At 37.7% G+C, this 72,089-nt stretch overlaps 1 protein-coding gene and 1 non-coding gene across 3 annotated transcripts; one reads left to right on the top strand and one right to left on the bottom strand.

Moving 5' to 3' along the window:
* Positions 1-8,889: 8,889 nt before the first annotated feature.
* LOC136225169 (small nucleolar RNA R71) lies at positions 8,890-8,996 on the bottom strand. The gene has a single exon (XR_010686900.1). It is a non-coding gene; the product is annotated as a small nucleolar RNA R71 (small nucleolar RNA).
* A 19,872-nt stretch (positions 8,997-28,868) lies between these two features.
* Positions 28,869-37,790, top strand: LOC136224675 (3beta-hydroxysteroid-dehydrogenase/decarboxylase). Of its 2 annotated transcripts, none has more exons than XM_066013085.1 (12): positions 28,869-29,356; positions 31,108-31,191; positions 31,288-31,421; positions 31,522-31,692; positions 31,971-32,087; positions 32,179-32,258; positions 32,671-32,866; positions 33,289-33,406; positions 33,807-33,981; positions 35,628-35,784; positions 37,095-37,161; positions 37,246-37,790. In XM_066013085.1, exons 1-12 carry the CDS (start codon positions 29,101-29,103, stop codon positions 37,422-37,424), a joined length of 1,734 nt encoding a protein of 577 aa, XP_065869157.1. In that variant the 5' UTR covers positions 28,869-29,100; the 3' UTR covers positions 37,425-37,790. The 2 variants fall into 2 exon arrangements, with proteins under 2 accessions (XP_065869157.1, XP_065869156.1); XM_066013084.1 differs by having other exon boundaries at positions 28,875-29,356; positions 31,102-31,191.
* Positions 37,791-72,089: the final 34,299 nt, after the last annotated feature.

The following is a 72,089-nucleotide window of genomic DNA, read 5'->3' as shown; positions in this document are numbered from 1 at the left end:
AAGCTGGCAATGAAAGATTGCATTTCATTTGACTGAAATAGAGAAGAAAAGAATGGTTAAGGCAATTGGAATTAGGATTAATGACTAGCATAGAAAAAGTTTATTGAATAATAGTTCTAATTGTACCAAATTTTTTAATTAATTAATAATAAAAATAAGAGACGATTGTATACGTAACATATATAATCCTGTGTGAGCCGTCCCTTCCTTATGAAGGTTTTTAGGGTTTATTATTTTTTATGTATCTCTGATCTGTTGCTGTGACTACTCCGATCACCATGGACTATCAACTATAGAATCCCCACATCATCGACGACAAGATTTGAAGATCAGCTAATGATTGAGGGACAGGATAACAGTACGGGTTTTATTGAGGAGTCTGATCCAAAAAATGGAACACTGGCATTCCTTAATGGAGGGGTCTGCGTAGATATATGAAGATTCTGAGTTGGAACTGTCGGGGACTGGGAAGTGCCAGGGCAGTTCCGGTTTTCTGTGAGCTGGTTCGAGTTCACAGACCTGACGTCATTTTTTTGTTTGAAACGCTTGTGTGCAAGTCCAGGATTGATTTTTTGAAGAATAAAATAAAATTTGAATGTTGCTACAATGTGGATAGTGTTGGTCGAAGTGGAGGGATTTGTGTGTTCTGGAAAGATTCTAGCTGCTGTTCGCTACTGTCTTTTTCGAATCATCATATTGATATGGAAGTTGTGGATCCATCGAATGGGAATTGGAGGGTTACTGGTTTCTATGGTTGTCCGGAACGGAACAGAAGGAGAGAATCTTGGGAGCTGTTGCGGTCTTTAGCCTCTCAATCCCAATTACCTTGGGCTATTCTTGGGGATTTTAATGATTTACTGGCGCCGGAAGATAAGCAGGGGTTACATGACCATCCTGAGTGGTGTTACAGGGGCTTTAGAGAGACAATTAGGGAATGTGGCTTGATTGCTCTTCCCCTTATGGGTTATCAGTTCACATGGATTCGTCATAGAGGAAAGCCAAATGAAGTTCAGGAGAAACTTGACAGATTTTTCGTTAACCTGTCATGGCAAGAAAAATTTCCAAATGGATCCTCTTTAAACACAACAGCCCCGTTATCTGACCATAATCCTATTGTCCTTCAAACTGAGCTTCTACAGGGGTTTCGACCGAGTCGTCGTTTCATGTTTGAGAACAAATGGCTCCGTGAGAATGATTTGGATCCTACTGTCAAAGCGGGTTGGGAAGAAATGAGACATGTAGGGATCCTTGATAGACTATCAAATGTGGCAGGCCATCTTGATCATTGGGGTCGTGCGCTATTACGAACGGAACAATCTGATACTCGCGCTGGTTTGGCTTGGATGGAGCAGCTCCATGAATCCTCTACGGAGCAGGCCGTGAGGGATTATGAAGTGGCTAGACAACAGGTGATTGACAGTCTTTTAAAAGTGGAGGATCATTGGAGGCAGCGGGCGAAGGTGGAATGGTTGTCTGACGGTGATTCTAATACTAAGCTTTTCCACGCTGTCGCCAATGGTAGAAAGAAGAGAAATAAAATCAACAGACTGCAAAATGGGAGCGGAAACTGCACATCTGACCCTGACGAACTTTTTCAGATTGCGCAGGACTATTTCTCTAACCTGTTCGACGGTGGATCGGGGGATTTTGCTCCTGTCACTGACCTGATTACAACCAAAGTATCTAGGGAGGATAATGAACAACTGCTAAGGGATTTCACGATCGAGGAATTCAAATCTGCCCTGTTTGAGATGCACCCTGACAAAGCCCCTGGGCCTGACGGGTTTAATCCGGGTTTCTTTCAGAGATTTTGGACACTACTTGGAGCTGATATCTTTCAGGCAAGTTGCAGCTGGCTTCATTCTGGTATGTTTCCTCCCGGTTTAAATGATACTATTATTACGTTGATCCCAAAATGTGAACAGCCTTGCTCTATGAAGGACCTTCGGCCTATTGCCCTGTGTAATGTAATCTATAAAATAATCTCAAAAGTGCTTGCTAATCGCCTCAAGAGGATTCTTCCTAGGCTTATCTCTGAAAACCAATCTGCTTTTATCAAAGGAAGATCAATTCATGATAATATTCTTATTGCTTTTGAGGTTATTCATAGTATGAAAAGGAACATGCATAGGAAAAATGGCGATGTTGCCCTTAAGATTGATATTAGTAAGGCCTATGATAGAGTGAATTGGGATTACCTTGCTGCCATGCTCCGTAAATTGGGTTTTGACCCTGGGTGGATTAAATACATCATGCTTTGTGTCAGTACAGTGAAATACTCAGTAAAAGTTAATGATAGATTGGTGGGCCATATTTCTCCGAAACGGGGGCTTAGACAGGGGGACCCTTTATCTCCATATCTCTTTCTAGTGTGTGTGGAAGGTTTATCAGCTCTGATTTCACACTCGGAGAGGTCTGGAAAATTGCATGGGGTTCGTGTGTGTAGAAGGGCCCCCCAATCTCTCACTTATTATTTGCTGATGATGCATTCATGTTCTTTCAGGAAAATCTCGAGGAAAGTAGGGAGATGAAGAGTATCTTATCCGTGTATGAAGTCGCTTCGGGCCAGGCTGTCAATTTTGCTAAATCCGGCATTATGTGCAGTAGTAATGTGGATCCTCTTCTCACTGAGGGAGTCTCCAGCATTCTGGGTGTTAGTCAACCCCTTGATACTGGTCGTTACCTGGGCTTACCATCTTTGGTTGGAAAGAAAAAGAGGGCCATATTTGCTCAGCTGAAGGACAGACTGTGGAAAAAGATACAGAGCTGGTCAAATAAGCCTCTATCTAAGGCAGGTCGAGCAACATTGATACGTGCTGTGGGACAGGCTATACCCATTTATTATATGAGTGTCTTTTTGCTTCCTATCTCCACGGCTGAGGAGCTCCAACGGATGTTAAACTCCTTCTGGTGGGGAAACAAGAAGGATGGATCTCGTGGAATTAACTGGATGGTTTGGGATAAGCTGTGCACTACAAAGGATGAGGGAGGGTTGGGATTCAGGGATTTCACTGCTTTTAATTTAGCTTTATTGGGAAAACAAGGGTGGCGACTTCAGTCATCTCCAGATTCTCTTGTCAGTCAAGTTTTCAAAGCCAAATATTACCCAAATGGGGAGTTTATCGAAGCCCGGTTAGGACATTGTCCTAGCTTCATTTGGAGGAGTATCTGGAGCTCTCAATTATTGCTTAATAAAGGAAGTAGATGGAAGATAGGAAATGGCCAATCGATCAATGTGTGGAATGATAAGTGGTTGAGAAATGATTACAGCCAGAAGATCACCTCCCCTAGGGTGGATGGTCTGGAAGATTTAAGGGTTAGTGACTTATTCATTCCGAATTCACATGACTGGGATGTCGAGTTGCTTGAGGAACTCTTTACTGAGTCAGACATTGCGGATATCTATCGTACTGCTGTCAGAGTGGAGGGGCGTCAGGATGAATTAATTTGGGGTGGCTCAAAGTCTGGTCTCTATACAGTTAAAAGTGCCTATCACACCGCAATGAGAGAGGATGAGGTTGCTCAGGGTTTTCAAATCGAAGGGGATTGGCGTCTGATATGGTCTACTGCTGTACCGTATAAGGTGCGCTACTTTTGTTGGAAGCTGGTTCGGGATTGTATTCCAACTAGGGTCAAATTAAAGAGACGAGGGATTGACATACCTGACGAGTGTGTGATGTGTGGCCTGGACATTGAAGACGCTTGGCACCTTTTCTGGTTGTGCCCAAAAGCACAGCTGATATGGCGGGAGGCGGGTCTTCATGGAAATCTGGAACTGAAAGCTACTGATGCTGCAAATTTTGCATCCTATTTTTTTGATTTCTGTAGGTCAAATAATCCTTGGAATGTGCAGCTCTTTATGGTCCTGCTTTGGTGCTGTTGGCACGCGAGAAATGATAAATTTTGGAAGCAGACCACCAGTCCGCCAGCGATTGTGGTTGACGGAGGCCGAAGAACTCTGCTGGATTGGCAGGCCGCACAGAGGCGACGGAATCTCTCAAGTGTCGAGTTGTGTTCGGCCCTGTGTGTGAATAAATGGCACCGTCCGCCCCCTCATTCCCTCTCTTGCTGCACTGATTACAGTACTTTCACTATCCTTGGAAAATCTGGTAATAGCGCGGTGTTACGAAGACCCGATGGTTCTTTTGTGGCTGCTCGAACTGGGACTTCGGACGGCTTGATGGACTCCCGCGAAGGTGAAGCATGGGCTATCCTCCAAGCGATGAAGTGGATCTGTGGTAGAGGAGAAAGTGCAGTAATCTTTGAAACTGACTCACAGGTTGTTGTTCATGCCATCAATTCAAACCTTCCTGATGTATCCGAATTCGGGGATCTTATTGGTCAGATCCGGCTCTTATTATCAACTCACAACGGCTTCTCTATCCGTTTTATCCGAAGGCTAGCAAATGGTTTAGCTCATGTCTTGGCAAGAGCGGCCGCCCAACATGTTAGCCTTTTTATTATGATGTTGTTCCGAGTTTTGTTTCGCTTTTTGCTCTGATTTTCTGTAATGACTCTCATCATTAATGATTTTCTCTTTCAAAAAAAAAAAAAAAAATTCTTGAATTTATTTAAAGTGATCTATTAACTTTCTGAATTTATTTAAAATGATATATTACCTAGGTGCTGTTTGATAAAACTGAAAATTAAGTGCTGAAAAAATAAGTACTGAATTTTAAGTGATGAACATTATAAGTGCTGAAAATATTGAATGATTTAATTTTAAAAAAAAGTATGAGTTGATAATGTTTAACTTAAAATGATAAGTTAAATATTTTAACTTATCAAAATAAGTGGTTTTTAACTTAATTAACTAATTTAAGTGGTGGAAAAACAACCGTTATCAAACGCACTTAAATTAAATAAGTGCTTAACATTTTAATTTAAGCAATTAAGTGCTTTATCAAACAAGGCCTAGTCTCATAAATTTATTTAAAATGACGTATTGACTCTTTAAATTTAAAATGATATGCGATATAACTTGCTTATATATTTTCTTACATAAATATCTATAGCGTTAATTATATTACATTAAACATTATGAGATGACTAATAAAATCTCCATGAAGTTCAGGGGATCACCTAATTTTTTAGGGACAAGTTTAGGTGAATTTTATTATTTTTAGAAAATAAAAAGTATTGCAATTACATCACAACTTAGTTCTTATTTTATTAGGAAGGAGTGTATCATCAGCAAACAGATAAATCATTTGTTTTAAGAAACGAAATCAGATAACTAACAAAAGAACAAATAAAAAGTTGGGAGGCAAGTGAACTGTATTATGAAAATTTACCTAACTGATATTGTTTTTTTTATGGGAATTTAGGTGATGGGTTGGTTGGTTGACCAGAAACTTTTTTTATTTTTTTATTTTTATTTTGTAAAAAAAAATTTAACCAGGAGAGTATCCAATCGAAAGAGTGTCAAACGAATCTCGAACTGAGCAATAGAAGAAATTGTAAAAAAAAAATTAACTGATTTGTTAATTCTTATTATATGGTACAATTTTTGTTACGCGATATATATACCTAACAAATTTTTTAATTTTTTTTCCATATTGACTTAATACGTGGATAAATAAGAAAAAGATCAATTACTTGCTACATATACATGTCACGTGTTAAAAGTTGTGTCATGTGGCAATATTAACAAATTATTTAATTTTTTCATCCAAAATGAATTAAATATCACCTATACGAATACTTCAGAGGCAAATATTACCAAATGATACCACAGTAGCTTAATAGGAATTTAATGCTTTTTAAAAACAAAGCGATAATGGCTAAATTTAACTCTAACATTTTAAAAGAAATGCAAATTAACTTTATCGTACGCAATGGAACAAATTTAATCTCAATGTTTCCAAGCACGATCAATTTTAGTCATACATCACCAAAAATTTGAAAAGACTTGTTTGACTTTTATTTAATTGTTACATTGGACATTCTAAACAAGTTTGTTGATAAATTGAAGCATGTTTATACTTTTTGGTTGGTTATTTGTAACTATATTAGTAGCACGGTAAATATTTTAGACATCTTGAGAATTTGTGATTACTTATATGTAGTAGACTTAGTTGTTAGGATTTTAACACATTTTTTTGTTATTGTATTAGTAACATACTAAATATCTTAGACATAATAGATGTTTGGAATGTTTGAAGTGATAGTTAAATAACAGTCAAACCATCTTTTTCAATTTTCAATAACATAGAGCTAAAATTGATCTTCTTTAAAAATGTTGGGACGAAATTTACATCGCTTTATATGTTAGAGTTAAATCTGCGATTCTTTTCAAAAGCTAATATAAATTTGTTATTTATCCTTAAAAAACAAAAAAAGCAAACTAGTTTTTGTAAGTAACATGTTACATATATTTTATTTTCCACTTTATCTTGCATCATTGTCCAAATGAAGCAATAGCTTAAAAAGCAGTGATAAGTCTTCAAAGTCATGAGATAACCTTATCTCATCCTTACCCCCATCCAACTTTGTTATTCTTTCATCCTTATTTAGGTCGACCACCATGTTTTTTTTTTTTTTTTTTTTTGAAAAGACCACCATGTTTTTCATTTCTTATAAATTATAATACTTACATGATAATAGCTAAAATAAAAAAATACAACTTAGATAATTTAAGGGTGTTGTTAAACATAGCCTCAATTTCCCGCGTCTTCACATAGATAAAGGCGTGAAGTGTTAAGCCCAAAATATACCTAAAATATCATCGATAATTACATCAATATTGCTACAAATTTATGCTATTTATACCTATTTAGAATACTTTTACTCTCGAATATGTTTTTTTCGTGCAAGGTACATAAATATTTGGTAAAATCCAAATAGGAGTAAAAAGAGCTCAAAAATAGAAGAAAAGCCCTACAAAAGGAATCGAAGACAACAGAAATTAATAACGCTAAAATCGAGGACACGAACGAAAGTTGAAAAACCGAAAAAGCTCCGTGCCGCGACCGCGGCCCCCGCTATTCACGGTCGCGACACGCGTCTTTCAGCCATTTTTCCCTTCGTCCGAAGTACAATTGATGCTCCCCCATTCTCGGTAGAGAATTTAATAATTCTCGGTACGAGCATGAGATTTTAGAAGTCTAGTTACACACTTTCGTTTTCGACGAAACGCGATCGTTCGGGTGGATAAAGACGTCCTTTCGCAGCGGACACGATCCTTCACAACGGACACGACACTTCAATCAAGACTCTTCAACATCTATAAATAAAGAGTTGATGGAGAGTTGAAATAATGAATAATGATATGTGTAGAAGAAAGAGATTAGTGTAGAATTTATGCAGAAATTCCGAATCAAGTGATTCAGAAGTTAGATTTCGATTCTGTTCAAAAGCAATATGATGTACACACATTGTTTACAAAATAATAACAAATTCAGTAGCGTTTAGACATTGTTCCAGTTTAGTTTACATTTTGGTAGTGGACCGACCCAGTCTCTATTACGAAGATTCAGCGAGAAGATTGAGTAGAGGATTCGCCCCTGAGCCTGACAAACTCTAACGAAACCCAAGGAAAGGATTGACAACTCGTTCACTTGCACGCCGTCGAAGAATTCAATGCTCCATGTTCTCTGTAAACTTGTATCAATTTATATTTCATCTAATAAAGTCCGTTCTATTCGATAGATTTTTATGCAGCACTTATGGTAACCAATCCACTAAAGTGACTGCTGGTGTTTTCATTAAAACGTAGTTTAATTCAAAATCTTTACAAGGAAACTTTGTTGAACACTTAAGTAAATTATTATCTCGGTAGAGTTTTAATTTGGTTAAGGGCAATTATCCCGGATAAGGGTTTTGTCGCGTTCAAAGCCAATTAATTAGAGGTTCCGTCATTTATTTCATCTTTATAATTCGTACAAAGTTTAAAGTTGTTTTCTTTGCTTAATGCAAACGAATATACTTGTTTACTTTTCTAAAGTACTAAAACGTTCCTGTTTTGCAAATTCATTTTTAATCAGATACTTTCTAACATCTTCACATTCTAATCTAATTCTCATTCTAGCAATTTCAAAACCAAAACCGATTAAACGATTTTCCATATTATAAACCTTAAAAGTAAATTTAACCGATTGTAAATAAGTTTTGTTAAAAAACGTTTCCTGTGGGATCGATATCTTTTATTACTACAAGCGTATACCGTATACTTGCGGAAATCGCTCAACAAGTTTTTGGCGCCGTTGCCGGGGAACGCCAAAATTTTTGCCAAAATTTTAAATTTTTCGTGTTTTATTACGAATCTAGGTTTATTCATACTTATTCAAACTTTTATATTTTATTCATTTTCAATTACTAACATATTTATTTTTCAAATTCTGTTTTATAGGTAGTTTCAGTTCGTGCGAAATTTCAAGTTCATGCGCAGTTCTCGAAGTTCGGGCACGTCACCAGATCCTATTGACCCAGAAATTGAAAGAACTCTTAAAAAGAACAAGAAAGAAAAGAAAAAGAAAAACGAAACCCCAATAAAAACTAAAATTACCGAGCCAGAAGTTATGGCCACACTTATGGATTACGCTAGGCCAGGAGTGGCCGGTGTAACAAACAGTATAGTTAGACCCCAAATTAATGCACATCATTTTGAAATTAAGCCTGCGTTGCTTAATATGTTGCAAAATAATGTAACGTTTTACGGGTTACCTAACGAAAATCCTAATACCCATTTGACAAATTTCTTAGAAATTTGTGACACTTTTAAAATTACTGATGTAACTGCAGAAGCAATCAAACTTCGCATTTTTCCTTTTACTTTGAAGGATCGAGCTAAAGAGTGGTTAACTTCTATGCCAGCCGCATCAATTGAGACTTGGGAGCAATTAGCCCAAGCATTTTTATCAAAAAAATTTCCCTTTAGCAAAAACCGCAAGAGTCATTAAAGAGTTAATGTCTTTTTCTCAAAATGATAGTGAAACTCTTTATGAGGCTTGGGAACGTTTTAAAGAACTTCAACGTTTATGCCCACACCACTAATTGCCCGCTGAACTTTTAATGCAAACATTTTGTAATGGACTAAATCCTACAACTAGAGGTTCATTGGACGCTATGTCTGGAGGGTTATTCATGAAGAAAACATTTGCCCAAGCAAGAGAACTTTTAGAGGAAATGGCAATCAACAGCAGTATGTGGCCCGCGGAACGTGGACACATACCAGTAGCGAAACCATCATCCTCAACTACATCATCAGTTAAAGGTATAGTAAATCTTGATCCAGTAGCGATGTTGCAAGCCCAATTTTCTGCCTTGTCGCACAAAATTGATAGGTTTATGGCACCGTGTGATCCTAATGGTCAACCAATCCAAACAGGTGTGGATTACGAAGGTATGAGTGAGATTGAACAGGTAAATTTTGTCCAAGGGCAAAACCAAACTAATAACCCTTATTCCAATACATATAATCCTGGATGGAGAAATCATCCTAACTTTAACTGGAGAGACAATAATAATGCTAATGCTAATCAAAATCGTACTAATAATTATCAAAATCAATCCAGAGATTCGATTAGCACTTTATCTTCTAAAATCGACAAATTCATTGATGCGATCAGCGGAAAAATAAGTAATCACGATGATGGTTTTAAACGGGTCGAGAATAAATTCGATCAGCTTATTAAAAACCAATCATCTAGCATCCATAATTTGGAGATTCAAATTGGACAACTCGCTAAATCAATTCCATCCCGCAAAGAGGGAAGTCTTCCAAGCCATACGGAAGAAAATCCGAAAGAGCATGTTAAGGCTATCACTCTTCGTTCAGGGAAAAACTACTTAGGCCCGGAAATGCCCAAAAATTCGACCTTACCTGGAACTGATTTACCAAAGCCCAAAGAAGATACATTAAAACAAAAAGATGCACCAATTGACTCTAGTACAAAAACTTTTGTACCCAAACCACATTTTCCACACAAAGTCCGCAACAAGGACTATGACAAGCAACTTTTAATATTTTTAGACAAACTTAAAAATTTGCATATTAATTTGACGTTTATGGATGCAATTATGCAAATTCCCAATTATGGTAAATTCCTCAAAGATTTAATTTTAAAGAAAATCACTTGGGAAGGAATTTCATCCATTTCACTAACTGAGGATTGCAGTTCGATTGTGTCAAGCAATTTGCCCACAAAACTCAAGGATCCCGGATGTTTTACCATTCCGTGTAAATTGGGAGATATAGAATTCCCAAGTTGTCTTTGTGATTTAGGAGCAAGCATTAACTTGATGCCATTATCTATTTTTAATAAGTTAGGCTTAGAAGAAGACATCAAACGTACCAATATGGTTTTACAATTAGCGGATCAAACCACTAAAAGACCATACGGTATAATTGAGAATGTTTTAGTTAAAGTTGACAAATTTATTTTTCCTACCGATTTCGTTATTTTAGATTTTGGTTATGATGTAAACTGTCCGCTAATCTTTGGTAGACCGTTCATGAACACGGGACGTGCTCTAGTTGATGTGTCGGAAGGGAAAGTAGTTTTAAGAATAGGCGATGATAAGATTGAGTTTGATGTGAATCAAGCGATGAAATATCCTATGGAGGATTTTTCAGTTTATGGAGATTCTTTTGATTCGTGCCTAGAAAACTTGGATAGTGAATGGGTTAGTCCAATCCATTGTGTACCTAAAAAGGGAGGCATAACAGTTGTAAGGAATGAAGAAGGTGAATTAATACCTACGCGAACCACCACTGGTTGGAAGGTTTGTATAGATTATAGAAATTTAAATAAAGCAACTAGGAAAGATCATTTTCCTCTTCCTTTCATTGATCAAATGATCGAAAGGATAGCTGGTCATGCTTTCTACTGTTTTCTTGATAGTTATTCTAGATTCTTTCAAATATACATTTACCCGGATGACCAAGATAAAACAACCTTCACATGTCCTTACGGAACATTTGCATATAGGAGAATGCCCTTTGGTCTATGTAACGCACCTGCAACATTTCAGCGTTGTATGACTGCGATTTTTAATGATTTCATTAAAGATATCATGGAAGTTTTTATGGACGATTTTTCAGTTTATGGAGATTCTTTTGATTCGTGCCTAGAAAACTTGGATAAAGTTTTGTCTAGGTGTGAAGAAACAAATTTGGTATTAAACTGGAAAAAATGTCATTTCATGGTTGACGAAGGAATTGTTTTAGGGCACAAAATATCTGAAAAATGAATAGAAGTAGATAGAGCAAAAACCTCAGTAATAGAGAAATTACCCCCTCCAACTTCTGTTAAAGGAGTAAGATCATTCTTAGGACATGCTGGTTTTTACAGAAGATTTATTAAAAAAATTTCTGTAATTTCCAAACCACTTACTAATTTACTCATGAAAGATTCAACCTTTGATTTTAATGAAGAATGCGTTAAAGCATTCGAAACATTGAAAACAGCTTTAGTCAGTGCACCTATTATTGCTAAACCCGATTGGGATCTACCATTTGAAATTATGTGTGATGCAAGTGACTTAGCTGTCGGATGTGTTTTAGGACAAAGAAAGGATAAGAAACTTCATGTCATTTATTATGCAAGTCACACACTGTCTCGTGCACAATTAAACTACACCACAACAGAAAAAGAAATGTTAGCCGTAGTTTTTGCATGTGACAAGTTTAGGTCATATTTATTAGGTTCAAAAGTTATTATTTATACTGATCATGCAGCATTAAGATATTTATTTGCTAAAAAGGATGCAAAACCATGTCTAATTAGATGGGTTTTATTGTTGCAAGAATTTGATATAGAAATTAAAGACAAAAAGGGAGTTGAAAATCTTATCGCCGATCATCTATCGAGACTTGAAGATGAAAACGGTCCTATAGGTGAAACTACCGGTATACGAGATGATTTCCCTGATGAACACCTCTATCAAATAAAAAGTGCCATGTCACCATGGTATGCAGATATTGCTAATTAGATTTCCAACAAAAGAAGAAATTTTTCTTCGATATTAAACAATATTTTTGGGAAGATCCCTTTTTGTTCAAGACTTGTGGTGACGGGATAATTAGGAGATGCGTTGGTGAAAATGAATACGAATCCATAATGTCAGAATGCCATTCTAGCTCTTATGGAGGACATAATGGAGTTAACAAGACAGCTGCTAGAATATTTGAAAGCGGTTTCTTTTGGCCTACGATGTTTAAGGACGTCTGTTCATTTATTACTCGTTGTGATAAGTGCCAGAGAATAGGAAATCTAGGAAGGAAAGATGAGATGCCCCTCACAACCATATTAGAAGTTGAAGTCTTCGATATGTGGGGAATAGATTTCATGGGACCTTTTCCCCCTTCCAATGGTAAAACTTACATATTAGTTGCCGTCGATTATGTTTCAAAGTGGGTTGAAGCAATTGCAACCCCGACGAACGATTCTAAAGTTGTTGTTAATTTTCTTGACGATATATTCTGTAGATTTGGTTGTCCAAGAGTTATCGTTAGTGATGGCGGTACTCATTTTATAAACAAGAGTTTTGAAACGCTTATGAAAAAATATGGAGTACGCCACCGCGTATCAACGCCTTACCATCCTCAGTCAAATGGTCAGGCAGAGATATCAAACAGAGAACTCAAATGGATTCTCGAGAAAACGGTTTCATCTTCTAGAAAAGATTGGTCTTCTAAACTCAATAATGCGCTATGGGCATACCGTACTGCATTTAAAACGCCAATAGGAATGACTCCGTACCGTTTAGTGTATGGTAAGGCATGTCATTTGCCAGTCGAATTAGAACATAAAGCCTATTGAGCTATTAGAGAACTAAACTTTGATTTACGACAAGCAGGTAAGAAACGTTTGCTCCATTTGAATGAGTTAGATGAGTTACATCATCTATCTTATGAAAATGCAAAGATTTATAAAGAAAAAGTGAAAAAATGGCATGATGCCAAAATTAAAGTCAAACACTTTAATGTTGGGGATAAAGTGCTGTTATTTAATTCACGACTTCGTTTATTTCCAGGAAAACTTAAGTCCAGATGGTTAGGACCATATTTAGTCGTCAAAACATTCGATTACGGTTCTTTAGAACTGGAAGGTCCTACCGGAGTTCGATTCAAAGTTAATGGTAATCGATGTAAAATCTATTACGAAAATATTTCCCAACTAGGAATTGAGTTCGTAACAAGATTATCTGATATATGAATTATTCAGTTTATTTTACACAGTTTATTTTATTTTATTGTTTTTATGATTTTGTTTATTTTATTCAAAGCCCAAAATATACCTAAAATATCATCGATAATTACATCAATATTGCTACAAATTTATGCTATTTATACCTATTTAGAATACTTTTACTCTCGAATATGTTTCTTTCGTGCAAGGTACATAAATATTTGGTAAAATCCAAATAGGAGTAAAAAGAGCTCAAAAATAGAAGAAAAGCCCTACAAAAGGAGTCGAAGACAACAGAAATTAATAACGCTAAAATCGAGGACACGAACGAAAGCTGAAAAACCAAAAAAGCTCCGTGCCGCGACCGCGGCCCCCGCTATTCACGGTCGCGACACGCGTCCTTCAGCCATTTTTCCCTTCGTCCGAAGTACAATTGATGCTCCCCCATTCTCGGTAGAGAATTTAATAATTCTCGGTACGAGTAGGAGATTTTAAAAGCCTAGTTACACACTTTCGTTTTCGACGAAACGCGATCGTTCGGGTGGATAGAGACGTCCTTTCGCAGCGGACACGATCCTTCACAACGGACACGACACTTCAATCAAGACTCTCCAACATCTATAAATAAAGAGTTGATGGAGAGTTGAAATAATGAATAATGATATGTGTAGAAGAAAGAGATTAGTGTAGAATTTATGCAGAAATTCCGAATCAAGTGATTCAGAAGTTAGATTTCGATTCTGTTCAAAAGCAATATGATGTACACACATTGTTTACAAAATAATAACAAATTCAGTAGCGTTTAGACATTGTTCTAGTTTAGTTTACATTTTGGTAGTGGACCGACCCAGTCTCTATTACGAAGATTCAGCGAGAAGATTGAGTAGAGGATTCGCCCCTGAGCCTGACAAACTCTAATGAAACCCAAGGAAAGGATTAACAACCCGTTCACTTGCACGCCGTCGAAGAATTCAATGCTCCATGTTCTCTGTAAACTTGTATCAATTTATATTTCATCTAATAAAGTCTGTTCTATTCGATAGATTTTTATGCAGCACTTATGGTAACCAATCCACTAAAGTGACTGCTGGTGTTTTCATTAAAACATAGTTTAATTTAAAATCTTTACAAGGAAACTTTGTTGAACAATTAAGCAAATTATTATCTCGGTAGAGTTTTAATTTGGTTAATGGCAATTATCCCGGATAAGGGTTTTGTCGCGTTCAAAGCCAATTAATTAGAGGTTCCGTCATTTATTTCATCTTTATAATTCGTACAAAGTTTAAAGTTGTTTTCTTTGCTTAATGCAAACGAATATACTTGTTTACTTTTCTAAAGTACTAAAACGTTCCTGTTTTGCAAATTCATTTTTAATCAGATACTTTCTAACATCTTCACATTCTAATCTAATTCTCATTCTAGCAATTTCAAAACCAAAACCGATTAAACGATTTTCCATATTATAAACCTTAAAAGTAAATTTAACCGATTGTAAATAAGTTTTGTTAAAAAACGTTCCCTGTGGGATCGATATCTTTTATTACACAAGCGTATACCGTGACTTGCGGAAATCGCTCAACATGAAGCCATCACGCCTCACCACAGGTGACAACGTATGAACATCACGTTGTCGATTGTGGTTTGTTTTGGCCCAACATTTTTCGTGATTCATACTTATTTTGCAAATCTTGTGCCAATTGTCAAAGAACTGGAAATTTAAGCCAGCGAAGTCAAATGCCACTTACGTCAATTTTAACTTGTGAAATCTTCGACGTATGGGGCATTGATTTTATGGGCCCATTTCCAAATTCTTTTGGCTATCTTTACATTTTATTGGCAGTTGATTATGTCTCGAAGTGGGTGGAAGCCATTGCCACCAAGACTGATGATGCTCAAACAGTTGTTAAGTTTTTGCAGGGAAACATATTTAGCAGGTTTGGCATGCCCAGGGTGTTAATCAGTGATAGAGGGACTCATTTCTGCAATCGGATAATGGTATCCCTACTTAAAAAGTATGGAGTCAATCATCGCATGTCCACAGCTTATCACCCACAGACCAACGGTCAGGCTGAAGTTTCGAACCGTGAAATTAAGTCCATCCTTAAGAAGACGATGAATTTCACGAGAAAAGATTGGAGCGTCAGACTCGAGGATGCCTTGTGGGCATACAAGACAGCATACAAAACCCCAATTGGGATGTCTCCCTACCGAATGGTTTACGGGAAACCATGTCATCTCCCTGTGGAATTGGAGCATAGGGCATTTTGGGCAGTAAAAAAATGCAATATGGCATATGATGAAGCAGGTGAAGAAAGGAAACTACAGCTACAGGAGTTGGAGGAGCTTAGAACCGAAGCCTATGAGAGTTCAAGAATCTATAAACAGAAGTCGAAAAACTACCACGACAGCCTACTCACACGAAAGCAGTTCCAAGTCGGGCAAAAAGTCCTTTTGTACCATTCTCGACTCAAGATTTTCGCGGGAAAATTACGCACTAAGTGGATTGGTCCTTTCGTGGTAAAACGTGTGTTCTTACATGGTGCAGTAGAAATTGAAAGCTTGAAAAATGATAAATGTTTCAAAGTAAATGGGCATCGCCTTAAGTCGTTCTACGAGGGATTCCAAGCCCAGGGGACTGAAGAAGTTTGCCTTGAATTGCCCAAAGACTGAATACTGAAGTTCAGTTACGTCTAGCTTCAGACATAAAATAGCAGCGCTACAGGGAGGCAGCCCTGAAGCTAGTCTTGCCCAAGACTAGTCACTCTTTTCATACATGTTTTTCTTACTGTTTTTATTTTTCAACTGATTTAACTAACTTCATCCCCCTCCTTGGATAATTTCTGGGTTTCATGTTGTTAATTGCAGGTACAGGTATTGGTTTTTATGGAGTTGGGCTAAGGAAGGAACAAGAGAATAGTGGGCCTAAGAAGGGTTAATTTTTTTAAGGGTAAAAGGTTTTTACCTTTACTTAACTCAACTTCAACCTACCCTCTTTAATTTCAAAACCCTTTTTCCCCCTAAAACCTCTCCCACTTCACTGAAACACCCAAACACTCAACCCTCTCGTCTTCCGCCCCAAACCCTTCCATGGACGGATATTTCAGTGACGTGCCCAGGCGGAGCCGCTACCATCAGTCTCCATCCCCTCCCCGCCAGTACCGCATAGACGCCGAATCTCCTTCACCGCCGGCGAACCTTCGCCGATACTCAAGGAAGGAGAAAGGTAAGGCCCCGATGGTAGCCCAACCTCCTACACCCAAGGAACCCTCCGACAACCAGTCACCGCCTCCAACAGGATCCGCGCCGCCTTCCCCATACCGATTCCACTCTCCTTCCGCCTCCGAGATAGCCGCAATGCTAGAGCGGACTCAAGAAGCCGTCTCCGACGATGAAACACCAACGGCGGACCACCAATCACAACCTCCTATAAGTTCACCGCCCTCTCAAACACCAGCGGCCCACCCATCACCGCCCCCTACTGGCTCAAGCTCACCCTCACCTACGGCGGAACCTCATTCACCACCCCCTGCATGACCGGCACTCTCACCTCAGGTATCTGACCATCGCCCTCCACCACTAAAATTCAGCGAAAGAGGAAACCCCCGCCGTCTAGGAAACCAGCTCCGACTCGGAAATCCCAGCGACTTGCTCCTCCTCCTCCTCCAAAGAGGACCATCTCCATTGAACTCTCCGAGTCGAGCTCTACCGACTCTATGGAAACCGACTCTAGCTCACACCATAACTCCTTCGAGCAGGCAGAATCGGAGGATTCAGACACTCACAGTGATCGACTCGAGCAGGCCGCAGCTCCCACTTGCTCCACCCGACCAAAGAAAACGACCAGGGCCCGCTTGGAGAAAGGACCACAACGATCCAAACCCGTCGTCATCGACACCGAGATGACTTTTGACTTGCCGGTGCATCAACAGAGGTACAATTCTTTGAAACTTAAGACTTTTGTTGCGGGTCGTTGTTTGCATGAGCCCACCTTAGTTGCTCTGAATATCCGGTCTGACATGCATGATTTGATGGATAACATTGGCTGGAAGCCATTTTTGCTGTTGAATTACCCCGTTTACAACTGTCTGATGCATGAGTTCTTTAGCACATTCACTGTGGATAAGAAGAAAATGAAAAAATCACAGGCCTCATGCATTCAATTTCAATTGTGTGATAAATTGCATAATCTGTCTATAGCTGAGTTTAATGTTGCTTTGGGCCTGTTTGATAAAGAATTTTGCTACACTGATGCATATTCCAACATGCTTTGTGATTATCCTGCTGAGTTTGATGTCGTGAGCGTCTACTCTGAGTTAACTGGTTTGGCTAACACTGTTTTTAGCCCCTTCAAGTCTAAAGCCAATTTAATTTTGAGTGAACCTTTACATTTCATGCATCGATTTTTGGCTATTAACTACTCAGCTAGGAATGAGGACCCAACCGTCGTGTCAAAACAGGAATTGTTTTTCCTTTGGTGTATGGTAACTGAAAGAAAAGTCAATTTAGGCTATTGGCTAGCCTTAAAATTTTCTGAAATGATGAAAAAGGTAGCTAAATTTCACTTAGGGCATGTCATCACTTGCTTAGCTGTTAACCTATGTGAACTTGATGTGGATGAGTCCCCTTTGCATGTTGCTTGTCGTATGCTACCTTTTGATTTACAATTGTTAAAAGCCATGAAGCTAATCCGGACCGAGGAAGGAGGTTCTGTTTCTTTTATCCCTGCAGGAGACTTACCCCCCCACGAAGGACAGATTCCCAGGAAATTTGCATCTTCAGCCGCACCTCCTCCAGAACAGGGATAGACTTCAGCTCCCAACCAGCAACCCGATGACCCAGCCGAGCAACTAGCCTCCTTGGCAGCCATTGTTGGCAATATGGCAGAGACCATTCAAAAAATTTACCAGAATCAGGCGGCCTACTTCAAGGAAGTTGGATTCACTCCTCCGCATCCCTTCGCTCCTTGATTCAGTTGTTACACTCCTCCACAGGGCAGTTATTCTTATACTTTCCCCTTTTCCATTTTCACTGCTGCCCTTAGTTCTTTACACTTTCGCTCTATACATCGAGACGATGCATGATAATAGTGGGGGAGGGACAATTGAGTCTTTCAGGAAGGGTTTGCTAACTGTTAGGATTTTGCTCTTTGTTTTGTCTCTTGCTGGGTCTTGTGAATCTTTTGTGCTCAACTTGTGCAGGTTTTTGTTTCTTAATTAAGTGTGAGGTGCCCACCAAATTTTGTTTATAATTTTGACTAAGTGTGAGGTGGGCACTCAAATGCATGCTCCCAAGCATCATTGTCGTCTTTAATCCACACTTGGAATTTTTGACAAATGAAGCTAGTCTAGTACTTAGGCCCGCTCGTTTTATGAAAAATTCACCACCTTTGATTCGAAAAGATCCGGGATGAGTAGATAACCCATCGTGCTTTGTTTAATTGTTTAATAGATTATGAAGTCTTTCAACCCGGACTTGAAAAACGTTTTGAAATCTGTACCACCATTTTTTTACCCCAATTTATGGAAAGTTTTTGAGCCAAATTGCAAGAACAAAAACATTACGCTTTGTTCTATCTTTCTGAGTGTTGTCCAATTCTAGTTTGGAATTCTAGAACTTGCCATGTTATGCATTTCGAGACCACATCGATGAATCCAAGTACTAACCATGATAAGGGCAGTAGGTTTTCTTATTTTCAGCCACCACAAATAAATTTCGAACCATTAGTCTTGCTCAAGACTAACAAAAATAACAGCACCATCCCTTAGTTAGCCACATTTGAGCCTTTTCCCATTCTTGACACACCTTTGTTTGAGTCCCTTGGCTAGGGACATGCTAACCATCAGAGTCTGTACATACTTTTCATTTGTTCCATTGTTTAGTTGTTGTTTCAAGCAATTTCCACATTCAAATTAGCCACGTTTATATGTGGTCGTGCTTCAAATGAGTCTTAACGGTTATTAGTTTGAAAAGTGGTAGCTTCCTTATTCTAGTTCGAAGTAGTATCTTCCAAAAAGAAAAAAAAAAGAAAAAAAGGAGGCACATAAAAAAAAGAGAAAAAGCCTCAAAGAAAAAAAAAGAGTAATAACTATGAGTTGTTTGTAAATAATTGTGTCTTCATGTTTTTAATTAGTTTATGTTTGTCTTAAACATTCGTTCCGAAATTTAAGAACTGTGAGTCGTTTGTAAATAATTGTGTTTTGATTTCCATTTTGGCCATTTTTAGAGTAAATCTAACATTTTGTTACTCTCGGTTTCCATTTCTTCCTCACTACCTATCCTTAACCCTAGCCAACGTTACACCCTGTTTTAAGTCCCTTTGATTTAGTATCTTGGGTTCATACTAAGTGGTGGAGATTTGATATATTGGCAAGCTTATGGTAATTCTATTCTAGGATTGTGATTTGAGCGATTCCCAAAAAATAAATCATCGCCCAAACACTTGAGCGACATGAGAGAAATCCGGCGAGGGTGGTACGTTTTTCAAACTGTTTTTCAATAAGGGTTGATTACTTTATTCCTTGTCATACATGAAGCAAGCATGCTTAGGATAACAAAAATCCCTTTCTACTTGATTTGATGGTTTGTGATCTTCATAACGCTGGAGGGGGGGGGGGGGGGTTGGAAAGATTAGTAAGTGCGTCTCATTTGAAAAGGGGAATATTGACTTACACATAGACATGCTTAGGGACAAGCATTTGGCAAGTGTGAGGTAATTTGATAAGTGTCCAAAATGGCAAGTTTATTATGTTCTTTTTGTGAATATTTCATCCTTACTTGTGTCATTTTGGGACCATTTTATTTGTTTTGTTGCATAAGTGCTTTCAGGGATCAAATTGGAGAAAAGAAGGCTTCGAAGGCTGTTTTGGACCTTTTTCACTCGAAGTTCAAACTTTGCGGACGCAACTGGTTTAGTCTTGCCCAAGACTAAGAGGGTCAACTTATTCAAACCGCCAAGTTAGCAGAATCAGAAACCAACTTATCTTTGCAGTTTCAACAGCATATTTTGAACGAAGGAAATCCCTGAAATCAAGGGAGGAGTCCAGAAGATTGGGATTTTTGGAGTTAACATTATAAAAGAAATCCACCATTGTTAGGGGGGATATTTTTGAATTTGACATTTTTACTTTCCTTGTTAGGGATTTTAGAAGTTTTTTAGCACAATTTCTCATTTCTCTTTACGTTCATCATTTTTACCTTTGTAAGCTATCATAGTCGATTCATGACTATGCGTAGCTAATTTCCTCATTCGATTAAGGGATTAATCAAAGGCTACCATTATTTCCAATTGTGAGATCGTTGTTCTTAAATTGAGTCATCTAATTTAGTTTGATCTGTTTACACTTTTATCAATCTATAAAATCAGACCTTCAATGGAAGTTTAGGCTGCAGTTCGGCCGGGCTTCACCCTTTTCATTCGTTGAAACAACGTTAGGTTATAGGATTCGTAATCATCTGAAATCCTAACTATAATCAAGCGTATGAATGTGTAATTTGGTTTGAATCGGAATCGCTAAGAATCCGGTTAACTTAGATTGGGTCCTTCTAACCCCTAATGCTTTCGACAGATTAAATTCTAAGCGCTAAGCTAGAATTGTCTGCCGAATAGGAGCTTATCTTTAGGCGCTCTAGGATTAGCTTTACAATTAAGGAAGGATTAGGTCGGGAATGAGTAAGGAACGACTATAACCAATCCAGATCATGATAATTAAGATAATTTCTCACTTTCAGTGATCAATAGGAAATAATGGACATGCCTGCATATATCCCTTGATCGGAGTTTTTCTCATATTGGTACAAGATTTAATTTTCCATTTAATTCTACAGAATTTCATTCCAAGATAACTCCCAAACCATCAATTCCCCCCCCCCCCCCAATTTACATTTACTAGATTTAGTCGTAATACGAAAAATAATCGGTATTAATCCTTAGGGTACGATCTTTTCTCACCACTTCTACAAATTAGTAGTTGGTTCGTAATAATAATTTATTTGTTGGATTCGACACCCATCAGTAATCCACTAGTTTAATGTATATTAGATAGGATGTTCATCCGTCGGATTAACGGGACCCGACATTAAAAAAATTGCTCTATCCAAATTCAGTCTAGCACATTGTGAAAAGTAGGCGCACGAGACTTAAAAATCAAATCTCAAACTCGATCCAGTTAAATTCACTTAATATATAATAAAAACTAAAAGTTATATTTAAAAATAAATATTTAATGTATAAAAAAATAAATCTAATCATTGATATTAATAAGATGGGTTAAGTCGGGCTAGACTTTCTTAGCTTTATCAATTTCAAATCCGACTTATAAATAGACGGGTTTTGGTAGGTTTGAATTGCACTCAATGTGATGTCAATTTTTTTTCAGGGTAATTTTAAATAAAATTTATGTAGTTTCATGTTTTTTCAGATCGGTATTTGTGATTTTTTTTTGTTATAAAACAAACCATGTGGTTGCATCGTTAGCCATTTTGGGTTGACTTTGTTAAATTTAACCGATAACGACCTCAAAATGAAAATTTTCAAGAATTAAAATTGTTTAGTACCATATTTATTATGAAACCACATTTTTATTTTTCAAAATCATCATTTTTTTAGTTTTATTTTTCTAAACATTAACTTTCTCTTTCCTAAAAAACACCTAAATGACATCAAATCTAAAAAAAATTAAAGAATTAAAGTTGTTTAAAGTATAATTTAATCCTTGAAATTTTTCACTTTGAGGTCGTTGTCGGCCAATTTTGACAAAGTCAATCCAAAATAGCTAACGATGTCAACCATAAAGTTTGTTTTGTAATAAAAAAACAGGTATCCATCTGCAAGCCTTGTCTATTGGATGTGGTCTGGACTATGTGGACCAACACATGAACAAATCTAATTGAACACGGCTTTTTACATGAACATCATATTTAATTATAAAATTATAATTAAATCGTATTACAAAACTTAATTCCTCATATATTGTGAGAAATGTTGATGTGAAAGTTACTTTTGATCAAAATTTTGACATGCTTTGTCCATTCAAAACTGATGAAATTACGAATGTTTTTTTACTATGTATCCTGGTAAAAGTTCAGGGCTTGATGGTTTCAGGCCTTACTTTTGTAAAAAAATATTTGGATATTGTTGGTAATAATGTCACAAATCTTCATTTGCCTTGGTTGAATTCTGGTACGTTGCTTGATGATATTAATGATACTATACACTAGTTCTAATACCCAAAAAATCTAAACCTGAAAAGGCTTTTGACCTCTGGCCATGCAACATAATATATAAAAATTGTATCCAAAATAATAGCGAACATGCTGAAATAGGTTTTACCTTCTATCATCTCATAAGCACATAATGCTTTTATTCTAGGGTGTTGATGGGCGTTCGTCTAGAAAGCTCTTAAACGACGAAATATATATTATGATGAGTGCGTTACGACTATGGATGTGATCTTCTTAAACGCTCTATCTCTACTAGATGCCGCTACTTAGGGGCAAGTGTACCCCATCGTACCAAGTAATAATCCGGTTAAGACCGGGTATCGAATCCACGGGATTTATTACTACAAGTATTAAGCGACTCGGTTTTATAAGTTATCTAAGCGGTGAATACTTTGAGTTGGTTCGGGGAACAACTACAAACTACTCCTAACTACGGGTGAGACAAATTTATATAGCAAAACTCTACGAAATGATATGGAAGGCGATAAGTTATAAATATGACAAACAATGACTCTCAATATATAAACGGTTAATGGTTTACTCTTGCAATGACGACTATGTGTAGTGTGACCGACCCGTGAAGTACTTAGACTACGTGATTCCTAGTCAAGGCGTGTCTAATGCTTGGGACCAGAAATTAGGGCCCGTAAGTTCCGTGGTTTGTCAATTCCTACGGTTTTCGGAGCGTCACTTTCGGTAAGGCAACACCTATATGAATCCCTAAAGATAGCCCGAATGGCATCGGAAATCGCGTTCTCCTACACAATAATCAATTACGAGTATCAAAACAAGTAGCAAACATCAACACATATATAGAAAAAGAGATTATGAATCATAAATTATAAATATGGAGAATGTAAATATGAAATACAACCAAGCCTAGTACATAGAAAGAGTACAAGCTAATTAGCAAGTGAAAAGGGAAGAATCCACCCTCGGAACTAGCTAACCGGACTCAAGGTCGTCTCTTAGGACTTGGAGGTGGAGCTTTCGAGCTTGGTGAACGGAGATGGAATGGAACTTCGACGGAATGCCGGAATCAACGAACAAGCTCTCAAGATGATAGAGTTTAGCTATATAAAGCCTAAAAACAAAATCTAAAACTATGAAGCAAGAATCAAAAGGTGTATCTAAGGTTTATAGAGATGTAAAGGGTTTTCCCAAATGAGTGCTAGTCACTCCTATTTATACACATCAAGCTAGGGATAAAATTGTAATTTCTTAAGATACAAGCATGGAGGAACATGATTTCCTGCAGATTTCCCATGATACGCCTCGCGTATGGTGGGGTACGCCCCGCGTATTTGCCCATTCCGTCAGAAATCTCCTGCATGTGGACCAAATCCAGATCTTGTTGTCTCAACCACGCCTCGTGTAGACTGGGATGCGCCTCGCGTGTTTGAGTTTCTGAGATTTTATTGCTTGAATTGGGTCTTTTACGCCACGCGTAGTTGAAACACGCCTCGCGTAAATAAGTCTCTGAGTCTTTTAGATCGAAGAACTTCCTTACACGCCCCGCGTAGGAGAGTTGACTCTGGGAGACCATGCAGTCTGACTTTCAGGATTAGGCTTATCATTTCTGACATATGTTCCACGCCTCGCGTGGTGGTTGATACGCCCCGCGTATTGGTGACTAGATCCCACGTGGTGCTTGTGGATTGAACAATTATTTCTGACCAAGTGTTCCACGCCCCGCGTGAAGGGTGATACGCCCCGCGTATGTCGGTGGATTTTCGCTCCTTGCTCGTTCCTGAAATACAATTCTCGAGAGCCGAGTTAGCTTGACGTTTTATTTTCTAAATTAATCAAAAATAAGAAAAATTAACCGAAAGTATGAAATTTATTTTTATTTCGTTATTTTATTCAATCACTCTATTTTTGCAATTAAACTTATTTATTTCATTTAAAATTAAACCGTAAATCACTCTAAAAGATAGGGACGAAACGCCCCTATCAGGTGTCTAATATTTGATAATGTTATGTTGGCCTTCGAGCTTAACCATTATTTGAAGCGAAAAACCTAGTGTAAAGTGACACAACTTCTTTAAAAATAGACATGTATAAAGGTTATGATAGAGTTAAATATATTTTCTCGATAAAATGATGGATAAATTGTGGTTTCTTAGAAATTGGATTGATCTTGTTATGCAGTGTGTTTGCAAGTTTAGATATTATATTGTGAAGATGGTTATGTTGTTGGTCCTATCCCCCCCTAAAGACGCATGCACTAAGGAGACCCTATCTCTCCTTATTTTTTCTTAATTTGTGATGGAGATTCATCAGTTTCACTTTCTAAGCTAGAATCTAGAGGTTTAGTTCATGGTTATAAGGTGGCCTCAAATGCACCATCTATTTCCCACATATTTTTATTTTTTTTTGCAGATGATAGCTATCTTTTCTTTAATGCTATAAGAAAAAGAAAGATAAATTATCAAGCAGTGTCTTCACAAGCATGAGTTACCTTCAGGCCAACAAATAAACTTTATTAAGTCCTTCATTGATTTCAGCTACAATGTTTCTTCTTATGTTAAAAAAGACTTAAGCTCCCTTTTTGGTGTTCCTAATAATGCAATCCTAGGCAAATACTTGGGTCTTCCATCTCTAGTTGGTAGGAAGAAAATGGAGATTTTTGTTGAAGATAAAGTCAAGGCCATACTATCTAATTAGATGTCTAAGTTTATTCCAGCGCTTATAAAATCAGTTATTCAGCTTATGCCACGAGTCTCTTTCTTATTCTGGAGTTGTTTTGTCAGAGATTGGGCGGTTGATAAACTCCTTTTGGTGGGTTCTGATAGCAGAGGAATCCAGTGGAAATCTTCAAATAAGCTCTATTTGGTCAGATCTTTAGGAGGTATAGGCTTCCAAAAGCTTCGTGACTTTAATCTTGCTCTTTTAGCCGAGCAAGATTGAAAGCTCTACACTCTTTGGTTGCCCATGTTTGCAAGGCCCGGTACTTCCCCAATTCGTGCTTTCTAGAAGCTCAACTGAAAATCAACCCAAGTTTTATATGGAGAAGCATAATGGTAGGACAAAAGGTTGTGAAAAGTGGAGCTAGACGCTTTATTGGTACATGTGATGATACAAAAGTGTTCCAAGAACCTTGGCTACCTGATGGAGTTAATCCTACCGATTAAAAGCCCTAGTCATATTGCTTTGGAGGAGTTAACTGTCTTTGAGCTAATAAGTTCAATTGGAACGCTTTGGGATGATGAGATCTTACTATTGATGTTTAATGAGCGAGACCGATGCCTTATTAAACAAATTCCAATTAGTACTCAACATATTACTAGTGGGTGGTACTGGTTCTGAGATTAGAGAGTTGATTTTCTATGTTCGTGTTGGATATTACAAGTGGGTCACCCTTGATGGGACTCGATCTAATCCAAATCTGGCCCATTTATTATATTATAAATAGGAAGAGATTGAATGAAAAGATACAACTTTTCATCATTTGCAAAAAATAAATACTATATTTCTCTCCTCTCCCTGAAAAACACAAAGAAACAAAGAAACATTAATCTCTTCCAGTCAACATACAAATTTCTTCTTCGTTATTACAAATCATAGTCTTTCTTGGGAATTCCTACAAAAGGTATTTATACCATGAAACTAATCTTCATAGTTGGTCAATTTAGTTTGATGCGATTATGTTGTTTGATTCATGTTTATGATATTGGACCTGATTAATTGTGTGTTAATCACTTAATAATCATCAAGTCCAAATGCCTATTCAAAGCTTCGAGATTTAGCAACTGCTGGTTTTTCAAATGCAACAACAACTATGTGGAATAATTTTTGGAATCTACATGTTCCACCAAAAGCAAACAACCTCATGCGGCGAGAACTTTCTCACTCTTTGCCTACTATTTCTTCTCTGATCCACCGCCATATTCATATTAATAGTGGTTGTCTTGTGTGTCTCGATCCTCAAGAAGACGTATTTCATGCTTTTGTTTCTTGTCATTTTTGCACGTAAGGTCTAAGTTTTCTCTGAAGTGGGAGAAATTAGCTCTACCTTCACCAACTTTATTGATGTTTGGAGCTCAATTTCTTCTTCTAAAAGTAGTGATGTGGTTTGCCAAGCTGCTATGATTTGTTTGAATATTAGGCAAAATTATAATAACATTATCTGAAATATAAGTCGCATCAACTAGCAGGAATTATCGGCAGTCAAACAACTGCTTTTATGTCTTATTGGAAGCAAGCTAGATCCAAATTGACACACCTTTTTACTTCCTTTGGTAATTATTCCCTTGTTTGGTCTCCACCTCCCCGTGATATGCTGAAATGCAATATGGATGCAATCCTTTTCCATCACTCTTCTACTGCTGGTTTTGCTTTTGTTGTGAGGGATTATCAGGGTCATTTGGTTGTTGCAAAATAAGGGCTTCTGCAGTGTCGTATGGATTCGTTTTTAGCAGAGTGTTTAAGGGTTAGGGAGGCCTTAAGTTGGATCAGAAACAACGACTATAATGATGTGATACTGGAATATGATTTTCAATTGTTTATCATAGCTTTCCATAATAGATAAGTTTCAAATTCCTTTATTAGTATGATTATTGTAGATTGTAAATTATTGGAGTTGATTTTGATTAACGATCAACGAATCAAGTAGCTCATACTAGGGCTGGGCGCGGATCCTGGAGATACTGGACCGGACCGAATATCCGAGGAAAAAACTCCGGAATTGGACCGGACCGTTGATTTTTTTTAGAGAACCGAACTGGATTGGACCGTTGACTTTTTGTCAAAGAACTGGACCGAACTGGACCGAAATTTATCCAGGACCGGACCGATAACCGGATTGAATTGGATTGGATTGGACTGAACTGAAATAACCGAAAGTTTAGCAATAATAAATTTATATTTCATACATTAACTTTATATAAAGAGAAATATTATATAATATATAGTTATATATTTTGTAAGGTTTGGTAAACTAATTACAATAATATAAATTTATAATTTATTAATAAGGTATAACATTATTATATAGTCATAAAAATTATCCCGATTAATTTCCGTTTATAAAATGAAATAAAAAATATTTACCTAAAAATGTAGACATGGAGAATCAAACACCTAACCAAATGGAACATTGTTAATTGCCTTAACCATCTAAACCAATTCTACTTCTTGTTAACCATTTAATTAAGTAACAAATATTAGAAGTTTTAAATATTAGAATTTGTAAACATTTTATAAAATAGAATCTCGTGCTTCTTTTACCTATTCTCTCTGCTTCGATTTTTTTCTAGGGTTCTATCTCCTCCACTGCACTCCATCGCCGCTACCACCTCGTACACCGCTGCTACCACCACCTCGCATGCCGTCATCTCCACCTTGCACACCGCCACCTCCACCTTTTACCGATCTAAACTCTGATAAGTTTTCTAAACTCTGAACTTTTATATTTCAATTTCTAAACTCTGTGTTGTGTACATGGTGTAGATTTGAAGTTTTATATGTTAGGGTATTAGAATGCTATATTATGAATACTAACTATATAAATGTTATTTAATTTGTAGAAATTAGTTCTGATCCTGAAATTGCATCATCTCTTTTTATCCATATTTCAATTGGATATCTAAGGTTTTTTTAACCGAATCAAATGCACTTTGATAAGCATATTTTTTTTCCTTTTACTTTTTGTTAGTGTGTTGATTAATTTTATTGAAGTGAAAGCTAATTAATTTAACATTTGTTGATTCACTAATATGGTAAATTTTATATGTTTAGGTTGATGTTTGGCTTTTACTGCCATTGCTTTGGAAAACAAGGAATTTATTGTGTTAAGAAGATTCAATTACAATTTGGGATGACGATTAGAGAGATTTTGCTAATGAAGTGTTGTCTTTTTTGAATTAAATGTTGTTTGTTTTTATGGATTTGTTATTTTGTAACTTTGATTTTGTGGGTTTTTTTTGCCTTGTTGTCTACCGTAACTTTTAATACTTTGATTTTGTGGGTTTTTTTTTAGCCTTGTTGTCTATTGTAACTTTTAATAAATGTTGTTTACTTCCTAAAAAAATATCATTTATTTCAAGTTATGTAAGATAATAAAATTTTGTAAATTAAATTTTTAATTCATTTTTTAGAACTTAAACTATTAGATATTTATCCGAATCACCGAAAAATTATATTGGATTGGACCGGAACCGAATCTCCGAATCCCCGAACTGGACTGGACCGAAATTTTGGGGCAATTCAATTCTGGAGATTTATTCTTTCAATCCAATCCTGGAGATTTCCTTTTATTAATCTCCGAATTTCAATCCAAAACTGGAGATTCATGAATCCCCGACTTGGACCGAACTGTGTCCAGCCCTAGCTCATACACTTACCGCAGAGTTTGGGGGTGATATCTCTCCTCCTTTTCTCAATGACTTCTCAATACTTAATAAAGTTATTCATTCTAAAAAAAAAGAAAAAGAAACACACACAAAATAAAAACTCTTCTTTTTTTTGGTAGGGGTTTGAATGAAAAGACTTCAAATAATTAAAAGAAACCCAGAGAAAAAAGAAAAATTCACAAAATAAAATAGAAAATAAACTGATTAGATGGGACCCACCCGCCTGCAACAAAAGCAGTAAGCAAATAGAAACAAACAAAACGTCTCCATATATACTTTCCGCGCCAAATCCTTCCTTTTTTACACACTAATTTCGCGTTTCATTTTCTTTTTGTATTTTTTAATTTTTTTTTTTGCCCTTTTTCCATTTCTTCATCTTCTTCCCCTGTGTATTAATGGCGATCGAGGTTCCATTTGTGGATTTAAGCCCTAAGACATGTGCAGTTATCGGAGGACGGGGTTTTCTAGGGAGATCGCTTGTTTCTAGGCTTCTTAAACTCGGTAACTGGATCGTTCGAGTCGCTGATTCCCCGCAGTCTTTGGACCTCGACCTTACTAACTCCTCCGACTCCGTTCTTGATCAAGCTATCTCGTCTGGCCGTGCTTCTTACCATCACGTTCATGTTCTTGACGTCTCCGTAATCGCCAAAGGTAATGCTGTGCATTGTATGTCAATGTTTCTGTATTTGTTTGTTTGGTTGCTGAGAATTGGGGAAATGCCAGTTTTATGTGATTGTTTGGGAGGAATAGACATGTTACTGTAGTGACTGTTAAAAATGTTCCGAGTAAACTGGCTAGATCAAATTTGATTTCTGCTCTTCTCTGTCTATTTATCAAGTTAGGAGAGCTAAGATTTGATAATTTTTGCTGCACTTGGTTCTCCATTCTCGTTTGCTTTCAGAGAAAAGACAGGGGAATAGGATATTAAATCTTGGGATTATTTGTCTATAGACTTCGGAATTGTAATTTTAGTTGCCTTATTACTAAACCTGACTAAGATTGAAATGAAATGTCTGTCTTTTAATCGTTTTTAAACTCAAAACTACTAGGAATTTTGCAAATTCAAGTTTAAAATATTGATTGCAATTCTCACTGATAACCGTGGAGGGTAAAACAAATTCTTGAATTTCAAATTATGCTGTATTCTGTTTCATATTTCTGAGTAGACAAGTCCATCTGTCAAAGAGATGGCTTGTTACTTTGTATGTATAGTAGGACCGTTTATGACACGAACTTATCCCTCCAATTACATATTTACATCCTCCGAATAATTTCAAATGATATAGTCCAGAGTACATATAGAAAATGAAGAATGAAATGAAATGCTTGAGGTATTCTTTTCTATGTTTTTATTTTGTCCACGTGAAAACCAAGTAAAATAGCCAGATGAGGTCTGTCTACCACGTAGTTATATGTTTGGTTCACTGGGTAAATTATGTATCCTAAGATTATATATGAGCCCTTTCCTGTGTGGGTATATATTTATTTTTTCTTCCTGAATTTATTGCATAAAAAGATTGAGGGCTTGTTTGCTTTTCAGGTGAAGTAGTTTCCTTGATGAGGTGTTTTTAATTTTTATTTTTTTTTATTGAAAAACTTATTAGGCATTCCATGAAATGACAGCTATCAGAAAAATGACTTGATGATAACTTAAGCCATCTTCTTTCCTACACTTTATTGGAGCTCTTTCTGGCCATACAAGTTTGTTCCACGGACATGTGAATATTATATGCATTGTGCATGCTGAGGATTCCTAATTGGTCCTAGCCTGCAGAATATTGTGTGGGATGTTATGGAAATTGTGATTGTGTTTCGGGATTGTGGTATTTACTCTAGATAATAATTGCTATCAACTGTGGAAATCGGAAGATGGTGTCAGTTAATGTATGCTAATGATTTTCCTGAGAGTTTGAGTATTTAGTTGATAATATTATTAATAATCCTTTTGCATATCAAGTATCCATCATATTTTCATCCTTCTCAAGTGATGGAACTTTGTGAAATAATTGATATGGGCCTAATATTTTTGCTTTGAGTGTTAGACTTGCATTATTCTTGAAGTATGGAGATGTTAATTAATAAATATTCACCTTGTGTAACCAGGTTCTCCTGTATGTAGATACTAGGATTTGAATTTTAGCTAGATAGCCATTTCTTTTATCATTGGTAATGCTAACTTACCCATTTATAGTGACAGAATCATGATATTAACATCTCTCTCTCTGTCTCTCTTGCAAGGAGCATTTGATTGTGGTTTGTTCCCTGGCATGCTATGGCTTTTCTTTCTATCTTTCTTTCATGTATCACACACTTGGGCTTTCTTGGTCAATTCATTTTTCATTCAAACAGTACCTGAATGGTGTTTGAGAAATTACTTATCATCTATGCCTTTGTAGTTATAGAAGGTTCGCCAGTTGTGTTTTATATTGGAGATACTGACTTATGGAATCATGATAGCTATCAATCTTATCAAATTATTGTTCAAGGTAATGGTTCGTTTTTGTTTTACCATTCTTTATTCTTTTGGTCATTCTGAACCATCCTTAAATACTGATTTATTTCACAATCTCCTATTTAATCAGGTGCTAAGAATGTCATAAGTGCTTGTCGAGAGTGCAAAGTTGGAAAGCTGATATTTAACAGTTCTGCTGATGTAATTTTTGATGGTTCACATGATATATTTAATGGAGATGAGTCCTTACGATGCCATTGGAAGGTACTTATGTTGCTTACATGCTTTCCCTTCTTTGTTTTCCTTGTAGTTTATGTAATTTTCTTTTTGGCTGAACTTCCTTTCAATTGGTGTTCTGTAACAGTTTGAGGATCCATTAAATGACCTTAAGGCTCATGCAGAAGCATTAGTCCTGTTTGCTAACAATATTGATGGCCTTTTAACCTGTGCTATTCGTCCTAGTAATGTCTTTGGACCTGGAGACACACAATTTTTGCCCTTTTTGATGGGTTTAGCAAAATCTGGTTGTGCAAAGGTTCGATGGCTTTCTTTTCCAGTCCTTATAATCTTTTATATTTCTTTGTTATACCACATTGACTCGGAAACTTGTTATCAGTTGTTCATAGTTCATATTATTTTTTAATAACATTCCATGAGCTTTACCTGATATGAGGATGATACATATTGAAGAGGTCTATCTCTTCCTTAAAATGATCTAGAAATCAGACATTGTATTCTAAACATCCTGAACTCCTATAGTCATGAGCTGCTGTAATTTTTAACCTTTTTAAGTAACAAAGTTTCTCATTTCAGTTTATTATAGGAAGTGGCGGAAATATGTCTGACTTTACCTTTGTTGAGAACGTTACTCATGCGCACATCTGTGCAGCAGAAGCTCTAGAATCTCGGATGATCTCTGTGGCTGGAAAGGTACTCCCATATTTTTAGCTACGCTGTATCAAAAGAGCTCTTCATTTTATGTTTTGAGAGGGAGATTGACTTGGCTTATTACGATTTGCAGGCATTTTTCATAACGAATCTCGAGCCTGTGAAGTTTTGGGAATTTGTATCATTACTTTTAGAGGGCTTGGGGTATCAAAGGTATAGTAGAATCCTAGATTACTGGGCTGTATGATTGTAGGAAAATAGTAGAAAAGAAAATAAATGGTTTACCAATGCAAAGAGAATAAAATTGTAATATTGAGTGTTTCAGAAAGGGAAAATGAAAAGGAAAAAAATTCATGGAATGGAAAAACAATTAGGTATGGAAGTTCAGGAAAAGTGAGACATGATATGAAAATGATACTTGTAGTCATTTGTACCTGTATTTTGGCCTTCACTTTATGTCTAGTACTCTAGTGTTCTCCCACATTTAGAGAGATGGAGTGCGGGTTATTATGTATGACTTGTATGCTTGTAGGGTTACTAATTTTCTTTGCTGATTAAGAAAGGATCAATATTTCCTTCTCCTGCTGCTAGCCCAGTGTGATTTTTCTGTTTATTTTGATTGCAGGCCTTTGATAAAACTTCCAGCCAGAATGGTGTGGTATCTTCTTTTGTTTGTGAAATGGATGCATGAAAAGTTGGGCTTCAGAAGATATAACCACTTTCTGTCAGGTTATTTCTTCCGACTAGCATCTCACACAAGGACTTTTAACTGCAGTGCAGCTCAAAAATATATTGGTTACTCACCAGTTGTCTCTCTGGACGTACGTATTACCTAATTATCTTTTCTCACTGAGCATTTATTTATTTGGTGCATTAATTTAGATCCTTTTCTAGTCTATATCTATGCTTTTATTTCTAAAGTTTATAAGGGTTTCTTTGAGGTTCCCATTGTTATTGATTTCGATTGTATTAATGTTGATAAATTTTATATAAATATTAAACACCTCTATTTTCGTAGTCGATAGCAGCTTTGTATTGTAGTGAGTTTAACATGCTGAAGTACTTGAATGATTTCATATTTTTATACTGATTTCCCTATAATCTGTTACTTTTAAGTTCTGTCTTTGTTAGTTGGGTACTGCTTTCTGAAATTTTATTTGCCAAAACAAATGTGTTAGGCCTAATCTTTGGAAGATCTAAAATTCTTATAAGTTCTTATTTGTTTTGATTGTTAAATTTGCAGGATGGTCTTGCGTTGACTATTGAATCGCTCTCAGAATTGGTCAATGACCCAGCTTTCATGAGATATTTTAATTCTCAACAAGACTCGAAGGTTTATAAGTTACTAGCCAGGGGGAAAGGTTGGAATCTCATTCTGTTGCATTTTGGTTCTACCTATTGAAATTATGAACTTGCATTTAAATTCAGATTCATATTTAATTTGGTCTTGTGTTGATTGATTTGAGGTTGATTTTTCTTAATGGGTGTATGGCTGTTCAAGTCTATATTTCAAATAGATATTGATTTTTGCCTGAGCTTAGTTTTAGCTTCTAAACGTATTTGCTAAAATTTCATCTTAAGGGCATTATTGTTCTTGCCCTAGCCATGGTTTCCCCTCTGCCATCTGCATGAAAAATGACTCAATATGTGTTGATTGTTCAAACATATTTGATGCATCTCAAAATTAGTACATAAACTTGGTATTCACCATAGGTGCCTGTCATTATTTTTCCTGTAATTTGTTAAAGTTTCTTGTTGCAGTTGCAGACATTTTACTCTGGAGAGATGAGAAGAAAACCTTTAAATATTTCCTTACATTTGCTATACTGTATTACTGGTTTTTACTGTCTGGGAGAACATTTGCCTCATCTGCTGCCAAGCTTCTCTTGTTAATAACTGCTGTCCTCTACGGATATGGCATTCTACCACCAAAGATGTAAGTTTGATTTTTGCTCATGAGAATTTCAGATTCAAGTTGCTTGCATTTATCGTTATATCAATTTGTACACTATTGTAGACAAAGAAAAGTGATCTCACAGCATAAAGGAAAAAACTTAAGTACTAACGTTTTTGGTTGATTGCCTGATGGCATTACAAGCTTAAAAGATATCATTTTCGTTCTATTAACTCCATCACCTTTTGCCCATTCGTTATTGTTTTGTCACTTCGCCAAACTCCTTGCTTTTAGTTACAGTTACTTTGAGGTGACCCCTCCTGTCCCATCTCATAGGTCCGCCACTGAATTCCTATATGCTTTACTATCAGAAGAATTATTTCAAGCCTTTTCTTTTGTGCAAGACCCAAGCAAGCTTCGCTTTTTTTTTCTTTTGAATTCGAATGAGGAAAAGAAAAATTATTGGGTCAGGCTCTAAATTGTACGTGGTTTGTATGAGTTCACTGTCACTGTCAGACCATCCTAGTGTGTGTTTTTGTATATATATAACTTCATATTGTGAGGAACTAAGATCTGTACCAAAAAAAAAAAAAAGAAGAAGAAAAATCCCACTTAATCTATATCTGCATGGAGCGATAAGCTTTCTCCTGGAAAACTTGCTTTTTTTTATCTCTTAAGTTTAAGTGATACTGGGTAGTACTCAACTGGTCTAACCACTGCAGGTTATCTGCTTGCTCAAGAGTGTTTTTTAATGTCCAGAAGTGCTTGTACTTATTTGGAACTCAACCTTTTTTTATTGTTTCTTTAATTAAGCGGTTAACTTTAAGTTTGCTTTTGTTGATTATAATATTTATAAACAAATAAAAATGAGCTTTTAGCCAATTGATCTATCCACATGCACACTGATTTATTTTTTCCTTGTACCGTTTTTAAACAATCTTACATATGAAAACATCCTAATTAGATGAAACCCATCCTAGATGTAGGGTTTTAAAATTTATGAGGTTTTGAGAGGAAATTATCAGATAAAAACTATAATTTTTAGTGATATATTATATCCAAGTATTTATGTTGTCAATCAATGATAGGAAAGATCAAAGGCATAAGCATATGTGGTTAATGTCAATTTGGCAATTTGAATTCCATAAGTGAAGGATAAATTATAGTTTAAGTGAGCTTTGTAAAATCTGTAAAGCAAATGTTTATTATGAGGCAGAAGGGAGAAATAAAAGGTGTCCTCAGTGTGCCTTAATTATTTTATTTTCATGGTTTTATCTTTTATAATCTTTTTATGGTTTCAATAGTAGGATGACAAATACATAATCTATCAATTTTGTTTGTAGGGCATAATGGGCTTTTGTCCAGTACATGAAATAATGTAGGTAGTTTTTAAAGAGGAACTTCTGTATTGGAAAAATATTCTTATTTGTTTTAAAGCCTTTTGAAATATGGAAAGTAGAACACATTCATTATCTTCTTCAAAGCATGAAAAATAAAAGAAAAGAGTATAGTAATACAGTGAAACCTTTACTTCATTTAGTATTAATAGGGATATGCAGATGAATTGTCTTAGGATTTCCAAGCTATTGCTTGGACTAAGTTCTGAAATTCTTTCTTCTTGCAATAGTTGAAATTCATTATTTGGAAAGTTAAGCGAGGTGTCTTGATTGTTATTACCTTTGCAACAGATCCAATTTTACCATTCAGGGGCCATCAGCGTCTTGGTTTAAAATTTCAGAAACTGCGGTGATAGATTCAGTAACATCCGTAGCCTATATGTGGAATAGTGGGTTTTATAATATAGAATTATTGGCTCAAGGACGGGATTGGAGTGAATTCTTCAAGGTATGGATTGTGATAGCAAATTCTTTATAGACTGCATTTATCAATTTATCATGTGCCATACTTCTTGCATAAACTTTTCAACTGTAGGATATGGGTATTTTATTTGCCTTTGGTAAATGTCTTATGATCCGTGAACCTTGAAGTTTATGTTTTTATGCAACTAAATTATGTAATTAGATTTTTACTTGATCTAGACTTATATGTGGAAAAATTGAATGCTAACTTACATACGTCTTTCTCTGAATTTACCTTTTCCTAATAATCCAAATAGGGATTTGTAAAACATGTTTTAAAGTTAAGCAGAAACTTATAAGTGGAAAAATTGAATGCTAACTTGCCCTTTCTCTAAATCTGACCTATTTTTTGAGCCAAATATGGATTTGTGAACATGTTTTAAAGGTTAAGCAGAAACTCTTAAGTGTAATGGTGTGTCCTCGATTGAAGGTAGCAAGCGTAGCAAGCTTAAGGATTTATTTGGATTTTGCATATTTTCACACTTTTCTTTTGAATGCGCATTTCAATTTATTGTAGGGTCATTTCTGGAAGAAAGGTTGCTTTATGGACATATTCTTGCTACTTGCATTTCTGGTTAGAAAAGGAGGGAATATATATATATATATATATGTATAAAAGGCTGGCTTGAATCAGAAGGGCCTTTAGTTGCTAAAGCTAGGATTGGAGTTCGATTCCTCTTGTGCCCAATAGATCTTTATTGGGAGACTGTGAGAGGGGCCACCTAAATGGTGCCTAACCAACATCAAAACTGATTAATCGGATGCACCTATATATATATACACACACACACTGAATATTCTGCCAAAACTCGGAGTTTGGATGTCCCTTGGTAATTATGTTATGCCCCTGGGATTTAGTCAGCGGATGGGTGTAATTTTCTGCTTTGTTTAACATTTTGATTCATGTTAAGGATTCATTAGAGAGGACCCTTCAATCTCTTGTAACTGCTACCCAAAATAGGGACTTGTGACTGCTACTCGAAGCAATTATCGAAGTGACAGACAGTTATATTACAAAATACAGAACATAGTACACATAGGAACACCAACTAATATTGATTATTTATTTTATGAGGCTTTTTGCACGTAACAGATTATCAGTACAGCTGAGTTTACATTTTCTGATATGAACATAACGAGATATGTCCTGGATGTGCTTGTGATTTTAAGAGCCATATATATGCTTAAAAGGAGAAAAATCTGTTTCTAATGTGCATTTGATTTGCATGGAAGCTAAGTTCTATTTCCTTTTCAGTATTGAAATTTCTTCTTAATCATTCTCATATACAAATACAGGTTGCTGTCTTTCTCTACTTGGCCAAGTTCATTCTGTTGCAATCATTGACTGTGGTGATAGGTGTAGGTAAGAAGAAACTTGTTCTCCAATCTTAAACTTTTATTGGTATATTGTCCTTAAGTTATTGACCTTGTTTGGAACTACTTGCAGCTCTGGTGTTTTCCTTTACGGCCTTCTTTGTTTACGAGCAATATGAATTCGAAATTGACGAGTTAGTTAATATTATGGTAAGCAGAATAATGGAATTGAAGTTATTGTTAACAAGGAAACTTGCTGCTCCTGCTGCATCATTTTTGCAAAATGAAGGTTTGCTGCAAAAACTGAGATGACCTTGTATACAATCAGCTAGCTCAATTAGTGCTGCCTGTGTAGATATGTCCCCAGCAAAAAGGAGAGATGGGAAAGTAGGACTCAATTTTCTGACCTTTTCATTTTTCAACCCCCCCTCTCCGCTAATTTGTGAAGAATAGGAGTTAGGTTAAAGACATGTTTAACAAGAGTGGAGTTGCTTAGACAAAATGTTGAAATATAGTTGTTATTAGCATACAACACTTTGAGTTGGATCCGAAGTGCAAATTTTTACTTTTCCCAGATTGTTTGTTTGTCTTGGTCAAGATAATTCTATTGAGGGGCGGCTTTAGGGCAGCTAGCCTAGTCGTCCTCTAAGGCCTTTTATTTAGTGGGATTTTGGTTTAATTTGTTTTTTTTAAATAAAATTCAAAATTTATTTGAATTATAATACAATAATTTTGAGATTTTAATTTTTAAAAATTATCCCACTGTATTTAAATTTAATAACAATCACGTATAGAAAATAAGAATCGAAATTGACAAGAATAACAAATATTATCTTTTTTTTTTTAAAAAATGATCACGGGCTCTTAACAACACAACAATAACACTAGAAGGATTTTTAAAATTTATTTCAATTCTCTTTTTACAAATTTAGTTATATACTTATTGGGAAAGAGCAGGTTTAGGTATAAAGTAATACAACTTTAATCTTGATGCTTACTAGATAATGTAATTTCAAAAATCATTAATAAAAGATGAGTTTTTTTTAGGGTTAATTACAAAAAACTACCCTGTGGTTTCGCCGATTTGCGATGTGGTACCTGTGGTTTTTTTTGTTACAAACACCTCCCTGTGGTTGTCGCCGTTATACAAATCAAGGAAACGGCAAAAAATCTGTTAAAAATCTGACGTGGAACAGAGGCAATTTAGGAAATTCGATTTTTTTATTTTTTTCTCTCTCCTCCTCTCTCCTTCATCATTGATTCTCTTCTTCGACGATTTTCTTCTTCTTCACCTTCACCTAGAATCTTTTCTTCTTCTTCTTCTTTCTCCTCCTCCTCCTCCTCCTCTTTTTTCTTCTTCTTCCTCTCTTCTCTTCTTCTTCCTATTTTTCTTCTTTTTTTTTCTAATTTTTTTTTAATTCTGGAATTTCCAAATCTGGAAAATTCCAGATTTCTGGAAATTCCAGATTTCCGGAATTTCCAGATTCTTTCCAGATTTCTGGAATTTCCAGAACGTGAAGAACGTTCTTCACGTCTGGAATTTCCAGTGGAAATTCCAGAAATTAAGAACGTCTCTGGACGTTCTTGACGTCTGGAATTTCCAGAAATCAGGAATTTCCAGAATTAAAAAAAGAAAAAAAAAAGAAAAAAGGGAAAGATGAAGAGAAGAAATAAGGAAGAAGAAGAAAAGAAAGGAAGAAGAGGAGAAAATGGAAGAAGAAGAACATAAAGTGGAAGAGGAAATGGAGGAAGAAGAAGAAGAGGAACGAAGAAGAAGAGAAGAAGAAGATGAAGTCAACCTAAAAATTAAGAAAAAAAAAGTCAAAATTTTTCTTTTCCAAATTGCCCCTCTGATTTAACAGATTTTTTGCCGTTTCCTTGATTTGTATAACGGCGACAACCACAGGGAGGTGTTTGTAACAAAAAAAACCACAGGTACCACAAGGTAGTTTTTTGTAATTAACCCTTTTTTTATTAATAAAATATGTGCAATTTTAACCTCTATTGAGTTGTGAGAACGCTAGGGGTTGGAAAATAACTAGAACATGAAATTGTACATAAAAGAAAATTCATTTTTCATTAATGAGACTTGAAATTGCACTAGTAAACGCTAAGTTTAAAATTACATTGTTTATACATGCAATCTAAATCTACTATTCCTCAATAACCATATGGATATATTTGTACTTTTTGTTTTCCAACAAATTGACTCAATTTTTTTTATTTTAATTTGGTTTTTCTTTGTCTAGTCAATAATTAATTAAATTTTATATTTATTAAATTCATAAAAAAAATTGAGTATAAGAGCCGTCCAAGCACTCTAAAATATTAGAGTTTCCATTGATTGTGTTTCTCCAACTCTTTATATGGTTTATTTATATCGTGAGATATTAATATAAATTGGAACTTTACTTATTAGTTTAAAGTTCAAATTAGTTTAAGATAAGATAGAAAAAAAAAAAAATATGCAGTTGGGGAGCTTAATGTTAGAAAAGAGTAGTTAATGGTGTATGTTAAAGAAGAGTATAGAAATGGTATGTTAGTATTCTCCACTTGATAGAAATGGAAGTTTTGAGTTGGAAGTTACAACCTGAACTTATTCATTTTCTTTCTCGACTAATTACCGGAGATACATACTGATTTTCAATTGCCTTATCTGATAATTTCTTGTAGGGTGTATATGGCCAGTTAATCAATCCATTAATAAAAAGTAGCAAAAAGTACAAAAATAAACCTTGTGATTTGGTCCATTTTCAAACATACACTATGTGGTTTAAAAGTTTGCAAACAAGTACATTGAGTTTCATTCCGTTAGCAAACAGAGTCAAAAAGGACTAATGGTGTTAAAAAAGGTGACATGGCAGTCAAAGTCAAAAAAATTATATGTCTGTCCTTTCATTTACTTTTAATTTTATTATTTCTGACATGTCTCTCTTCCTCTTCCGTAAAATAAAAATGGGAAAAATAAAGTTAAAGTTTCCATCTTCTCTGCAACAGAAGCACCATTACAGAGTAATATAGGTCCGGCCACCAGAATATCGTATTGAGCAGAGAAATTGAAAAAGCTTCGTGAGAGAAGGTAATCGATTATCAGATAATTTTTTATGGAAGCTATCGAAGGAGATAATGAGATAGGAAGAGGAAATTAATATCGCAAGAACGGAGAAGATACGAAGCATGAGTGATGTTATCGGCGGAGAGACTCGGTCTTTGTATTAATACTCCTCCTCCTTCATCTCCATTCTCATTCCCATTTCGATCTCAATTTCTAAATCAATTTCAACTTCACAATAAAACCCGATCTTTTCTCAAAAATTTTAATTCAAAAAAAAAAATGGAAACTGATCTGAATCTTTAGGCAACTGAGCTCCGACTAGGATTACCAGGCTCCGACATAATCAATGAAGAAGAAAAAGCTTCTTCTACTAGAAACAACAACAAGAGGCCATTGCCAGAAGATGATTCAATTTCAAACCCAAATTTGAAACACTTGATCAATAAACATCTGCTCCTGCTCAAAAGTAAGTGATAATTTCTTTCTCCTATAAATGAAATTGATAATTTCTGTTTGGTATAATATAGTTATTTATGGTTTGTTTTTTCTTATTGTTTGTAGAGCACTAAGATGGCAGCTAGTAAGATCTTACTGGAAAAACAACATGCAGCTGAAGAAGACAGAGACCGAGTCGTCATGTTCAGCTATGGAGTAAATGTAATTTTACGGAGGAGGAAGAAAGATAGGTGAGAGAAAGAGTAGTATTTATAGGTGTCACTTACGTATTGGACAGAGTGTATTGTTTTTAAAATAAAATCAATAATAAAATTAAAAGCAAATGAAAGGAAAAAAATGTTCTTCTTATTTTTTTTGACTTTGACTGCCATGTCACCTTTTTTTTTAACACCGTTAATCTTTTTGACTCTGTTTGCTAACGGAATAAACCTCAACGTATTTATTTGTAAACTTTTAAACCACATAGTATATGTTTGAAAATGATCCAAACCACAATGTTTATTTTTGTATTTTTCCCTAAAAAATATTAATTAGTCTATTTAAATCAGTTAATCATATTTTTGTTTAACCTATTATTTTGGTCGGTTAACCATTAATAATTTTTCATAAAAAAAAAAGTAAATTTCAAATAAAACCTTTGCGGTTTCACTAATTTTCAGATAAATGATTGTGATTTACTTTTTGTCAAAACGGGGATTGATGTTTTTAATTTTAGCAAAATAAGGACTTTTTTATTGATACTATTAAAATCACCCTTGACGATTTCAAAAATAACTTATTTAAGAACTACTATAATATTCTAAACAACTTTAATTCTTCAACTTTTTTATTTTGAGATTATTTAGATGATGTTTGGTAAAGAGAGAAAGTTCTAAAAAAGATGATTTTCGAAAATTGAAAATGTAGTTCCATAAAAAAATATGATATTGAACAACTTTAATTTTTGAAAATTTGCATTTTCAGGTCGTTAAAGATGGTTTTAATAGCATTAATCCAAATGTGAAACCTCAATCCTCGTTTTGACAAAAAGTAAATCGCAATCCTTTATCTGAAAATTAGTGAAACCGCGGAGGTTTTATTTGAAATTTACCCTAAAAAAATCACTTTAAATCTATAATTATTCACTTTAAAATAAATATATAATTATTTAAATATTGAATAAAAATATTGAAATTCAAATTCAATTAACAAAATCACCTAAATAAATAAATTTTGTGTTATTTTAATATCTTTAACTTAAAAATTAAATTGCTTAAAAAAATAAAAAAAATTAAATATAAATATGTATATTTATATATTGGTAATTAAAGTTTTACATATATTTATACTAGTTTTAAATATATCAATATATAATTGGTTCGGTTTTAGTTAATCATCGGTTTTTAAAATGAAAAACCGTAACCTAATCCATCAGTTTCAGTTAGCCTATTTTTTGCTTCGCTTTCGGTTTTGAAAATTGGTTTTTCGATTTTCTAATTAGTTTTGTACAGTCCTAGTTTCTTGTAGCTGTTTTAGGTAGCCAACTTTCGCTTCCATGTTTTCGAGTTCGTTTCACACTAGAAATCCTACTAAAAAAATACAACTAATAATAGCAATTCTTTATTGATCAACGTAGGAGAAATTTTTTTTTAAACCCAATCCATATATACTTTTTTTTAGGAAATTACACAAAAAAGCATATTCCATAAAAAATTTATAGTTATATCAAATTTTATTTTAAATTTTATCATTAGAAAAGTTATCAATAACTAATTATTTTTAAAAAGGTTAAAAGATGGTGGTTACCTTTTGTTTTATGTCATTTCTAAAATAAAAATAAGTCTATCGGATATAATATAAATAAAAATTATTAATTTGATTAAAATTAAAATATTATTATTATTTGTCATGCATCTAAAGAACCCTTTTTTTTATACTTTTTGCATTTCAAGCAATAAAAAGTAATACTGCCACTGTAAAAGTATTATGAGCAAATTTCAACATTATTCCATAAAAAAAAACTCATGAACCTCACATGACATATTATAGCAATTTTTTTTTTTTAAAATGCTTGTAATTTCATTAGACGAAAAAAGAAGAAGTACAACAAGCAAAATATAAGGAATAAAATCTCATATGATTATAAATTAAAACAAATACAATTCACGAATGGATTAAAATGACTACAAAGAGCAAAAATAACTCATAAAAGGCATAAAAAACATACAACAACAATATATTTCTCGTTAATCCAAATATGTAGAAAGATATATGCAGTCCAAATTTTATCGACCATTCCGAACATTCGGACCAGATACAATCAGACAAATAAAGAGTTTCGATAAAATATATAAACACAGATTAAAAAAAATAAAAAAAATACAGAAACTTAACTCAGTGTAAGGAGGATGAAGGAAGATCCTTCGTTCTCCTCAAAGTGGATAAACAAAATAGAAAGATTCACAAAAAAAAATGGAAGAAAATGGAAAAAGAAAAAAAAATTGCAGTTTTTTTTTCCGCGGATTTGAGTAGTTGTATTTTTCGGCTAACTCTTAAATCGTTTTCTTAATTCATGAACCTCTATTTAACACACACAAATTCAGTCGATTTCTGAAAATTAAAATATGGTGATAATAAAATCATTTTTTAATAGAGTTTGAGGAAGATCGAAAAAAAATGAATGTTAAATAAATGAATGTTGTTTTTTTGAAAGAATAAAAAGAATTGTATTAACTTAAATCAGAAAGTAAAACATCGATGAGGAAAGGTGGTGGACATGTCCATTCACCCCAATCAGACCTAGAACTAACAGCTTTTGCTAACAAATGAGCTGCCAGATTCGCTAATCGTTTTATGAATGAGATCGAAACAGAGTTCGGATCTTGAAGAATAGAACAACAATCTTGAATAACATCAGATAAATACGAAAAATTGAAGTCTTTAGATTGAATTGCTCTTACCACGCTGAGACAATCGGATTGAACCACTACCTGTGACAGATTTAGAGCTTTTAGCCAACTAAGCGCCTCCTGTATTGCCATTGCTTTGGCCAAACTCGGGCCAGTTAAGTCAACTAGGCCTGCTTTCCTGACATGAATGCATTCTCCTAGATGATTTCGTATAAGCATACCAACGGAGCTGAAAGTCGGGTCGACCTTAATTCCCGCGTCAACATTACAAAACAGCAAACCTGGGATCGACGTTTGCCATTTGGTTGGGCTGACTGATTCAGTAGGTCGGATGTGTGGTGCGCAAACCTGAGCCTCCTTCCAAGCCGTCTCTTCAGTCCTGGCTGCCATCAAAATCATTCCGGGTAGGCTGTATTTTTTATTCCACACTACCTGGTTTCGATATTTCCAGATATTCCAAATAATAACTGCCGCCAATTCCGCAGTTGAGAGAGACGAAATTAACAAGCTTTCAAACCAGCAAAAAAATATCAGATATATGCTCCATACGATTATCAGAAAAGAACAGGCCCCATAATTGTTTCGTAAAGACACAAGAGATGAAGATATGAGTTTCGTCTTCCCCGACTGAATGACATATAGGACCTCGATTTGGTAGAGAGATGTGACATTTTTCCAGATTTGACATAGTAGGCAAACATCACGCAAATAACCTCCACAAGCAATTCTTAACTTCGGAGCCACATGCAATTTCCATATTAGATTCCAATTGATACTATTCGGTAAAGATGAAGTATCAGCTTCTTTTGATACAACGACCCAGTATCCACTCCTCACAGTATAGAATTTTGACGGTGTAAATTGCCAAAACCATATATCTTTGCTGCCATGATTTCGTTCAGGTATAGAAAATACCAGCTTTCGATCACGGTCATTGAGAAGCGAAGAGATCATGTCTACGTCCCAGTTTCCATGTTGATTTTTTAAATCGCTGACCATCTCAGTGTTGCAATTCTTCAAGGAGGAGATAAAAGGATTCAGCGCATCCGGGAGCCAGGGATCCTCCCAAATCCGAATTGAGTCGCCTCGTCCAACCTTCCATCTCAATCCGTCGTGGAGAATAGAGCTTCCTGCAACGATGCTTCTCCAAATATATGAATGATTGTGACCCAAACCTGCATCAAGAAAATTACCGTTAGGAAAATAACGAGTCTTGAGAATTTTTACCATCAGCGACTCAAGGTCTTGCATAATTTGCCAACTTTGTTTAGCAAAGAGAGCTAAATTAAAGAGATGAATATTTATGAACCCCATGCCGCCTTCAGATTTAGGAACACATAAATCTTCCCATCACTTCCAATGAATCCCTAATGGGTTAGCCCCTGATGATTTCCACCAGAACCTATTTAATAATTTATTCACTTCATCACAGAAATCATAGGCATAAGATATAGACTCATCAAGTATGTGGGGATAGATTGCAAAACTTCTTTGATAAGAATTTCCTTGCCAGCTCTTGACAGAAATTTCTCCTTCCAATTGTTTACCCGGTTCCAGATTCTATCTTTGAGAAAACCAAAAACTCTAGTTTTAGTTCTTCCAATGTCAATTGGGGCCTCTGGCTTGATTCGGAGTATTGGTGCTGAAAAATAGAGAGGACTTTTGAAAATTAAGACATTGCCCTGAAGCTTTCTCATAGGTCGACAAACATTCTTTAATACAGCTAGCCTTATCCTTGTTAGCCCGAAAAAATAAAAGGTTGTCGTATGCAAAGAATAGGTGTGAAATTGTAGGCACAACTCTTGCTAACTTGAAACCATGTAATTTCCCTTCTCATTCCCTAACTGACAGTAGAGCTGTTAGGCCTTCAGCACATATCATAAATAGGAAGGGAGAGAGTGGATCACCTTGATGTAAGCCCCTTTGAGGAATGATTGGCCCAAGCTCCCTATTATCTTGAATGATCTTATACGACACAGTTGTAACACATAACATGATCCAATTGATCCAATTTGGTGGAAAACCCAAATTTTGAAGCATATTTCTCAGGAATTGTCATTCAATACGGTCATAAAGCCTTGCTCATGTCTAATTTGAGTCCCAAACAGCCCACCTTACCCTGTCTGAGCCTTTTCATTTTGTGTACAAACTCATATGCCACCACGATGTTGTCGTTGATGAGTCGTCCGGGAATAAATGCACTTTGACTGAGTGAAATTATACGAGGGAGAACTTGTTTGAACCGGTTTGCCAACATCTTGGAGAGAATTTTAAATAAAAAATTACATAAGGCTATGAGCCTGAGATCAGACACAACTTCCACATTCTTCTTCTTCAGAATTAATACAATAAGAGTATCATTGAGCTGCGGAGGTAATTGTGTTTCCCTTAGAATCGACATGCACGTTCTGCTAACATCCGCCCCTACATTTTCCCAATAATGTTGGAAAACGCAGGATTGAGTCCGTCAGGTCCCGAACTTTTTCCGGTTGCATAGAAAAATACACTTTTTTAACATCTTCAGTAGTGAAGGGTTCAGACAGGAGAGTAGAATGGGAATTTGTAATTTTAGAACTAATCTGGGCAAGAATTTCAGAATCCTCAACCCCTATGTTGGTAAATATATTCTCAAAATAGCATGTGAGCTGCTCTTCCAAACCATTTCCCCATGTGTACCCTATTCCCTGTACCATCCAATAACGATGAAAAACTATTCTTCTGCTTCCTCTCAGTGGCGTAGGAATGAAAGTATCTCGAGTTTGAATCCTCGTCTTTTAACCAAAAAAACTTTGCATGCTGCTTCCAGAAATCCTCTTGCTGCTTCAGTATTTTTGTATATGCATTAGAGGCTTTGAAGAATTGTTCAATACCATACTCATCTTTGCTGCTTCTATACCTCTCCATCATGATTCGCATAGAACCGAGTGACTTTCTGAAATTATTTTCCAGATTTGAGCTCTAACTTTGTAAAGCCGAGGAACAACTTTCAATTTTTTTAGAAATCGGACAGCTATCAGCCTAACCCATGCATTCTCGAACCGAAACTACCGAACCTGAGGTTTGCAAATCCAAGCTTGAACTTCTAGCAATAGAGCTGAATGATCGGAAGCCACCATAAATTGTGAAGTTTTGAGGATGCGAAGTTGATTTCCATATCGGGTTAACCAAAGCTCTATCAGACACTCCTCTATCCAATGGTCTGTCCCGCGTCCTACTTCCCATGTGTACGGATGTCCAGACATGTCGACATTAAATAGGTCACTATCTTCAACCGCTGATTTAAACCATTCATTAGCCAATCTGATTGTCTTCTTCCTCTAACTTTTTCATTGACAATAAGTATATCATTAAAGTCACCAATACAGCACCACGCCAATCCATCTTGTTCCTTAAGGGATCGCAGCAAGTCCCAAGATGCTCGACGTCTAATTCTTTCTGGATAGCCATAGAAACCAGTTACCCTGCAAGAACTAAAATTAGGGAACAAAATCATAGAGTTAATAAAATTTGGTGAAGATTATATAATTTCCACTTTGATTGAGTCCTTCCAGTAGAAAACCAGGCCACCCTCGTGCCCAATTCCATCAATAATGTGACTCCCTGAGATTCCCAGCTTCTTGCAGATCTTCCTAACTCTCTCTTTCTTAATCATTGTCTCCATCAAGAAGAGAACCACGGGCTTGTGAATCCTGATTGTGTCCATGAGAACATTAACTGTGCGTGAGTTGTCCAATCCATGATAGTTCCAGCTAAGAATACTCATTGGCTTAGGCGGGCATAAGTCCCAGGTCCCATTGATAGGGGTCAAAAACCCCTATCTTTGGGTACGGTTTTAGGACGGGTTTTAGCGTTTTTTTTTTTGTTAATAAGCGAGTAATTCTCGCATTTAAATGCTTTTGTGTGAGTTAGTTAGAAATTGGAAACATTTTATTTACTTTTCGTTGTTTAGGCTCGTTTTATGATCAATTTAGGCAATTACGGCCAAAATGGCATGCGTATTATAATTCCGTTATCTTTTTGAAGCTAATTGATCCATCAAAAGTCGCACCGAATGAAGCGTTTGCTCAAAATAAGCGATTGGCGGGTCAATTTAGCCTTTGGACTAATGTTATCTGGAGTTTTTGTGCATGCGCATGGATAAGTTCGGGCGAAAAACACATTTTTTGGCATTCGACGACCGCACGGGGGCGTATCGGACTAACGTATTCGCGACGAGCAGACCTGCGGGAATTGGTCAAAAAGACCAATTCCGCCCCCACGACTTCACGATCGGCCCCACGACTTCCTACCTGCATCAGGACACGAAATAGGTCATCAAAAGGGCCCGAGCCACGCCTATAAATAGGATTTTTTCAATGTAAATTAGTATCTTTCATTATTTGTAAATTAGTTTAGCTTTCCCCTTGAATTTCCTCTCCATCTCCTCCATCTTCATCGACCTCCATTGAAGCTCCTTCAAAGCTGTTCTTCGAGGAATATTCAAGGTCCGTCCTTAAGACCTAGGAAGCCGATTGCAGAGTAGACAGGTTCCTTAAAAGGGATTTTCGTATCTCCTTTTACCTTACTTTGTTTGTACTCTTTGATACAATTTATGAATCCTAGGCTAATTGTATCCTGTGACATTATTCTTCATCTTTAATAATATTTTAGCTCTTATTTTGTTCTACGCTTATTTGTTTAATCTTTGTCTTACGCTTTATTCAATTGGTTTAACTCATTCAAAAGCCCCAAAATCTAGTAGGCACATATTGTGAGCTGAATCTGACTTAGTCAGAGCCTAGGAGATTGACGACCTCTTAGTTGATTAAGCCCAAATTGCTGAGCCTTAAACCTAGTTTCGGCCTTACAAGGGAATCACGCACTAGGAACTTCAGTAGGGTAAGTAGGGTTAATCGCCTTGAATACAAGTGACTTAGATTAGGTTTTTAATCAATAGACCTAATAACCTAACTTCATTATTATCGTTCATACCATGTTCCTTCGGGTAATTGCATTAGTGAAAGATCACGTAGGAGTAGTATAACTTAATTAGGAGTAGTTTAACTTAATTAGGCATAGAATAACTTAGTTAGAACTAGTATAACTTAGCTAGGAGTAGCGTAATTCAACCTAGGAGTAGATTAACTTAAGCAAACAAATTCAAAACCCACAAAGCCTAGATAACACCTGAGACCAAGTAATTCGATACTTGTGGTAAATAAGTCCTGTGGATTCGATACCTGGACTTTCTAGATTTATTACTTGATAACGACGGGGTACACTTATCCCTTAGTGAGTCTTCTTTACGGAAGGCGCATCAAGTTTTTAGCGCCGTTGCCGGGGATTTATTTCTTCTGCAATATCGAACCAAAGGTCGATTTGTTAGTTTAGGCATTCATTGTAGATATCTTTGTTTATATCATCTATACTTATTTATATACTTGTTCATATACTTATACTTGCATATACAAATACTTGTTGATATAATACTTCATTTCTATAACATTACTTGTACTTATAAAAATCGTTCTTCCAGCAATTATGGACAACAGAGCTCCAAAACCGTCCATGAACGATCTCAACACGAAAATGGATTTCCTTATGGCTTCGTACAGCCGTGATAACCAAACAATGACACCGTTTTGCGCAAAATATGGCCAGAATCACCCCAGTGAGGTATGCCACGTCAACTACTACGTACCTAAAGGTGAGAATGTAAGTTACTTGGGTAATCGTCAAAGGTATAATTCTGAACCCCCAACTTACAACTTTTAGGATCAAGAGCATACACGATATCCACCGGCGCCCTACATGGCACCCATGGATACCCTTCCATGTCCCCCTTCTAATTCTGATTTTTATGGCAGGCAAATAGTGTGTTCAGAAGGAATAATGACCCTCTTAAGGGAGATATCCGTCCGACTAGCAGCCAACGAGGAGGCATGTAGGACCCTGAGCAACCAACTCGACGCAATCACACAGGAAGAAAGGGAATGCCAAGAGGCTTTCCTTTTACAAGAGGAAACAGTTCAAGCCATCGCCCTAAGGAGCGGTAAGGAAGTGGACACACTCGTGGCACCTCAATTGCAAACACAACCCTCACCGCAGGTAAGTAGGGAACCGGAAGTGGTAAGCAACCCCGGTCCCGTATCTGAAACTCCAGCTCCTGAAGTAGCTGTAGAAAAAGTAGTTAGGCCTTATGTACCCAAACTGCCATTCCCTCAGAAACAGAAAAAGGCCAACTTAGATAAGAAATTTGCTCGGTTTTTGGAAATCCTTAGTAGATTAGAAATCAATATTCCATTAATGGAAGCACTAGAGGAAATGCCGAACTATGCAAAATTTCTCAAAGACATGTTGTCGAAAAAGAAAAAGTATGGGGAAAATGAGATAGTGGCTTTAACAGAACAATGCTCGGCCATAATCACTCATAAATTGCCCCCCAAGCTTAAAGATCAAGGGAGCTTTACCATCCCGTGTAGGATAGGCAACATGCACATAGATAGGGCATTATGTGATTTAGGAGCAAGCATTAATCTTATGCCTTTATCAATTTTCAGGAAATTGGGACTCGGAGAGCCTAAACCAACAAACATGACACTACAGCTAGCGGACAGGTCAATCGCACGACCTAGAGGCATAGTTGAAGATGTATTGGTGAAGGTGGACAAACTGATCTTCCCGGTCGATTTTGTGGTCCTCGACATGGAAGAAGATGACTCCGTCCCCATTCTTCTTGGAAGACCATTCCTTGCAACCGGTAGGACATTGATAGACGTCCATAGAGGTAAATTGGTCCTAAGGGTGCAGGACAAAGAGGTAACATTTAATGTTTACGAGTCTATGAAATTTCCTGAAGAGCGTTCCAAAAGTTGTAATTTTGTGGATGCACTAATAGACGAATGCATTGAGGAAGTTGACCTTAACATAAGAAATACCTCTTTAGAACTCGGTCTAGGTGGTGAGGAATGTGAAACCTCGAATGAACCATTTGAAGACCTCCCACCTGAAAAATGTTATTGGGTCAAGGGTCGAAAAGAGGACCTTGATCGTGAGATCAAACCTAAACCCAAAACCTCGCTAGAGGAGCCTCCAGAATTGGAGCTTAAGCCCTTGCCCAACAATCTGAAATATGTTTTTCTTCAACCTCCCACAGATTTACCCGTTATTATTTCTTCTTTGTTGACAGTTGAACAGGAAGAAAAATTGGTGGAGGTGCTAAAGCAGCATAAAGGGGCCTTTGGATGGTCAATCCACGACATCAAAGGCATCGACCCCAAAATCTGCACGCACAAAATTTTCCTTGAGGAAGATATTAAGCCATCTGCCCAACTTCAACGACGGCTCAATGATAGGGGTCAAAAACCCCTATCTTTGGGTACGGTTTTAGGACGGTTTTTAGAGTAATTTGGTTAATAAGCGAGCAATTCTCGCATTTAAATGCTTTTGTGTGAGTTAGTTAGAAATTGGAAACGTTCTATTTACTTTTCGTTGTTTAGGCTCGTTTTGTGATCAATTTAGGCAAATACGGCCGAAATAACATGCATATTAGAATTCCGTTATCTTTTGAAGCTAATTGGTCCGTCAAAAGTCGCACCAAACGAAGCGTTTGCTCAAAATAAGCGATTGACGGATCAATTTGGCTTTTAGACTAATGTTTCCTGGAGTTTTTATGCGTGTGCAGGTGTAAGTTCGGACGAAAAAGGGTATAGAAGTCATCCGGCACGGATCGAGCGCGTTTCGGGCGAAAACGCTCGGCGAGCAGGACCCCCCGGCAGCCGCTCGGCGAATTGAGCATCGGCACGCAGCCCGGGCAGCAGCCCAGGCAGCGCTCGGGCAGCGCCCAGGCACTGCCCAGGCAGCGCCCAGGCACTGCCCAGGCACTGCCCAGGCAGTGTGCCTGCTCGCCGAGCAGGCAGTGCCTGCTCGCCGAGCAGGCACCCAGGGGCCTGCTCGCCGAGCAGGCCACCAGGCGCCTGCTCGCCGAGCAGGGGCTGCTCGTCGCAATCCTGCTCGGCGAGCAGCCTTTCCTGCTCGGCGAGCAGACCTGCGGGAATTGGTCAAAAAGACCAATTCCGCCCCCACAAAGCCACGTTCGGCCCCACGTCTTCCTACACCAACAAGGACACGAAATTAGGTCAAAACGAGGCCCGAGACGCGGCTATAAATAGGAATTTCCAATTGTAAATTGAATATCTTTTACTTTTGTAATTAGCTTAGCTTCCACCTTGAGAAATCCTCTCCACCTCCTCCATAACCTTCAAACCTCCATTGAAGACACCTCCGAAGCTCCATTCACCGAGGATTACTCAAGCTCCATCCTTAAATCCTAGAAAGACGCCTGCATTGGTAGACAGGTTCCCTGAAATTTTTCTTCTTTTATATTCTGTCTAGCCTCTAATACATGCTATGAATTCTAGGTTTATTGTAACTTCGTGACAATTCCTTCATCTTTGATATATAATATAGATTTTGTTTATTCAACTGTTTTGATGTTTTAATCTTTATCTTACGCTTTGTCTGATTGGTTTAACTCATTCGATAATCCCAAAATTAGGTTGGCACATATTGCGAGCTGAATCTGACCTAGTCAGTGCCTATAGGATTGACGACCCTATAGAAGATTAAGCCCAAATTACTGAGCCTTAGAGCTAGTTTCGGCCTTACAAGGGAATCACGAACTAGGGACTTTAGGAGGATAGGTCGGGTTAATCGCCTTGGACATAAGCGACTTAGTTTCAATTCAATTGCTTAAACACTCTATCATTGTTATCATCGTATTCCTTCATGTTCATTCAGTTAATTGCTTTGGTAAAAGATCAATTAGGGGTAGAGTAATTTAGTTAGGGTTAGAATAACTTAGTCAGAATTAGATAATCTAGTTAGGATTAGTGCAAACCAACCTAGGAGTAGATTAATTAAACAAAACCAACTCAAACCCCTTAAGCCTAGATAACATCCGAGACTTAGTAATTCGGTACTTGCAGAAATAAATCCTGTGGACGATAACCTGGACTTAAACCCAGAAATTTATTACTTGATAACGACGGGGTACACTTATCCCTCAGATCGGGTTCTTCGCAAGAATCCGCATCAAGTTTTTGGCGCCGTTGCCGGGGAATAGTAGATTAATTCTATTAATACCCGACAACCGCCAATAATCAAGTTTTTGGCGCCGTTGCCGGGGATTGTAGATTAATTCTATAAATACCCGACAACCGCCAATAATCAAGTTTTTGGCGCCGTTGCCGGGGATTTATTTCTTCTGCAATATCGAACCAAAGGTTGATTTGTTAGTTTAGGCATTCATTGTGAATATCTTTGTTTATATCGTTTATACTTGTTGATATATGATTTCTTTATACGTTTCTATACTTGTTCATATCTGTATACTGTTACTTATCAACTTTTGTGCTAGAACTTCACTTTTTCTCAGCATTCTCTGATCAATGAATTGGCAAGAAAAAGTCGAGTGGCAAGCTCAAAAGTTTACTATCCCATCAAGACAATACATTCATACCCTGGAGAATGAGGCTCCCAATCCCTCCATGGCCGACTTAAATGAGAAAATGGATATCTTGATGGCAAATCTGAGCCTCAACACCAATGAAAGTGTAAGTTTTGTGGGTAATCACCAAAGGTTTGTCAATGAGCACAGGGAAAACGAATTGGGAATGTTCCCTTACGAACAAGCAAGCCAAGTTCCTCCACAACCCTCTAGCTCACGAGATGAGGTGCTGTCCCTTTTGAAAGGAATATCAGCCCGACTTACAATCAACGAGGAGGTTTGCAAGGACTTGAGCAACCAACTGGCTCAAATAAACCAAGAGATGCAAAAGCAATCCCGAGATGCTCTCCCAAGCATAAAGGAAAACATAGAAATCCCACAAAGGGAATCAGCTCAAGCCATCTCTTTGAGGAATGACAAAAAGGTAGAACCAAGTCCACTATCACATGCATCACTCGAGGTAAGTGAAGAACCGGAAGCGGTAAGCAACCCCGGTTCAAAATCTGAAATTCTAAATCATGTGGTAGAGATAAAAGATCAAATCAAAACTTGTGTATCTCAAGTACCTTTTCCTCAAACATTAGAAAAGTTTAGGTTTGTTTCATGCTCAGAAGTTTTCATTCTCTTCGACCTACCAAGAGAATCCAAAAGGGAGCAAACCAAACTTTTTCATAATATGTTTAAATTCGGCCTCCTGCTTTCATTAAACTTATTAGAGGCTCTTAATCTGTTTTGTAGGTACGGATTATTTATTCAGGAATTTGAATTCCTAACACGAGTAGAAGCATACACCTAGGCGGGAATTCTATGTCGAGCTCACCGACTATAACGTAGCGCTTCTTGGGAGGCAACCCAAGTTTTAATAAAACTTTTCAGGTTTGTTTTATTTAGATTATTGATCTCTTAGTTTAGTTTTTTTAGTTTTCTTTTACGTTTTTTTTAAGTGTTCGTTTAAAAATAATAATAATAATAATAAATAAATAAATATTTTTTTTAGTTGTTTAGTTTTCTTTTATTTTCTTTTATTTTTATTTTTATTTGTATGAATGTATTTTTATTTTTTTTTTTAAGTTTTCAGGTTTAAAAAAAAAAAAAAAAAAATTGGCCCCAGGAGGCCCAGCTCGCCGAGCTGGGCACTGCCGCCCAGCTCGGCGAGCAGGGCCCTGCTCGCCGCACGCTGGGCGCTGGCGCCCAACCCGCCGCTGGGCACTGGCGCCCAGCCCGCCGCTGGGCACTGCTGCCCAGCGGCGGTGCTCGGCCGCGATAAGGAATTTTTTTTCGAGATTTTTTTTTTTTTTTTATAAAAATCCCGAACGAAGCAGAAATAAATAAATAAAATAAAATAAAAAAAATTTGCCACCGCAAATCGTCAAACTTTTGCGATTGCGATAAAATCCGTAAGTTTTCTTCTCCACCATAACTTTTTACACTCGTATTTCATGATCTATAATGCAATGTTGGAACTTATTGCATATTTTAAATGTGAGGAGGAGGGGTAGACAAACTTACAAAAATTGTATAAATTTTTAAATTTTTGTTGCGTCGTGTCTAGTTTAGGTTTGCGTTTTGGCGTTTTATTATGTTTTTGCATGTTTAGGACCTAAAACCGTGAACCTCCTTCGAATCTAAACTTCGTTATTTGTCTTTGAGGGCTGAGAACCGAATCTAAAATTGCATGACAACTAGTTTAGGTGTGGGACACAACTCTTGTATCTGTAAAAGCATGAGCTACAGTTTGCATTTAGACCCTACTTTTGAAGAAATGCTAAAATCATTACTTAGGTAGATAACTTAAGAATTGAAGGCATGTAATATTAAACTTGAGTTTGGGGAAAACTAGTAAACACAAAATTGAAACCCAAAGAATTGTGAGTTGAATTTGAGCCTAAGAGCGAACATCAAAAAGCTCTTTTTCTTGACATTTTTGTGTGAATGCTTTGACTTGTGGAAGATTACAGATTTTGCACCTAATACTGTGTTGAACCTACATGCAATGATTTGAGATGATAAACGATGAATCAGCCTCATTAGAATTAACCTTTTCTTTACCTTGTTTTTCTTTTTCATCCACTCTAGGAAGCCCCTTTGAGCCGACATTTTTGTAGTTTGTAGATTTTTCTTTCGTTCTAACCCGTTTTTACGAACCACAACTTGGTTCGCTACTTAACCTTTGTTTTTGCAAAGCTCAAGTTGAGCCTTTGTTTTTCTCTAGCGCTTTATCGTTGTTTATAGCATTATAGTAGCAAGCCAAAAGGCTAAGAAGTGAATGAGCATCACTATCCCAAAAGAAAAAAAAAAAGAGAAGAAGAAAAACAGAAAAAGAAAAAGAAAAGAAAAGAGACGAACAAAAGGGAAGAACTCCATTCCCTAGTTCTTAGAAAAATAAAAAATGTCTCAAAGAAAACATCCCAAAAAGGAAACAATAAGGACGAATAAAAAGCTCAATCACTTCATATTTGCTAAAGCCATTTAAACTTTGTTGTTGTAGCGCTAGAACACTTAACCTTTGTTGTACCTTTAACCCTCTAACCACATTACAACCCCAATTAGAGGCTGTTTTTGATATCATCGGAGTCATATAGCATAGTAGAGGAACTCGGATGAACGTTCAAAATCAACGTAATCCTAAGCAAGAATATAAGCCGAGAGTAAACACTTTAGCCACCAAAATTGTGTGAATGAGTGAACTACCTATGGTGAGGTGTTTTACTTAGCGATCCCCTCAAGCTCGTTCAATTGAACATGTGTTCCTTTACTTAAAACTATGACCCATGATAATTGAAATGCGGCTTTTGGATATCGTGTCTCTACTTTGTTTTTCCGAATCCATGTAATTACAGATGTTCGAAGTTGTGTCAAGCATCCAGTCAAACCGGGAGGTTTTCTAGCTTGCTTGTGGTGGCGGGTTTAGTTTTTTAGTTTACTTGGGGACAAGTAAAGTTTTAAGTGCGAGGAGGTTTGATAGGGGTCAAAAACCCCTATCTTTGGGTACGGTTTTAGGACGGTTTTTAGAGTAATTTGGTTAATAAGCGAGCAATTCTCGCATTTAAATGCTTTTGTGTGAGTTAGTTAGAAATTGGAAACGTTCTATTTACTTTTCGTTGTTTAGGCTCGTTTTGTGATCAATTTAGGCAAATACGGCCGAAATAACATGCATATTAGAATTCCGTTATCTTTTGAAGCTAATTGGTCCGTCAAAAGTCGCACCAAACGAAGCGTTTGCTCAAAATAAGCGATTGACGGATCAATTTGGCTTTTAGACTAATGTTTCCTGGAGTTTTTATGCGTGTGCAGGTGTAAGTTCGGACGAAAAACACATTTTTTGGCATTCGGCGACCGCGTGGGGGCGTATCGGGCAAGACTGCTCGACGAACTGGCCTATTTTAGGCCAGCTCCCCGAGCTGGCCTTCATAGGCCAGCTCGCCGAGCAGGGCCTCAGGGGCCTGCTCGGGCGAGCTGGCCACGCCTGCTCGTCGAGCAGGCCCTTAGAGGCCTGCTCGGGCGAGCAGGGAGCCTGCTCGGGCGAGCAGGGAGCCTGCTCGCGACGAGCAGTGCCTACTCGCGACGAGCAGTGCCTGCTCGCGACGAGCAATGCCTGCTCGCCGAGCAGCTCGCCCTGCTCGGCGAGCAGACCTGCGGGAATTGATCAAAAAGACCAATTCCGCCCCCACGACTTCACGATCGGCCCCACGACTTCCTACCTGCATCAGGACACGAAATAGGTCATCAAAAGGGCCCGAGCCACGCCTATAAATAGGATTTTTTCAATGTAAATTAGTATCTTTCATTATTTGTAAATTACTTTAGCTTTCCCCTTGAATTTCCTCTCCATCTCCTCCATCTTCATCGACCTCCATTGAAGCTCCTTCAAAGCTGTTCTTCGAGGAATATTCAAGGTCCTTCCTTAAGACCTAGGAAACCGATTGCAGAGTAGACAGGTTCCTTAAAAGGGATTTTCGTATCTCCTTTTACCTTACTTTGTTTGTACTCTTTGATACAATCTATGAATCCTAGGCTAATTGTATCCTGTGACATTATTCTTCATCTTTAATAATATTTTAGCTCTTATTTTGTTCTATGCTTATTTGTTTAATCTTTGTCTTACGCTTTATTCAATTGGTTTAACTCATTCAAAAGCCCCAAAATCTAGTAGGCACATATTGTGAGCTGAATCTGACTTAGTCAGAGCCTAAGAGATTGACGACCTCTTAGTTGATTAAGCCCAAATTGCTGAGCCTTAGACCTAGTTTCGTCCTTACAAGGGAATCACGCACTAGGAACTTCAGGAGGGTAAGTAGGGTTAATCGCCTTGAATACAAGTGACTTAGATTAGGTTTTTAATCAATAGACCTAATAACCTAACTTCATTATTATCGTTCATACAATGTTCCTTCGGGTAATTGCATTAGTGAAAGATCACCTAGGAGTAGTATAACTTAATTAGGAGTAGTTTAACTTAATTAGGCATAGAATAACTTAGTTAGAACTAGTATAACTTAGCTAGGAGTAGCGTAATTCCACCTAGGAGTAGATTAACTTAAGCAAACAAATTCAAAACCCACAAAGCCTAGATAACACCTGAGACCAAGTAATTCGATACTTGTGGTAAATAAGTCCTGTGGATTCGATACCTGGACTTTCCAGATTTATTACTTGATAATAACGGGGTACACTTATCCCTTAGTGAGTCTTCTTTACGGAAGGCGCATCAAGTTTTTGGCGCCGTTGCCGGGGATTTATTTCTTCTGCAATATCGAACCAAAGGTCGATTTGTTAGTTTAGGCATTCATTGTAGATATCTTTGTTTATATCATCTATACTTATTTATATACTTGTTCATATACTTATACTTGCATATACAAATACTTGTTGATATAATACTTCATTTCTATAACATTACTTGTACTTATAAAAATCGTTCTTCCAGCAATTATGGACAACAGAGCTCCAAAACCGTCCATGAACGATCTCAACACGAAAATGGATTTCCTTATGGATTCGTACAGTCGTGATAGCCAAACAAGGACATCGTTTTGCGCAAGATGTGGCCAGAATCACCCCGGTGAGGTATGCCACATCAACTACTACGTACCTAGAGGTGAGAATGTAAGTTACTTGGGTAATCGTCAAAGGTATAATTCTGAACCCCCAACTTACAACTTTTACGATCAAGAGCATACACGATATCCACCGGCGCCCTACATGGCACCCATGGATACCCTTCCATGTCCCCCTTCTAATTCTGATTTTTATGGCAGGCAAACAGTGTGTTCATAAGGAATAATGACCCTCTTAAGAGAGATATCCGTCCGACTAGCAGCCAACGAGGAGGCATGTAGGACCCTGAGCAACCAACTCGCCGCAATCAGACAGGAAGAAAGGGAATGCCAAGAGGCTTTCCTCTTACAAGAGGAAACGGTTCAAGCCATCGCCCTAAGGAGCGGCAAGGAAGTGGACACACTCGTGGCACCTCAATCGCAAACACAACCCTCACCGCAGGTAAGTAGGGAACCGGAAGTGGTAAGCAACCCCGGTCCCGTATCTGAAACTCCAGCTCCTGAAGTAGCTGTAGAAAAAGTAGTTAGGCCTTATGTACCCAAACTGCCATTCCCTCAGAAACAGAAAAAGGCCAACTTAGATAAGAAATTTGCTCGGTTTTCGGAAATCCTTAGTAGATTAGATATCAATATTCCATTAATGGAAGCACTAGAGGAAATGTCGAACTATGCAAAATTTCTCAAAGACATGTTGTCGAAAAAGAAAAAGTTTGGGGAAAATGAGATAGTGGCTTTAACAGAACAATGCTCGGCCATAATCACTCATAAATTGCCCCCCAAGCTTAAAGATCAAGGGAGCTTTACCATCCCATGTAGGATAGGCAACATGCACATAGATAGGGCATTATGTGATTTAGGAGCAAACATTAATCTTATGCCTTTATCAATTTTCAGGAAATTGGGACTCGGAGAGCCTAAACCAACAAACATGACACTGCAGCTAGCGGACAGGTCAATCGCACGGCCTAGAGGCATAGTTGAAGATGTATTGGTGAAGGTGGACAAACTGATCTTCCCGGTCGATTTTGTGGTCCTCGACATGGAAGAAGATGACTCTGTCCCCTTTCTTCTTGGAAGACCATTCCTTGCAACCGGTAGGACATTGATAGACGTCCATGGAGGTAAATTGTGTTGGGCCCTTGTAAGGTTGTAAGTATAGTTCCAAGGGGGGGGGGTTAGGAACTATTTTACCTTTTAAAACGATTAGGGCAGATTTCTTTTCTTTTAGAAAAGATTATATGACAGCGGCGCTGATCAATCGACAAGACACTGGCTTAGTCAACTAGTGACTAGGTCAGTTTCGTTGCTTAGGTCAGGAAATAGCACTCAGAGTCTATTCCTGACTTAATTCGTTGGCAGCGCACAACTCAGCTTGACCTCTTTTACTTGGTCAGTTTTAGTTTGTTTTAAGCAAGCAATATAAATAAGGAGTTAAGGTTTAGAAATACTTCACTCAGCAGATTTATCCAGGTTCGGCTTCTTCTAAGCCTACGTCCTGTCCCCGGAACACTTCCGAGATTTCAAATCCTCTACTGAGCTCTTTAAAGGTAGAGCCTCAAACCTTTTACAATATCAGCAATTGAGTATGACAAGAGTACCTTCCTCTATACTTCTACTCAATCCTAATCTCTCCGCTGAGTACTTAAAACCGAGTACTCAGCCTCTCCTTTCTATTTCTAGAAATGATAAGTGTTTTTGTCCTAATACAAAGATGTGCTAAGACACTTTAGACGATTTACAATCACTCTAGACTTTTACACAAATATGAAAATGTAGTGTAAGAAATTTGCTTTGCTTCTTGCTTGCAGAACTTGTAGAGATTTGGTCAGCGTAATGGCTTGATCAAGTTCTGTGTGTTGTGAAGCTTGTGATGGCACTATTTATAGAGACGTCTGGTCATTCGGTCATTTCGAATTTCGAAATAACCGTTGGAGGGAAACGGCTATATGTCGTTGTCATCCTGACTTGCACAGAGCTCTCGGCCAATCATAATCGTGTATCTTCTGTCCTCGGTCAGCACAGCAGATGGTCTCTCCTTTTATGGTAAAGTCAACTGGACAGCATACTGTGTCGTCTGAACTTTGCCAAAAGAGGAAACACTTTGTCTGGAAGTTTTCCTTTGCCAGCTGCTGTCTTGTACGCTTTGTCGAGACTACTCAGCAGCTTCATCTTGAAGTTGTTCCCGAAGGTCTTCTAGATCCTTCCGATTGCTGAGTTGCGTTTTGAACAAAAACGGCAGCGTCTTGACATACGCGGGCCGAGTGTACTGAGTTGTTTAACTTGGGCCTTGGTTTCCGTATTGGGCTTGGGCCTTCCAATCCTTATGACTTAGAACATTTATACTCAACATTGAACAAACACATTAGTAGAATAAATCAAAGCATTTAAACTTAGTGTGTTTAGAATATGTATTCTAATTTATACTTAAACAATTTTGTCAAATCAAAATTATGTGGAAACGTGTTTCAACAAACTCCCCCATTTTGATGTTGGCAAAACTATTCAGCAAGGAACTCAGTATGAGCTCCCCCATGATAGTTGACCTTATATCATTTAGCAAACTCCCCCGTAAGGGTTGCACTACTGACTTAGTTTTAATTGCAACATTTAAGAATTTAAATGAGTGAGTCTAAGGTCAGTTTTTAGGTGAAGGTCAGCTATATTACATATTCTATTTACTCAGTGTTAAGCGGAAGTTTTAGATATATAGAGCGCGCTGAGCAAATTATTGTTCAATGAGTTCTTTATCAGAATGTTTCATAAGATCATAGTATGATGTCAAACATGTTATCAGCATATCATTTATAAGTGTTAAGCATAGCTGATATAAACGAAGATACATAATAACTCAGTACTTAATAGCATATATCATAACTCAGTATTTGAATAAGAAAAAGAAGTATGATATATTGATAGAAGTCAGCAGTTACTCAGCAAAAGAAATAAGATAGCACATATAGCACATATTACAAAAGTTAAGACCTAGCCTAACTATTTCTTTTTCCTAACTATTTCTTTTTCTTGCCTTGTGACTGACTTCTCTCGTACTGACGTTGCTCATGCTGAGCTCTAGCAGCTTGCGCTTTCTCCCCCGTTTTGTCAACTTCAGGGAGCTTAAACGCATCGGTTAAGACAGCGCGAGTCAGTTCTTGTGAAAGCTCTTTGAGTTTGTCAGCACTTTCATTGACCCCATCAAAAATGGCAACGCCATCAGCTGATACTTCGACTGGTATATGAAGATCAGCAGCACTGAGCATATTTACACTGAAGGCTTGTGCTTTGGCTTGCCAAATGAGAGCTTCAGGGAGACCAGCAAAGACTTGGTGGAAGGTTTTCAAGAGTGCTGAGTCATAATGATGACGCTGGATATTGTTATGACGGATGTGATTGAAGGATTGCTGTGCAAGAGATAGCAACTCATTTTGCTTCATCACGTCAGTATCCATCTCTTGCTTGTTGAGATTAAGGAGCCGGATGGCCTCACCAATTTGCTCGATTGAGCACTGACTATAGGACACCATTTGCTCATTTGTCTTAAGTTGCTCAGTATGAAGCTGAGTAAAGAGCATCTTGAGTTCTGAGGAAGTGGCGTAGTCAGTGTTCACAGCAGACAACTTCTGAACTTGCTGATGGAGTGAGTTCAGATGTTGAATTGTTGACAGCTATATCTCTGCCAACTTGGCAATTGAATCCTGCTTAGCTTGCTGGGCTTGTAATGACAGGACGACATTCAGTAGATCCTTGAGTCCCTTGACTTCGTTGAGAAGTAGAGTGACTTGAGAGAGCTGAGTTGCGTCAGGAATTGAAGATCCAGCAGCAGGCGAAGCGGAATGTTGAAGATCGTGGATGAGTGCTTGCACTGAGTCAAGGAGCTTTTTACCGAACTCAGTGGTATCCCGATGTACATCAGTATGACCAGAAGAAAGTGGGGTGAAAGGAGTACCCTGGTCAGTGACTGGATGACTTGGCTCAATCTGCACTTGAGTTGGAGGTAAGTTTGATTGATCAGCAGAGAGGTTGTTGATGATGGAAGTTATAACCCGAACACTGTCTGTGCTGACGGCAGAGGGATGAGGAGTCAGCATTATGCTTGAGGAAACAGGATGGGCAGTGCTTGGTTCAACCTGACTTGTAGAAGTGGTTGAAGTGTTATGCTCGGCATGTTCCTGTTGAGAAGAAACAGAGGCTTGTTTTTCCAACGGTGTTGTAGTAGAGGAAGTTGAGGGCCGTTTGAAAAATTTTAATTGGACGGTAGAAGGATCCTTTATTGTCTTGGAGAGGACAAGTTCAGGAATAGATGGTGATTGCAAAGGGGGTTCACTGACCATTTTCTCACTGGCCTTAACCAGCTTTCGCCTTCTACGTGGTGGAGAGGTATGATGAGCAGGTTCTTCTGAGTGAGTAGGTTCTTTTTCCTCATTATGGGTCTGGTCAGCTTGATCCACTTGCTCAATTCCAGCAGCTAACTCAATGTCAGTCTGCACAGCTCCACCAGCTAACCCAGTGTTAGCGTCCTCAGCTTCAATTTCGCTGTCATACTCTTCAGACTCCTCAGCGTCATCCTGACCGCTGGTTTCATCGTCTTCTTCTTCTTCTTCAGTATTATCTCCATCAAGTTCTTCCTCAACTTGGAAGATGAAGTGGTCATCTAACTGGACCTCAGGTTCCTCAGCATCAGTACCTTGGCATTGAGTGAAATGAGAATCACCTGGTACAATAAAATCTGTCGGCATGACGTCGAGAGGTGCCAGTGTTGAAGACTTCTGCTTCTTCTGAGATAGCTCAGCAGCTTCCTCAGTGTCAGGCTCATCTTGCCTGCTTTTCTTCTCAGCTGACTTTCCAGCTGACCTCTGCCTCTTTGCTGGAGACACAACATTAGGTGCCTCAGCAGATTTTCTCTTGCGAGAAACTGGGGCCTTAGTTCTTCACCCTTTCTTAGGCTCAGCAATAGTCTCCTCAGTCTGATCAGCTTGGCCAGCAGCAGCAGCAGCTTTTCCTTTCTTCAAGGGCTGTCCAAATTTTAAGTGCCCTCAGCGAGGCAGCTGTGATTTCGGTTCCTCTAAAAGATTCCTCACCTTCGAGGTTAATCTTGTGGTCAATGAGGATCCTGGTGATGATTGATCCCAACCTCATTGTACCCGTGCTGCGTAGGAACCCAGCAACTAAGAAAACTGGCATGTTGATGGAGGTGTACGTCAGCATGTGCCATATGAAGCACTGTTCAAAGTTGGTTGCTGATGTAGTGCAGTTGATCTTTGGGTAAATGAAATAGCTCAGCAGGTAGTGAGCCATCTTCTGATGCTGTCCCATCGAAGATGCTGAGATCTCTCCTGAGTGACCCTCAGGTTTGCAGAAGGTATGGACGTAGTCGGTCTTATCCTGATCTCTTGACTTTCTCAGCCTTACTCCCTCAGTTTTGAGCTGGAGGAGATTTCCTATGTACAGAGGGTTGATGAAGATGGTTTTCCCTTTTACTTTAGTGCTCAGGTAGTCGGCGGAGTCACTGGCAACCTTGAGGTTGTGGTAAAATTCCCTCACTAGGTCAGGATATGTCTCATCCCTGACCGAGAACAGCCCAGTCCATTCATTCTTGGAAATCCACTCAGCAAATGGCTGTTCGTTCTGTACAAAGTGCTCCGAAACCCATCTAGAGGGTTCTACCTTCCATTCACGTACATTGTCGAAGACCTTTGAGTAGGTCCTGATCTTAACAGCTTTCCCTTAGCCAGAGGTTTGGCCAGTTTTACCCTTGCTCGGTGTAGAGGGGTTTCGTGAAGGTTCATCGGAGCTGGACTTTTGGTGGCCGGCACCGGAGACGTTGAAGGATAGCTTAGTCATTCTTTTAAGATGGAGAGAATAGAGGTATTTGAGAGAGAGAAATTTGAGTAATTTCTTAGCCTTAAGAATTTGTTAAGCGTAAAGAGTAAAAAATGGGGAAATGCCCATAATTTATAGACAAGTAGAACGGTGTGGATCTTAACCAAATCCATGTGTCAGTTTTACCTTGGGATCATGTACCGACAAGGATCCTGGCATTTATGACACATTACGACGAATACGTCATCCTAGGTTATACACGTGCTTGGCATTTATGCTAACAGATTAATCACTCAGTATTTAGAATGTCAAGCGTTTGATATTCTGAGTGGTTAGTGCATTATTTAAGGATGATTTTAAGTTCAAGTTCTAAACTAATTTACTCAGTGTGCAAGTTTACTCAGTATTGTATATTCAGTCAGTTTCAAGGAGATACTCAGCAAACAATAAATCATTCAGCATGTAATTCACTCAGCATTCAATATTCATTTAGCACAGGAATTTACTGAAGAGGATTAAACATACCAATTGCTTCTCTCAGTATGCTGAACTGCTCACGTGCCAGTGGCTTCGTGAAGATATCCGCAAGCTGTTCGTCCGTTGGGACAAAGGTCAGCTTAATCTCACCCTTGAGTATATGGTCTCTAATGAAGTGATGTCGGATGCTGACATGCTTCATTCTGCTGTGTTGTATTGGGTTCTTGGACAGATCAATTGCACTTTTGTTGTCACATTTGACCTCAATTGTCTTCGTTTGAACACCATAATCTTCAAGTTGTTGCTTGATCCACAGGACTTGAGCAACACAGTGACCGGCAGCAATGTACTCAGCTTCAGTGGTGGACAAGGCTACTGACGCCTGCTTTTTGCTGAACCAGGATACAAGACAGCTTCCTAAAAAGTGGCATCCTCCAGAGGTGCTTTTATGTTCCAGCTTATCTCGTCCATAGTCAGCGTCAGTGTATCCGATAAGTGTAAAATCATGAGTATTTGGATACCACAAACCTGCGTTCACTGAGCTTTGCAAGTATCTAAGGATTCTTTTTACAGCAATGTAATGATATTCCTTAGGGTTAGATTGATATCTAGCACAGTAGCATACTGAAAACTGAATGTCCGGTCTACTGGCTGTTAAGTAAAGTAGAGAGCCTATCATACCTCGATATAACTTGATGTCTACTGACTTACCATTCTCATCAGCGCAGAGGACAGTGTCAGTGCCCATAGGAGTGGATATTGGCTTGCAATTTTCCAAGTCATATTTCTTTAAGATCTCCTTGGCATATTTTGCTTGACTGATGAAGATGCCATTGTTTCCTTGTTTAATTTGAAGACCGAGGAAGAAGTTGAGTTCTCCCATCATAGACATTTCAAACTCAGTCTGCATTTGTTTGCTAAACTCCTTACACATTGATTCGTTAGTTGCACCAAATATTATATCATCAACATAAATTTGGGCCAGCAGGGTATCTTTACCCTTTTTCTTAATGAATAAGGTTGTATCAGCTTTGCCCCTGACGTAATTTCTAGTCAGCAGGAAACTGGTCAGCCTCTCGTACCAAGCACGTGGTGCTTGCTTGAGGCCGTACAGAGCCTTTTTGAGTTTGTAAACATGGTTTGGGAACTTAGGGTCCTCAAAACCTAGAGGTTGATTTACATAAACCTCCTCGTTTATAACTCCATTAAGAAATGCACTTTTGACATCCATTTGGAATAATTTAAAATTCATGTAAGATGCATATGCACATAATATTCTAATTGCCTCCAGCCTTGCCACTGGGGCAAAGGTCTCACCGTAGTCTATACCTTCTTGCTGACTGTAGCCCTGAGCTACAAGCCTTGCTTTATTCCTGACTACGTTTCCTTGTTCGTCCATCTTGTTCCTGAAGACCCATCTTGTTCCGATGGTCTTTTGACTCTTTGGATGAGGCACTAACTCCCATACATCATTTCTTCGAAATTGATCGAGCTCCTCTTGCATTGCGTTCATCCAGAATTCATCGTACTTAGCTTCAGCGAAATTCTTCGGTTCTTGTACTGAGATGAAAGCAACATTGCTGAGGTATTTCCTGAGTTGATTCCTCGTCATCAGGGCATTCCCAGCAGAATCAAGGATTGCACTTTCGGAGTGCCCTTTAGGAATCCTTATTTCTTTGGGTAGATTCATGTCTTGTGCTGTTCCTGTTTCAACAATCTCTGCAGAAGTAGATGGGTCAGTAAAAGTAATCTTAGGTTCACTCTTACTCTTGGTCAGCCTTTTCGTGAATGACTCAGTAGCTGGTTCTGAGTCAGCGATGGTTACTGAGTTTGGATCATCTTCGGTCAGCGGCTGGTATCTACCTGCAGGGTCAGTTTCATCGAACTCTACATGTATTGACTCTTCTAAAACTTGAGTTCGCTTATTAAAAACTCTGTATGCTTTGCTGTTTGTTGAGTAGCCCAGAAAGATAGCTTCATCAGCTTTTGAATCAAACTTTGCTAAGCTATCTTTGGTATTTAAAATAAAACATCTACAGCCAAAGGCACGAAAGTATCCAATATTGGGCTTTCGTCCTTTCCAAAGTTCATTGGGGGTTTTCTTGAGTATAGGTCTAACTAGAGCCCTATTAAGAATGTAGCATGCTGTGTTAACAACCTCACCCCAAAAATACTTTGGAAGCCTATGCTCATCCAGCATTGTCCTGACTATTTCAACCAGAGTTCTGTTCTTCCTTTCTACAACCCCATTTTGCTGAGGTGTTCTAGGAGCAGAAAAATTGTGGTCAATGCCGCTGGCTTCACAGAATTCAACAAACTTTTGGTTTTTGAATTCTCCACCGTGATCACTACGGATATGAGCTAATTTTAGGTCTTTTTCATTTTCAATTTTTCTAACCAAATTTGAAAATGTCTCAAAGGTCTCATCCTTGCTGGTCAGCAAGATAACCCACGTATACCGAGAGAAATCATCTACAATGACCAAGGAAAATCTTCTTCCACCCAGACTCAGCGGCTGGACTGGACCAAAGAGATCCAAGTGTAGTAATTCTAACGGACGTTTAGTTGAGACAATGTTTTTACTGTGAAAAGATTGTTTGGTTTGTTTTTCAGCTTGGCAAGCGTGGCATAATTGATCTTTTTGGAATTTAAGTTCAGGCAGTCCCTCAACCAATTGCTTTCTTGCTAGTTTGGCCAGGAGGTCCATGCTTACATGACCAAGTCTCCTGTGCCATAGCCAGGAATTTTCTTCCTTTGTTACTAAGCACACAGTTTTTGAAAACTTTTTCTCTAAGTCTAGCATAAAGACATTATCTATCCGAGGGGCGGTTAAAATTAACTCATTAGTTTTACCCTCGTATATTTTACATCCAGTAGCATCAAATATAACTTTTCTCCCATTGTCACATAGCTGAGCTACGCTGAGTAAGTTATATTTGAGTCCGCTGACTAGGGAGACAGATTCAATAGTAGGATTACCTCCGATGGTTCCTGAGCCTACTATCTTACCCTTCTTGTTGTCTCCAAAACTTACACTCCCTCCTCGTTTACGTTCAAACGTGATGAACTGAGTTTCATCACCCGTCATATGCCTTGAGCATGCGCTGTCAATATACCACATCTTTGACTTCTCGGCACATCTCAGGCTTACCTACATTGTAACTAGTTACTTTTAGGTACCCAATTCTTTTTGGGTCCTGACTTGTTAGGTGCAACAGGTATAGCATCATATTTTATTTTATGGCGACATACATGGACAGTATGGCCATTCTTTCCACAGAAGTCACAACTGACCTTCTGTTTAGGATTTTTTACTGACTTGTCAGCACCCCAGTGCTGAGCGTGCCAGCACACTTTAGTAGTGTGTCCTAATTTCCCACAAAAGTCACATTGGACTTTTCGCTGGGGATTTCGTCTCTGCTGAGTACCTTGGTACTGTGTACCTTGATACTGAGTTCTCAGCAGAAAATTGTTTTTGTTTGGAACCTTTAATTGGTTCTGAATGGTTGTGACATCCTTCCTCAGTTTCTTTGAAACTGACTGGACTTCAGAGACAGACTCGTGAATGATTTTCATATTTTCATGCAAAACTGAGTTGTCTTGAAGAAGGTATCTGAGGTCACTCAGTTTGACCTCTTCTACTTCATCACAGCGCCAGCTGAGTGCTTTAATCTTCCTGTTACACTTTTTAACAAGTGTATAGAGATCACTCAGGGCGTTACCCATTTCATTTCTGAGTTGAGAGAGTGAGATTACCTCATTAGATTGCTCTTCATTATCTGACTCATCAGATTGGTCAGCATGCTCAGAAATGCATGGCTCAGCAAGTTCGTCAGCCATAAAGCATATCTTCGCTGACTCGGTGGCCTCAGTTTCTGTTGATGAAGATTCATCACTGTCACTCCAAGTAGCCACCATTGCCTTCTTCCCACTTTTCTTGTCTTTCCTCAGCGTGGGGCAGTTTGACTTAATATGGCCATCTTGGTGGCACTCAAAGCATGTAATGGGCTTTGAGCTGTCCTTTCTGTATTTGCTGTCACTTGAGTCAGCCTTATACTTATCAAACTTTTTGTAAGGCTTTTTAGAATATTTGTCGTTCTTCCTGAACAGCCTCTTCATCTTTCTTGTGAACATAGCCATCTCCTCATCATCAGTTGAACTCCCGTCAGTGGAGTCAGCCTTCATGACAAGTGACTTCTGCTTCTTGTCATCAGATTTTTCCTTCACCTCAAAGTTTTTCATGGATATCTCATGGGTCAGCAATGAACCGATGAGTTCGTCATATTTGTAGGTGGTTAAATCCTGAGCTTCCTCAACTGTTGTCTTCTTTGCTTGCCAGTCTTTTGGAAGACTCCTAAGTATCTTTTTGACTTGTTCTTCCTCAGTGAAGATTTTCCCAAGTCTCTTGAGCTCATTAATGATGTTGGTGAACCTTGCGTTCATGTCTGAAATGCCCTCATCATTGTTCATCTCGAACAGCTCGTACAGTCTCATCTGCTGATTCACCTTGGATTCTTTTACTTTGTTTGTTCCCTCGTAGGTGACTTCCAGCTTTTTCTAGATCTCTTGTGCCGACTCACAACTTGAGATTTTGTTATATTCTGCAGCATCGAGCGCACAGTGAAGCATATTGATAGCCGAAGCATGGTTTTGAAGCTTCTTAAGATCATCCTCTGTCCATTCAACCTCAGCTTTAACAACTGACTGGCCAGCAACAACTTTCACAGGTACAAACGAGCCTTGGACTATAGATAGCCAGGCACTCATATTTGTAGCTTGAATGAAGTTCTTCATCCTATTCTTTCAAAAGGTATAGTTTGACCCGAAGAATAGGGGAGGCCTGGTAATGGACAGCCCCTCAGGTAATATCTGAGTTGTCTGGTTTCCAGGGAGAAACCGAGTGCTATTTTCGCCCATGGTATGGATCAACTCAAGGTTGTTAGACCTTTAGTAATGAGCTTTTAAGCTCTGATACCACTTGTTGGTCCCTTGTAAGGTTGCAAGTATAGTTCCAAGGGGGGGGGGGTTAGGAACTATTTTACCTTTTAAAACGATTAGGGCAGATTTCTTTTCTTTTAGAAAAGATTATATGACAGCGGCGCTGATCAATCGACAAGACACTGGCTTAGTCAACTAGTGACTAGGTCAGTTTCGTTGCTTAGGTCAGGAAATAGCACTCAGAGTCTATTCCTGACTTAATTCGTTGGCAGCGCACAACTCATCTTGACCTCTTTTACTTGGTCAGTTTTAGTTTGTTTTAAGCAAGCAATATAAATAAGGAGTTAAGGTTTAGAAATACTTCACTCATCAGATTTATCCAGGTTCGGCTTCTTCTAAGCCTACGTCCTGTCCCCGGAACACTTCCGAGATTTCAAATCCTCTACTGAGCTCTTTAAAGGTAGAGCCTCAAACCTTTTACAATATCAGCAATTGAGTATGACAAGAGTACCTTCCTCTATACTTCTACTCAATCCTAATCTCTCCGCTGAGTACTTAAAACCGAGTACTCAGCCTCTCCTTTCTATTTCTAGAAATGATAAGTGTTTTTGTCCTAATACAAAGATGTGCTAAGACACTTTAGACGATTTACAATCACTCTAGACTTTTACACAAATATGAAAATGTAGTGTAAGAAATTTGCTTTGCTTCTTGCTTGCAGAACTTGTAGAGATTTGGTCAGCTTAATGGCTTGATCAAGTTCTGTGTGTTGTGAAGCTTGTGATGGCACTATTTATAGAGACGTCTGGTCATTCGGTCATTTCGAATTTCGAAATAACCGTTGGAGGGAAACGGCTATATGTCGTTGTCATCCTGACTTGCACAGAGCTCTCGGCCAATCATAATCGTGTATCTTCTGTCCTCGGTCAGCACAGCAGATGGTCTCTCCTTTTATGGTAAAGTCAACTGGACAGCATACTGTGTCGTCTGAACTTTGCCAAAAGAGGAAACACTTTGTCTGGAAGTTTTCCTTTGCCAGCTGCTGTCTTGTACGCTTTGTCGAGACTACTCAGCAGCTTCATCTTGAAGTTGTTCCCGAAGGTCTTCTAGATCCTTCCGATTGCTGAGTTGCGTTTTGAACAAAAACGGCAGCGTCTTGACATACGCGGGCCGAGTGTACTGAGTTGTTTAACTTGGGCCTTGGTTTCCGTATTGGGCTTGGGCCTTCCAATCCTTATGACTTAGAACATTTATACTCAACATTGAACAAACACATTAGAGAATAAATCAAAGCATTTAAACTTAGTGTGTTTAGAATATGTATTCTAATTTATACTTAAACAATTTTGTCAAATCAAAATTATGTGGAAAGGTGTTTCAACAAATTGGTCCTAAGGGTGCAGGACGAAGAGGTAACATTTAACGTTTACGAGTCTATGAAATTTCCTCAAGAGCGTTCCAAAAGTTGTAATTTTGTGGATGCACTAATAGACGAATGCATTGAGGAAGTTGACCTTAACATAAGAAATACCTATTTAGAACTCGATCTAGGTGGTGAGGAATGTGAAACCTCGAATGAACCATTTGAAGACCTCCCACCTGAAAAATGTTATTGGGTCAAGGGTCGAAAAGAGGACCTTGATCGTGAGATCAAACCTAAACCCAAAACCTCGCTAGAGGAGCCTCCAGAATTGGAGCTTAAGCCCTTGCCCAACAATTTGAAATATGTTTTTCTTCAACCTCCCACAGATTTACCCGTTATTATTTCTTCTTTGTTGACAGTTGAACAGGAAGAAAGATTGGTGGAGGTGCTGAAGCAGCATAAAGGGGCCTTTGGATGGTCAATCCACGACATCAAAGGCATCGACCCCAAAATCTGCACGCATAAAATTTTCCTTGAGGAAGAGATTAAGCCATCTGCCCAACCTCAACGACGGCTCAACCCTAATATGAAAGAGGTGGTAAAAGCTGAGGTTATAAAACTCCTCGACGCAGGTATCATCTTTCCAATTTCTGATAGCCAATGGGTAAGCCCGGTTCAATGCGTGCCCAAAAAAGGGGGAACAACGGTAATGGAAAATGAAAAAGGGGAATTAATCCCAACTAGAAAGGTTACGGGTTGGCGTGTATGCATAGGTTATAGGAAATTAAACGAGGCCACCCGTGAAGACCACTTTCCTTTACCATTTATTGATCAAATGTTGGAACGATTGGCATGGCACGAATTTTTCTGTACTCTAGATGGACTATCCGGTTATATGCAAATTCCTGTGGACCCTTTGGACCAAGAGAAAACCACATTCACTTGTCCCTATGGAACTTTCGCATATAGGCGGATGCCTTTCGAATTATGTAATGCCCCTGCCACATTCCAACGCTATATGATCGCTATGTTTTCTGACATGGTCGAAGAGTTCCTAGAAATTTTCATGGATGATTTTAATGTTGTAGGACCTACTTTCGACCAATGTCTTGAAAACTTGGACCGAGTCTTAGAACGTTGTGAAGATAAAAACTTGGCACTCAATTGGGAAAAGTGCCAGTTTATGGTCCAAAACTGCATAGTGTTAGGACACAAGGTGTCGGGAAAGGGGATTGAGGTCGATCCGGCAAAAATTGAGGTGATTGAAAAACTGCCACCTCCTACCAGTGTAAAATCGGTTAGGAGCTTTTTAGGACATGCGGGGTTTTATAGACGGTTCATAAAAGATTTTTCAAAAATCACTAAACCCCTCACTCAATTATTACTGAAAGATGCTGATTTTAATTTCAATGAAGAATGTATGTCTGCATTTAAATTAC

Source organism: Euphorbia lathyris, chromosome 3 (assembly GCF_963576675.1).
Source record: "Euphorbia lathyris chromosome 3, ddEupLath1.1, whole genome shotgun sequence".
NCBI classification, from domain to species: domain Eukaryota; kingdom Viridiplantae; phylum Streptophyta; class Magnoliopsida; order Malpighiales; family Euphorbiaceae; genus Euphorbia; species Euphorbia lathyris.
This window is presented reverse-complemented; position numbering and strand designations above follow the sequence as displayed.

Bases quoted from the DNA above. Each gene is read 5' to 3' on its own strand.
- LOC136224675 (XM_066013084.1), top strand. From the start codon at position 29,101: ATGGCGATCGAGGTTCCATTTGTGGATTTAAGCCCTAAGACATGTGCA. The intron at 31,192-31,287 runs GTAATGGTTCGT...CTATTTAATCAG, and splicing joins TTATCAAATTATTGTTCAAG to GTGCTAAGAATGTCATAAGT. The intron at 32,088-32,178 runs GTACTCCCATAT...TACGATTTGCAG, and splicing joins TGATCTCTGTGGCTGGAAAG to GCATTTTTCATAACGAATCT.